The following is a 72,089-nucleotide window of genomic DNA, read 5'->3' as shown; positions in this document are numbered from 1 at the left end:
TCTTTGTTAAACTTTCCCCACTCATTCTCTACATATGTCCAAACAATATTAAAATAACTTCTCCAACTCTCTCAACCACACTTGTTTTATTACCACACCTCTTTCTTACCCTATCATTACTTACACAATCAAACAATCTCACACCACATAGTCCTTAAATGTTTCATTTCCAACACACCCACCAGGACTCAACTGCACAGTCTTCTCTATAGCCTATGCCTTGCATCCATATAATAATGTTGGGATCATTATACTTTCAAACATACCCATTTTTGCCCTCCCAGATAATGACCTCTCTTTCCACACATTCATCAATGCTTCCAGAATCTTTGTTCACTCACAACCCTATCACCCACTTCCATGGTTCCATTTGCTACCATGTTCACTCCCACTATCTAATCTAAGCACTTCATTTCCTCCAATTTTTCTCTATTCAAACTCATACCCCAACTAACCCATCCCTCAACTCTCCTAACCCTAATAACCTTGCTTTTATTCACATTTCCTTTCATCTTCCTCCTTTCACAAACCCTCCCAAACTGAGTCAACAACTTCTGCAGTTTTACACTCAAATCTGCCACCCATGCTGTATCATTAGCAAACGATTACTTACTCACTTCCTATACCTTCTCATCCCCTATGGACCGTAGACTCACTCCTCTCTCAAAGACTCTTTCACTTATCTCCCTCACCATCCCATCCATAAGCAAATTAAACAGCCATGGTGACATCACTCATCCCTTCAGCAAATCATTCTTCACATGGAACCATTCACTCTCCTCTCTTCCTACTTATACCCTTGGTAAAAACTTCTCTGCCTCTAGCAGCTTTTCTCCCACACCATATATTCTTCAGTTCCATAAGGCATCCCTATATACCCTATCATAAGCTTTCTCCGGATCTACAAAATGTCATATACAAATCCATCTTTTTAAGTATTTCTCACACACACTCTTCAAAGCAAACAACTGATCCACGCATCCTCTATCACTTATGAGATCACACTGCTCCTCCCCAATTTGATGCTCTGTACATGCCTTCAACCTCCCAATCACTACCCTCCCACACATCTTACCAGGTACACTCAACAAACTTAAACCTCTATAGTCTGAATACTCACTTTTATCCCCCCCTTGCCTTTATACAATGACACTATAAATGCACTGTGCCAATCATCAGGTACTTCAAAATGATCCATACATACAATGAAAATCCTAATCAACCAATCAAAAATACAGTTACCCCCTTTCTTAATAAATTCAACAGCAATACCATCCACTCCAGCTGCCTTGCCACATTTTATTCTACGTAAGGCTTTCACCAACTCCTCTCTTCAGTGAACCACTCCATAAATCTCTCACTTTCCATGTCACTCCTACCCAAAGACCCTAAATCTGCCACATTATCATCAAACACATTCAACAGTCCTTACAAATACTCCATCTCCTCCTCACTTCATCCCTGTTACCACTTCCCCTTTTGCCCCATTCAACAATGTACCTATATATTCTCTTGAGTGGCACACATCCTTCTTATTCTCCTTAAAATTTACCAGCACTCACTCACCCCAACTCTCACACCTCTTTTTCAAGCCCTGCACCTTACTGACCTGCCACATTTAAATGCATCTCCAAACATTAGTAATCCTTCCCTGCAACTACTGCCTAAATGCCTCCCCTTTCTCTTAAATAAGCATTTTTACTTCATCCCACTACTCAGTACCCTTTCAATTATTACAGAGCATCAGATTGGGGAAGAGCAGTGTGGTTTCAGAAGTGGTAGAGGATGTGTGGATCAGGTGTTTGCTTTGAAGAATGTATGTGAGAAATACTTAGAAAAGCAAATGGATTTGTATGTAGCATTTATGGATCTGGAGAAGGCATATGATAGAGTTGATAGAGATGCTCTGTGGAAGGTATTAAGAACATATGGTGTGGGAGGAAAGTTGTTAGAAGCAGTGAAAAGTTTTTATCGAGGATGTAAGGCATGTGTACGTGTAGGAAGAGAGGAAAGTGATTGGTTCTCAGTGAATGTAGGTTTGCGGCAGGGGTGTGTGATGTCTCCATGGTTGTTTAATTTGTTTATGGATGGGGTTGTTAGGGAGGTAAATGCAAGAGTTTTGGAAAGAGGGGCAAGTATGAAGTCTGTTGGGGATGAGAGAGCTTGGGAAGTGAGTCAGTTGTTGTTCGCTGATGATACAGCGCTGGTGGCTGATTCATGTGAGAAACTGCAGAAGCTGGTGACTGAGTTTGGTAAAGTGTGTGGAAGAAGAAAGTTAAGAGTAAATGTGAATAAGAGCAAGGTTATTAGGTACAGTAGGGTTGAGGGTCAAGTCAATTGGGAGGTGAGTTTGAATGGAGAAAAACTGGAGGAAGTGAAGTGTTTTAGATATCTGGGAGTGGATCTGGCAGCGGATGGAACCATGGAAGCGGAAGTGGATCATAGGGTGGGGGAGGGGGCGAAAATTCTGGGGGCCCTGAAGAATGTGTGGAAGTCGAGAACATTATCTCGGAAAGCAAAAATGGGTATGTTTGAAGGAATAGTGGTTCCAACAATGTTGTATGGTTGCGAGGCGTGGGCTATGGATAGAGTTGTGCGCAGGAGGATGGATGTGCTGGAAATGAGATGTTTGAGGACAATGTGTGGTGTGAGGTGGTTTGATCGAGTGAGTAACGTAAGGGTAAGAGAGATGTGTGGAAATAAAAAGAGCGTGGTTGAGAGAGCAGAAGAGGGTGTTTTGAAGTGGTTTGGGCACATGGAGAGAATGAGTGAGGAAAGATTGACCAAGAGGATATATGTGTCGGAGGTGGAGGGAACGAGGAGAAGAGGGAGACCAAATTGGAGGTGGAAAGATGGAGTGAAAAAGATTTTGTGTGATCGGGGCCTGAACATGCAGGAGGGTGAAAGGAGGGCAAGGAATAGAGTGAATTGGAGCGATGTGGTATACCGGGGTTGACGTGCTGTCAGTGGATTGAATCAAGGCATGTGAAGCGTCTGGGGTAAATCATGGAAAGCTGTGTAGGTATGTATATTTGCGTGTGTGGACGTATGTATATACATGTGTATGGGGGGGGTTGGGCCATTTCTTTCGTCTGTTTCCTTGCGCTACCTCGCAAACGCGGGAGACAGCGACAAAGTATAAGAAAGAAGAAGAAAAGAAATCATTTCACATTAGAACCTTAGGTTCATGCACAGCACATTACAAAATATTTAACATCCTTTTATACCATGGTTATTTATAGCATTCAATTGGAAAATATACAAAACAAGAATAAATATGAATATATGTCTTAATATCATCCAACTCACAAAAAAAAAATTAAACAGTAGGTGGAGACAAGACTACAGACACATTTTTATGTCAAGTTATAACAACATTAAAAAGGTATATACACATCTCACAGTAAATGTACTGAAATATGAAAGTTTTAAAGACTTTGTTTACATCAAATACATTCAAGTGACCTGCATTAAATCCAAATGATTCATCAGTGCCACTAACAAGTGTAGTAAAGGACTTATATGAAATGCTAAAATAGCTTTCTAGAAAACATGAGGGTCAAAGTGTCCACATTAAAGTATGATTTTCCATACTAAGTAAAGCATAAAGCCAATTCAAGAATAGATTTTGTGCTATATACCTTTTTGTGATGGGCTGCCAAACAAACCATATTTACAAGGTAACAACTGTAAAACTAACAAACATATGTGGTCAATAAGCAACCTGAAAGTCTTTCTTGAGAGAGGAAAGTGACAAGAGTTGGTTATAAAGAAAAATATGTTCAAGCAATGAAATGATACTTAAAAAGAGAAGATATTGGAGTGATGGGATCTTTGATTGAAGGAAAGATACAGCTGAAAGGTAAGTGAGGCAACTGAGCCATTTTACTCAAGAAGCACTTAAGGAATATTGCACCTCTCTGTATGACATTTAAAAAAAATCTGAAAATGTATAATATGCCTAACAGAAGCTTGGAATGAAAATTTTCCACATTCCTAGTGTGACTGATTACGAGAACTTGCTCATGGTATGTAAAATCTTAAGTGCCATAATACATCAGCTAATGCATATTCCCTACTATGAACAAGCAAATACTTTCACAAGGAAGTAAGTATCAGAGACCTGATTGATGCCATAAGCAAGAAAAAAAATAGAAAAAATAATAAAACTATATAATACAATACTGTAAAAATAAAAACTGGATATTACTAAATCCCAAACTTCCCATAAAATCAATAATATAAACCTTAACTCTCAATCAAAGCAAGAATAAAGCAAATTCATATTCCTAAACCTAAAGCACTATCATGTGCTGTAATATTCACTTGTCTTATAAAAGCTGATATCAAGTTTTCTGGGGCACTTGATCACGAGGCCCAAATCGCTTGGAAGTATTGCTAGGAAAGAACACTAAGAAATAATTTTCTTTGTTCTCTAAATGAAGTGAATATCATAAGACTTCTTTCATATGTGAGAGACCATCCAAGCTCTGGTATATATAACAAATCAAACTCTCACAGAACTAATGACGACAATCGGGTATACTTTCCATACAAAACTGGTCTGTGTATGGTGCTCCTCCAGGCATTTTGCTTATTAACAAAAACTAAGAAAAACAAAATCCTTAGCTACACACCTGGGTTCTATGTTGGAATTTCATAATTGGAGTCCTTCATGCTACATGACAAATACGTCCCTATCATCATTTGAGTAATAAATTTTCTAAAATATGAATTCAAAATGACTCAATGAATATTGGGCCTGCTAAAATACTAACACAAAAATACCACTCCTTTTCAGATTAAGAAAATTATGGCTCCATACTGTCTTGAAGTCTTCAACTATGATACGTATTTCACAAAAAAGATATCCATAACAATCTACAGTAAAATATACTTTTCAAGTACAAAATATAAAATGAAATTCTATCCCAACACATGCTCAGGTATACTTTACTGATTTTTAAGTGAATTCTATGAAAAAAGGAAATACTAATAACAAAGGCAGCTCACAAGCTTATTATACTTTCATCCCAGTAAATTCATAAATAAACAGAAATACTGAACAATTCTATTGTTACCAGAACATGTTTTTCTTCCCCATTTCGTGTGATGCATGATCATAAAGTAAACGATGTTTAAAAACACAATAACTACTTTTCACAAAGGTAATTCCATTAGAACTTAAACAACTGGTTTAAGTCTGTTTAATGACTGAAAGTGATTGGTTCATATGTGAATTTGAACAGCTTTGATGTTTAAAGGGTTTTATTCATACACAGTTGTGATTTTGTTTCAACTGCCTATGCAAAGTGAACAACTGAATTTTGGTGACAATCAAGGGTGCGTAAAAACGAAAATAATTATTGTGGGGAAACAATATCAAATTATCTACAAGAGTTCCTGAAAGTACTTGATGAAACATTCATTCATGCATTGTTAGGTCTCCCAAACACTAACTCTAATGCATTTTTAGGGCAAAATATATGATTCTACACAGATATGGGAACTTCTAAGGTTCCCACAAACACCAATCAAAAAAAATTAATGACTACTTTCCATCCTAGGAAACTTTAAGTGGTTGCAATGAATTATAATCTCTGTCATCGACTGATGCATGGTGATCACAAATGTAAAGCAAATTTGTTGTCTGTTCCTCTGTGTAATCCTTCATTTCTAGTTTAAGTATTACAATTCTCAGTCATACCTAAAATTCCCCTACCCTACACCTAACTAGCTTAGAAATTTTATAAACAAAAACGTCACTAGATGGAAGTTCTATGTTCTTGATGTTTGACCTCATCTCCAATCCCATTAAAACTACCCCTTTCCTTCTTGAGGTTAAGAGATACGAAATGAAACCTGAACCATACAAATGGGAGAGAACTGAGATGTTACTAAATCTTCACTTGGAATGAATAAAGGAGCCTGTACTCACCTAGGGCTCTGTGATGGAGTGGTACTGGTAAAATCATCAGCATCAAAGAAGTCTTCATCTTCAGAGCTGGAGTAAGAAGTTTCTGGTACGACATTGTCTGGAGGGACTACAGAACATGGAACTGGAAACAGAAACATAAAACTTCAAAATCCCAACATAGCCACTGCACTTGTTCTTATATAACAGTGACAAAACTTAGTATATTCATATTACAATGCAATGTGTATCACAAAAGATTAAAAATATATGTTTTAATAGAGCAAGGTTAGATCCAGATGACACCAAGCAAAAATAAAGCATGTGAGGTTTACCTACAGCTGTATCAAAATCCGAGTGGCATCCAATAAAGCGTTAGTGCTTATATTACAGTAAAACCCTACAGTAAATGAACACAAATTCTACAAGATTCCATACTTATGGGAATAAATAATTAACATAATATTCTAAGATGTATAATCACTCTTTACATAAAATCTGTAAGGAACTGTAATGAAATATATATGGAGCAAAATTCCTTGGGCATTATCAATTTAATGTTTATTCAGAACAAAAGCCATATTAGACCAGAAATACATCTTTCCATTTCATTTCTATATCACTGAAAATATGCACATCAGATTTTTTTTTTTTTTTTTTTTTTTTGCCACTGTCTCCCGCATTTGCGAGGTAGCGCAAGGAAACAGACGAAAGAAATGGCCCAACCCACCCCCATACACATGTATATACATACGTCCACACACGCAAAATATACATACCTACACAGCTTTCCATTGTTTACCCCAGACGCTTCACATGCCCCGATTTAATCCACTGACAGCACGTCAACCCCGGTATACCACATCGCTCCAATTCACTCTATTCCTTGCCCTCCTTTCACCCTCCTGCATGTTCAGGCCCCGATCACACAAAATCTTTTTCACTCCATCTTTCGACCTCCAATTTATTATTATTTATTTTATTTTGCTTTGTCGCTGTCTCCTGCGTTAGCGAGGTAGCGCAAATGAAAAAAAATAAAAATAAAATAAAAAATAAAATAAAATGCACATCAGATACATGAGATAAAGTTAAAAAGAAAACTCAAAAATCTGAATATGATCTGAAAACAAGTAGATTTTCTCTTTCTTCCATATTCCAGCTTATCAATCTTATCTATGAGTGGCATCAGATAATGAGTTACAGCAAGGAGGTAAAAGACGGTGATCTGAATGTAATTCTGAATTGGAAGGACTCTAAGGAAGTGGAGTGTTTTAGATGCATGGGAGTGGACTGGCAGCATAAAGAACTACAGAGGCGGAGGTGAGTCACTGTTTACGAGAGGAACGAAGAAGCAATCATAGTATGACGGGGATATGAACTGGATAGATAAAATGATTAGGATACATGGAAAGGAAGAGGGAAAGACAAACTGACGAATGATTAGGATATATGGAGAGGAAAAGTAAAGGCAATGTGACTAAAGGGTTCTCGTGTCACAAGTGGAGGGAGTAAGAGGGAGGGGCTGACTAATATGAAGATGGAGAGAAAGAGACTGAGTCTACAGAGCCCAAACATACAGGAGGTGAATGGCATACATGGGTTAGAAGGAATAAGAGCAATATGGTATACAGAAGGAACATGCTATAAATGGGTTAAACCAGGGCATATGAGTCAGTAAAGGGAAACCTTTGAAAGGTCTGTAGAACTTTGCTGTGGACTAGGGGCTCTGGTTTCAGTGCATTATATACAGAACAATTGAGAGGAAATAAGGCTGTCCTTTGTGCCACCTCATTAATGCAAGAAAGCAGGAAATGGCAAAACTGTTTGAAAAATATCAATGAAGAATTTACTATCATTGCTGGTATTATTTATCATGGCCACTAATCATTATTCACCAAATAACTATTTCTTATTAACTTAATCAACAAACTGTGCAGACTAGCTTATTAAGGTTTAAATGCATTTCTGGTATTCTAGCAAGCATTCTATTTCAAAAACATAGGTATATTCTTGATTATCAGTCATTCTACCTGACCAGGGTTTTACTGTGGGGGTTACAATATTCCTTACCAGTAAATGCTAAAGCATTTGTAAAACATAGCTTTTGGACAAGTAAAAAAACACGCTGAGCATATAATATAAAGTCTAAGGAATGAGGTGTCATTTTAATTACAATTCATAATGCTTTAACATGAAAAGAAACCTTGAAATTCCAAGGTAGCCTCTGATATAAAGAATTCAACAAAATCTTAAAACTATGGATTAACTATGCATTCCTTACCTTCATCATTGTGTTGCAGGAAGCGAATCACTTAATCTTACTAGCTTTTACATACAGAAGAACATACAGAAGAAACAACTCACTTAAGTATGTAAAAAATTGCCATGCTCTGATTAAAAGAAACAAATGAAAGTAAAAAAACAATATAATATTAATACTATGCAGTACAGAGCAACTGGTTCTTCAGCAGGTTCGCAAAACATTTCTAAGATTGAAAGTCAGAAAAAGTTTGGCAAAGTGAAAGTATTGCAATCATTGTTATATCTTTGACAACATTAAAGATTTACAATCACAGGTATCTTTTCTTGACAATATCTAAGTGTTATTACCAGAGTTATATTTTTGGAAGTTAGAGTTTTATAACCAAAGTTATGTGTCTGCAAAAGCTAACGTATTATGATCAAGGCTATGTTTCTGGTAACGTTAAAGTATTATAATCACAAACTCACACAAAGCAAGCATACAGGAAGTAAAAAAAGTTACAAACATATGTATGTGTGCAAATAAGGCTAGTTTTCATCTTTTCATAATGCTACCTCACGACATGAGAAACAACAAGCAAAAAAGAAAAAAAAATGGTTGCTTACCATCTGATTACAAAAAAGGAATATGATACAAAATTATGATGCATTCATTTTTGGGAAATCTTAAGTTTATTCTAGTAAGTCTCATAAATCAAGTGGCTTACCTTCATGTGCGAAAAGAAAAATAACAGGCTTCATAAATATCTCTTTAATACTTTTAAGATGAAGTAATTCATGAACCATAACTGGTAAAAATAACTGCACTATTTTTGAAATGTAAATAGTTCTGATGCCATTTTAGATATTCTACCTTCACTGTATCAGGAAATGTTCTATTTTTTTTGCTTATATCAGAAATAAGTAATGATCTTTATCAAATAATTCTTTTGAAACAGAGGATAATTTACACAGTGTATTTTTGCTGGAATCAGAGAGATGGAATAAGGAGTGAATAACAAAAGATTTCTGAAGAAATCAATGAACAGACACATGAATGAAAGTCTTTACAAGTGTAATGTAAAATAAATGGTATATAACTGGTGACTATATAATATATGTGGTAATGTAGTTGAAGGAATGGAGAAAAAAGGTAGGCTGCTAAACATATGGACTGATGTGGTGACCGGGTTGCTCAACAAAATGCCATCCCCCACCTCACCAAGAAAGATGGAGTTTCTTTGTTTAAGGTGACGATGTAAACAGAGATGTTAGTCTCTCTTGACAAATAAAGTTCATATCACATATACAAAGTGAAAAATGAAGAAGTGCTTGTAACATTGTGCAAGTCTATGTTTATTTCAGTACTATGGACATATGCAGTGGATGTGTGAGTGTGAGCAAACTTAGATGATGTATTCACTCAATCAATCTAATGTACAGTGCAGTACAGAGAAGTGGATTAAATGATACTAGAGAGATAGACAAACAGACAATCTCTCCCAGCTTGACCACCTGGGAACTCCTTCCCACTGTCTATCTAGATATAAATGGATACCAACTCAGTACAAGTTAGGAGGTCAAAGGTTTGGAAACGTGTTGCCATCCATATCATTCCCTTGTGTGCTAAGAACAAGAATTTAAGTGCGTCAAAGTCTCACTTATCCTATGAAACTATAATCCTAGAAAAGGAAGGGTTCTGCAAATGTCAATGAAAAATTCTGGGTGAGAGAATCAGTAAGAACAGATAACAAAATCAAAGTCTGCTGAAACACAACAATCACTGGTGATGAACTGAAGTTCAAATAGTCAAAAGTATGCATGATACAGTACCTCTGAAAATGGAATCCTGAAAGATATATAATTCAGCCAGAATGCAATACATGATCTCATTTCATACAAACCAGCACACTATCTATGACAAAGAATACCAGCTGGCATTCCAAAACAAAGCAATTTGATAGTGATATGCCATCTGGTCTCCAAGATGATTCCACAACTCTAGAGTACAAGACAGACTCAAAAAAAGAATTCTTGTTGAATCATCCCTTCCTTTTCAACGGTAACACTCGAGTGTTTCTTATCATCACAGGCAATAATTCTTTAACTGACAATTTGATCCCGATAAGTTAAGAAAGTTTGGAGTTGTCTGTCTTTCTTAGATTCTTGAACAACAGCTTATTCTAATGTGAACTCTTATTCTATTAATGAAATCCATCTCCTGACCTCCTAAAATAGATTGTATAACCTAACACTTCCATACTGGAATTCTTTGACCTGGTGCTCATTCTTCACCAAACACAAATGTTAACTTAAGAACTGCGTGATTCCATGTTCTAAGCGATGTGCCACAGCCAAGATTTTTCAATCCGCAAAATGCTGTACATGAAAATATGACTGCATACAGATAGTGCCTTATCCAATGACTTTGGTGTTTTTCAGTGACTTAATAATACAGAAAGTTTTCAAAATTTATGCTTTAATTTCATTTCCCTACTGCAGGCCTAAGTGTGTCCTGGCTCGTTTCTGTGTACTTGAATATCCATTATTGAGAACTTTACCAGTGAGCAGAGCTCCTATGCCATCATGATTGTGCCTTCTAGTACACTATCTTTAACATATGATCTGTTTTATCAAATATTTTCAAAGGACTCTTATACAATACTATCCAAATAATTCATTAGACTTCCTTAAAGTTACTTTCCCCACAGCACATAGTGCAGCAACAAAGTAACATACAATACTATCCAAATAATTCATTAGACTTCCTTAAAGTTACTTTTCCCACAGCATATAGTACAGACAATCTAGATGTCTAGAAAGCTTACTGCAGGATATTAAGTGGCCCTGCCCTATACTAGCTCATGGGCTCGTGCTCTGTAAAACTGACTCCTGCACAGGGTAAATGTTGGTATTCATGTTATCCCATACAGAGAAGAATGAGGTAAATGATAACAGACTAATCAATAGAAAGATAGACACCTAATGTCTGAGGGGACTATCGCCTACCAGTAACCAAATAAACTTTAATTATGTTCAAACCAATTCCAGTTATTAACCTAATAACTGACCGAGATGATCCATGCATTATTGCAATTAGCTATTTCTTTTAAGTTAATACAGTCAACATGCACTTAGGTTTCTTTTGTACCTCTACACAGATAAAAAGCCCAGATATCAAAAATCTACTGTACTAAATCATGCTGGTGCACTGTTCTCCCAAGAATATTTTAATGTATTGGTAGCTTCCGCTCAGTCTTCCAAGATGCGAAACTTTAATCAAAAAGAAAAGTAACTAATTCAAGAGACATGAAGTTACGATCAAATACAGATGCAGAAAGCTAATCTTGCATTCTTGAAGGAGAATTTTGCTTGGTGATGTTTTTCACCAGGTCCTACAACATACAGCCATCTCACCTGGGTTTCTCTGTTGCATTCCTACAAGCGTATTAGCTGCCTCAGCACACTCACGCCCTACTTCAATTCCAGTCCGGACTGGTGGAGACACTGTGAGTGGTACTCCTTCATCCTCTGCAGTAGAGGTCACTACTCCCACCCCTCCTCCTCCTCCACCTCCATCACAGACTCCCTCACCTCCTCCAATGGATGGGGCTGATGAAGATGCTCCTTCAGGGATGGCATTACAAGGGTGATACACACCATTGACAGGAAAAGCAGTGTTTTTGGCAATCTGAAACGAAAAACAAAGCATTCGTAGCAGCCATATTACTGTAGGTAGTTATCTTTAACTACTCTATACTACAATCATTAAATACTCTATTCCCATTATAATAGGGTAGATAAGGAATATACAGCTTCGAGAAAATCATTCCCACATAACCTCACCCCATAAACGCTTGTATGCCTTAATTTGTTAAAATCAAAATGGATATACAAAAGCTGTAAGAGATATGACTTCTCCCTGTACCCATCTTTTTCCAGGAGCATCAATCTCAGACGACAAACGTTTACCTTAGGTTCACTTACTGGTCTATCATCACTGACATTTCAATTCCTCTAACTACAGTGCTGTGTACCATAAATGGCAGTTCCCATATTAAAAGAACAACAGCAGTGCATGGCAATTCTTACCTAAACACTACAAATTATCATCATGCTCCTGTTATCAATTAAAAATAATACTTTCACCCTACAATATAAGACATTGCAAATGTTTCCTCATCAAATGATCATTAGAAAAGCAGAAATTACTTAGTAAAAGAAAGATAACAGATGATACAGGGAGCAACAATGGGGAAATTAATGACAATATACAGAGAGCAGAAGCTCAGAAAATGAGGGAAAACAAAAAGTAATGAAATGAAACAATGGCAATTTTTCAGGGATCAACAAAGTGCATTAAACTGGAGTGAGATGATACAAGTAAATGAAATGAGAGAGGCCCATCACTTCTTTTATAAGAGACAAAGTCCAAGTGGTCTTCTGTAAACTTTTCAAAATTTGCTTGCAAATATCATCTAAATCAATACTTATATATTTACTATACTTTGTAACTGTCTCCCGTGTCAGCAAGGTAGAGCAAGGAAAAAGATGAAAGAATGGCCCAACCCACCCACACACACATGTATATACATAAATGCCCACACATGCACATATACATACCTAAACATTTCAATGTATACATACATATACATACACAAATATATACATATATACACATGTACATATTCATACTTGCTGCCTTCATCCATTCCTGTCGCCACTCCACCCACACATGAAATGGCATCCCCCTCCCCCTGCGCTCATGCAAGGTAGCACTAGGAAAAGACAACTAAGGCCACATTTGTCCACACTCAGTCTCTAGCTGTCATGTGTAATGCACTGAAACCACAGCTCCCCTTCCACATCCAAGCCCCACAAAACTTTCCATGGTTAACCCTAGATGCTTCACATGTCCTGGTTCAATCCACTGACATCATTCCAGTTCAGTCTATTCCTTGCACGCCTTTCACCCTCCTGTATGTTCAGGCCCTGATCGCTCAAAATCTTTTTCACTCCATCCTTGCACCTCCAATTTGGTCCCCCACTTCTAGTTCCCTCCACCTCTGACACATATATCCTCTTCGTCAAACCATTTCAATATACCCTCTTCTGCTCTCTCAACCACACTCTTTTTATTACCACACATCTCTCTTACCCTTTCATTACTTACTCAATCAAACCACCTCACAATAATGGAGCATCTACATGAATAACTCCATTTTCCCACTATCACCAACCACAAATGAAATATTCTCAATTCAAAATGATGAAAAATAAAAGTATTATGTCTGAAAGTAAAAGCATCTCTTTCTTCATGGAAAATGTCAACCTTCTATTGATACCTAGCAATTCAAGTTCTTTCAAGAAAATTAACAAATTAAAAGAATGCTTCTCTCCATGAGTGATGCTGCTTGTGCAGGTGTATGGAGTCCATCATTTCCCTACTTCAGGAAGTACTTCAGGAAGAAGCCCTTGGAGCTACAGGGCTTCTAGGGCATCATGGAGTTCCAGCACCCTTTCAAGAAATTGGTCTTGGAGCAATATAAATATATACAGAATTCACTTCCAGCTTATGATAAAAACTGCAAAGTAATGAAATATCCTAACAAATGATATAGCATTTCATTCATTTTCTTAATCGGTTTCCTTCATAATCATTCAGTGCATTGCATGGAAATACTTGAGTTGTGCAATCTTTAATGGAGGCTTCTATGGTATATTCTTCACTGCATGTACCTGAAATATTGGAATGACAAGAAGGGTTAAATGTGTAAGGAAAAACAGTGTAACAGAGGGGTGTGGTAGCAGTGGAGTATGAATGAGAGAGATGAACAAGGCGTGCAGAAATAGTGAAGATACATGGAGAGGATGAGTGAGAAGAGACAGACTTGGGGGATATACATCTAGGTGAAAAGGATAGGGAAAGAGGAAACTAAAAAGATGGAAGGATGAAGGGCATATAACAGGCTTTGAGTTATTGGGTTCTGAACACAGAGAATGTTTAGCGCTTTTGGGATAAATCAAATTGGAGCTCTATGGTATACTGAGTAGCAACATGCTATTATTGGGATGAACCAAAGCATACAGAGTCTGGAGAAACCACAGACTTATCAGTGAGATTTGGCTGTGGATAGGGGGCTTTGGTTTCAGTACATTATACACGACAGATAAAGAGTGTATGTAAAGAAATGAGGCAGTTCTGTCTATTCTAAGTGCTAACTCACTAATGTAGGAAACAGCAAACATATATGAAAAGATAAGTTGATAATTCTATCAATGTATATGCTATAAATCTCACAATTTCCTGATGTATCAAAAACTTAAAAAATTCCAACCTGTAATAAAACTATTGTATGTTTGATGGACTCCAGAACATTGTTGATATTGTTTATAACTTCCTGGCAACGCTGCCTATCAGCTTCATCCTCAGTAGACAGCATATGTTGCTCAAGAACATTGGTTTGATCAATTAGTAGCTGAAGATAGGCATCACTTTCGGTCAGCTTTTTATCAAAATCTGCCATTGTTGGAGCTGGCCTATTTGGGTCCCACCTCTGTAAAATTGTGACATTTAGAAACAGATTCTGATTATCTTTTTCACTATCATCACTCCTAGCCACTATTAGTGCTATAGCAAAAAAAAAAAAAAAAAAAAAAAAAAAAAGAGAAACGATTTATAAATATAGATAATGTACTAAAACAAACTATGTACTCATTCAAATGAAGGCTGTCTAGCCATATATATATATATATATATTCATACTATGTTCATACTACTTGCCATTTCCCGTGTTAGCGAGGTTGCGTTAAGAAGAGCGGACTGAGCCTTTGAGGGAATATCCTCACTTGGCCCCCTTCTCTGTTCCTTCTTTTGGATTATACTTTGTCGCTGTCTCCCGCATTAGCGAGGTAGTGCAAGGAAACAGACAAAAGAATGGCCCAACCCACCCACATACACATGTATATACATACACGTCCACACACGCACATTTACATACCAATACATCTCAACATAAACATATATATGCACACAGACATATACATATATAAACATGTACATAATTCATACTGTCTGCCCTTATTCATTCCCGTCACCACCCCAATATGGCATCCTAGCTTCGTCACTTCAATGTATATCAACTCACTTATATTTCTCTCTTGTCTCTCCCCTGATGATGTGATTATTACACGAAAGTGCACTTGGGATCTTATGTTTCATTTTCCCCATGGACTCATACGAATATATATATATATATATATATATATATATATATATATATATATATATATATATATATATATATATATATATATATATATATTTTTTTTTGCTTTGTCGGTCTCCCGCGTTTGCGAGGTAGCGCAAGGAAACAGACAAAAGAAATGGCCCAACCCACCCCCATACACATGCCTTGATTCAATCCACTGACAGCACGTCAACCCCGGTACACCACATCGCTCCAATTCACTCTATTCTTTGCCCTCCTTTCACCCTCCTGCATGCTCAGGCCCCGATCACACAAAATCTTTTTCACTCCATCTTTCCACCTCCAATTTGGTCTCCCTCTTCTCCTCGTTCCCTCCACCTTCGACACATATATCCTCTTGGTCAATCTTTCCTCACTCATTCTCTCCATGTGACCAAACCATTTCAAAACACCCTCTTCTGCTCTCTCAACCACGCTCTTTTTATTTCCACACATCTCTCTTACCCTTACGTTACTTACTCGATCAAACCACCTCACACCACACATTGTCTTCAAACATCTCATTTCCAGCACATCCATCCTCCTGCGCACAACTCTATCCATAGTCCACGCCTCGCACCCATACAACATTGTTGGAACCACTATTCCTTCAAACATACCCATTTTTGCTTTCCAAGATAATGTTCTCGACTTCCACACATTCTTCAAGGCTCCCAGAATTTTCGCCCCCTCCCCCACCCTATGATCCACTGCCGCTTCCATGGTTCCATCCACTGCCAGATCCACTCCCAGATATCTAAAACACTTCACTTCCTCCAGTTTTTCTCCATTCAAACTCACCTCCCAATTGAATTGACCCTCAACCCTACTGTACCTAATAACCTTGCTCTTATTCACATTTACTCTTAACTTTCTTCTTTCACACACTTTACCAAACTCAGTCACCAGCTTCTGCAGTTTCTCACATGAATCAGCCACCAGCGCTGTATCATCAGCAAACAACAACTGACTCACTTCCCAAGCTCTCTCATCCCCAACAGACTTCATACTTGCCCCTCTTTCCAAAACTCTTGCATTCACCTCCCTAACAACCCCATCCATAAACAAATTAAACAACCATGGAGACATCACATACCCCTGCCGCAAACCTACATTCACTGAGAACCAATCACTTTCCTCTCTTCCTACACGTACACATGCCTTACATCCTCGATAAAAACTTTTCACTGCTTCTAACAACTTGCCTCCCACACCATATATTCTTAATACCTTCCACAGAGCATCTCTATCAACTCTATCATATGCCTTCTCCAGATCCATAAATGCTACATACAAATCCATTTGCTTTTCTAAGTATTTCTCACATACATTCTTCAAAGCAAACACCTGATCCACACATCCTCTACCACTTCTGAAACCACACTGCTCTTCCCCAATCTGATGCTCTGTACATGCCTTCACCCTCTCAATCATATATATCATATATATATATATATATATATATATATATATATATATATATATATATATATGGTTAATCCAGCAAGGGAAGCAAGAGTGCCGGAAAATCGGTGGTGTACCTGTATGTGGTATGAGGTGGTTTGATTGAGTATATAATGAAAGGGTAAGAGAGATTTGTGGTAATAAAAAGAGTGTGGTTGAGAGAGCTGTAGGGGGTGTGTTGAAATGGTTTGGACATATAAAGAGAATGAGTGAGGAAAGGTTGACATAGTGGATATATGTGTCAGAGGTGGAGGGAACAAGGAAAAGCTGGAAACCAAATAGAAGATAGAGGGATGGACTGAAAAAGATTTTGAGTGATCGAGGCCTGAATTTGCAGGATGGTGAAAGGCGTGCAAGGAATAGAGTGAATTGGAACAATGTGTTGTAATGGGGTCAAAGTGCCATTAGTGGACTGAACCAGGGCATATGAAACATCTGAGCTAAATCACGGAAAAGTCTGTGGGGCCTAGATGTGGATAAGGAGCTGTGGTTTCAGTGTATTACACATGACAGCTTGAGAATGTGTGCTAGTGGATGTTTCTTCTGTTCCTGGTGCTACCTTGCTGACGCGGGAAATGGCGATCAAGTATAATAATAATAAAATATATATATATATATATATAAAAAAAAAAAAAAACGAAAGGGGAGGATTTCCAGCCCCCCGCTCCCTCCCCTTTTAGTCGCCTTCTATGACGCGCAGGGAATACGTGGGAAGTATTCTTAATCCCCTATTTTTTTTTTTTCCAAAAGAAGGAACAGAGGGGGCCGGGTGAGGATATTCCAAAAAAGGCCCAGTCCTCTGTTCTTAACGCTACCTCGCTAATGCGGGAAATGGCGAATAGTTTAAAAGAAAGAAAAGAATATATATATATATATATATATATATATATATATATATATATTATCCCTGGGGATAGGGGATTAAGAATACTTCCCACGTATTCCCTGCGTGTCGTAGAAGGCGACTAAAAGGGGAGGGAGCGGGGGGCTGGAAATCCTCCCCTCTCGTTTTTTTTAATTTTCCAAAAGAAGGAACAGAGAATTGGGCCAGGTGAGGGTATTCCCTCAAAGGCCCAGTCCTCTGTTCTTAATGCTACCTCGCTAATGCGGGAAATGGCGAATAGATTAAAAGAAAAAAAAAATATATATATATATATATATATATATATATATTGGAAAGGGTCACAATTTTGTGCATGATCAAGATATTCCTATGAGTCCACAGAGAAAATGAAACACAATAAGTTCCCTTATCATGTTCCATTTTCCCTGTGGACTCATAGGAATATATCCCCTTTCCCTGGGGATAGGGGAGAAAGAATACTTCCCACGTATTCCCTGCGTGTCGTAGAAGGCGACTAAAAGGGAAGGGAGCGGGGGGCTGGAAATCCTCCCCTCTCGTTTTTTTTTTTTTAATTTTCCAAAAGAAGGAATAGAGAAGAGGGCCAGATGAGGATATTCCCTCAAAGGCCCAGTCCTCTGTTCTTAACGCTACCTCGCTATCGTGGGAAATGGCGAATAGTATAAAAAAAAAAAATATATATATATATATATATATATATATATATATATATATATATATATATATATATATATATATATCAGTAACTCTTCCAATAATAACAACAACAATAAGTGTGCCCACTTACAGCAAAAATACATTATGTCCTTGCATCACTTTGAAGATTTTCACTTACTGATTCAATAATAATTGTGCATTTTACATCCACTTTGTAAATAACCTACAACAAATTAAAATGTGACACCAAAACTTCCTAAACACTACTGAGGTTAATTCAAGTGGACACATAAATAACATGAACAAGCATTAAAGAGTAATATTATTAGTTATGGTTTACTAATTCACTAACACAGAAAAAAAATTATAATACTGACCCTTATGGACGGCGTATGTCTCACAATTGTATCCTCTAATGAACGAATCCATTTTTCTCTTTCATCTGGATCATGAGCCTAAAAAAGTTCAAAATATTACTTTTTTATGGTGGCTCTGATGAACACTTCTCTATACACCATGAGCTACAACTTTTTGCAATCTCACATCTACATATTCCATCATACACATCTTCCCTGGTTCTGTTCTTTACCTTCACTGAAGTCAGGCCTTGCATGAAAAAATGCAACAGGAACTAATGGAGAAAAAAGAGAAGAGTTTTTGTAGAGGAAAACCTGCCTTTCAAAACTGAGTGGGTTGTCACTATCAGGAAAGACATGAAAAGTCTTACCATTATAGGGAAAGAAATGGCATCATTATGGCCCATCCATGAACTACCAAATACCACACAGTAATCATGTGATGCAGTGGTTTACTAAACTCTGCATGGTTTAAGTACTTTAATATTATGTATTAGTGTTTCATTACCAATTTGTGAAGCTATTCTTATTGAGTACAACTGGTAATCTTAATATTCACACTTATTGCTTCCTAAAAACAGAAACAAGATTTCTTGGCTCACATGGATCAGCCATCTTCAACATCTAATGTTCCCAAAATCTTAATCATGCAAAACTTTCCCAATAAGGATAAACTGTACTTTATTACTCACCACAAAATTCCAAGTTTGATTGGATTTCAAGGCAGTTGAAACATGGTTATTTCAATTTCTTTGCTATTACAGAGTATAATCCTCTGCAATGACATATCCAAATGCATTTTCTTAAAAATAACCCCTGCAATTTCAATGACAAAATTCGAGTGATGTACCTGGAAATGGAATGTCTTGGCATCTACAGTAATGGTGAAGGTGGAGTCATCATCATCATCAATGCCTACGACAGCCCCTTTAAGGCGTACACAACCTCTGCGGGCACCACGTACCATTTTCTCTTTGGACTGAAAAGATCCAGTAAAGAATCAAGGATAACAAATCTCAGATCATACAAAATGTATATCCCCTTTGATTAAGAGAAAACAAAACTAATAGCAAATGCATTATACAGCATGTTTCTTGATGTACTAATTCATACTGGCATATGTATGCTAAGGTATATATAATCAAAAAATATTTTATTGGCTATTTCTATTTTTCTTGGTAAGATGTATTATATGGGAGTGCTTTTATTCATTTATTGACATATTAATGACATATAAAACACCCTGTTTTGTAATAAATTCTGATAGGCATTTTCAAATTTCACATCCAATTTAATTTTGTCAAGTTAAGAGTAACTAAAAGGAAAAACAGAAAAGAGCATGTAGTAATCTAACAAGTTAATAAAAGTAAACTAAATTTAAATGTATCTATCAGAAAGCATTCAGCCTACATGTGAAGCATATAATTTTATATGATTTTCACCATGTCAAAATATAATGATGTGCCCCTAAATAACTACTGCTCTTTTGTATCTTTTCAAAACTTTTATGAAAATTTACTATTTCTAAGGAGCATGTCATTAAGGAACAAATAAGTAAATTGATAGCTGCTCCTCCACTGAAAAGTACATTAATTTTTGTACATAAGTGACCTACAAATCAGAAAATTTTTGTCACAAAATCACATCAATTTGTAATAAACAAAAGAGAAACTGTGGGCCACACTGTAATTACCTATTCGTGAAGTAAGAGAAGAGAGTTCTACACTACTTGGGCCCATTACCTTTTAAAGTTTTCACACTGCCAACATTCACTGTCTCATTGGTTAGTTGTATGCCTTACGTCACTTGAATGTGAATATCTTATAAGGGCTTTCTTTGAGGAGTTTTTCTCGCTGTTTCAATTGTCTACCCACCTATATGAGAAACATTAATTTTATGTGAAACTGATCCAAATGAAAAAAGACCTGTTAGGGTATACTAAACTAGGTTTGGTTTCATTGTCATTTTTGTAAAAAAAATCTTTATACCCAACCCTACATTTTGCCTGGTCATCAAAGTCAACCTCACTACTTCATCAAGTTCACTTAAGATTAAAAGGAAGGGATTATAAACTTACAAGATGGAAAAGCCATTCTCCCCTCACACTAAATCAATTTCCATGTAAAATTATTGTACATAAAATTTGTGGTAGACAGAATGTAGGTAACAACCAAAACATGAATTGCTAAATACGAGTTTAAAGATATAATAGATAAAGTTGCATGTTCTTGGTCAAACCAATACAACCTCAAAACTCATACTGCACCAACACAACTACCAGATTGCATTGCTATGGATCCCTAATCAGTTTATTCATACTAAATATGCAATGCAACTTTATCAATCATTGTACGTGGCTTCACTTTGGCTACAGGAAAATAAGGAGCAGGAAAACCATATTTCATTTCCTAAGATGTTAGAAAATTACAGCCTAAATTCAGATTTCAATTCTGATAATGGTGAAATAACAATCATGTTTTCAAATTCCCTGAACTACAGCAATATATTGGCACTAGTGTAATAAATGGCCTTTCCACTTCATTATCAATTTGCTGAATTTCCTGAGAACATATTTTACATACACGGCAGCATTGAAGAATGTGTGGAAGGCGAGAACATTATCTCGGAGAGCAAAAATGGGTATGTTTGAAGAAATAGTGGTTCCAACAGTGTTGTAAGATTGCGAAGCATGGGGTATAGATAGGGTCGTGCAGAGGATGGGTGTGTTGGAATTGAAATGTTTGAGGACAATATGTGGTGTGAGGTGGTTTGATCGAGTAAGTAATGAAAGGGTAAGAGAAATGTGTGGTAATAAAAAGAGTGTGGTTGAGAGAGCAGAAGAGGGTGTATTGAAATGGTTTGGTCACATGGAGAGAATGGGTGAGGAAAGATTGACAAAGAGGATATATGTGTCAGAGGTGGAGGGAACAAGGAGAAGTGAGAGACCAAACTGGAGGTGGAAGGATGGAGTGAAAAAGATTTTGAGCGATAGTGACCTGAACATATAGGAGAGTGAAAGGTATGCAAGAAATAGGGTGAATTAGAGCGATGTGATATACTGAGGTCGACATGCTCCCAATGGATTGAACCAGGGCATGTGAAGTGTCTGGGGTAAACCATGGAAAGTTTTGTGGGGCCTCGATGTGGAAAGGGAGCTGTGGTTTCGGTGCATTACACATGACAGCTAGAGACTGAATGTAAACGAATGTGGCCTTTTTCGTCTTTTTCTTACACTACCTTGCGCGCATGGGGGGAGGGGGTGCCATTTCATGTGTGGCAAGGTGGCAACGGGAATGGATGAAAGCAGCAAGTATGAATATGTACATGTGTATATATGTATATGTCAGTGTATGTATATGTATGTATACGTTGAAATGTATAGGTATGTATATGTGCGTGTATGGGCATTTATGTATATACATGTGTATGTCGGTGGGTTGGGCCATTCTTTCACCTGTTTCCTTACGCTACCTAGCTAACGTGAGAGACAGCGACTAAGTATAATAGCAATACAACAATAAATATATCTTATATATACTTTATTATACTTTGTCGCTGTTTCCCGTGTTCGTGAGGGAGCACAAGGAAAAAGACGAAAAAATGGCCCAACCCACCCACATACACATACATACACGTCCACACATGCACACACACACACACATATATATATATATATATATATATATATATATATATATTTCTTTTCTTTCTTTTAAACTATTCGCCATTTCCCGCGTTAGCGAGGTAGCGTTAGGAACAGAGGACTGGGCCTTTTTTGGAATATCCTCACCTGGCCCCCTCTGTTCCTTTTTTTGGAAAATTTAAAAAAAAAAAAAAAGAGAGGGGAGGATTTCCAGCCCCCCGCTCCCTCCCCTTTTAGTCACCTTCTACGACACGCAGGGAATACGTGGGAAGTATTCTTAATTCCCTATCCCCATATATATATATATATATATATATATATATATATATATATATATAAATATATTTGCCATTTCCTGCGTTAGCGAGGCAGCGTTAAGAACAGTGGATCGAGCCTTAGAGGGATCCTCACTTGGCCCCCTTCTCTGTTCCTTCTTTTGGGAAATTAAAAACGAGAGGGGAGGATTTCCAGCCCCCTCCCCTCTCCCTCCCCTTTTAGTCGCCTTCTACCACACACAGTTGAACTAAATCCAACATGATCAGGGAACTTTCATCTGTAGCTGACTTGATATGCATAGAAAATGTTGGGTTAAAACTGTCACTAATCAATTTTCATCTTCCTCATCAAGGGAGTTCGTCCCCCAGCCCCAATCCTACCCTATCTCAAAGTAAGCAAAAGATAGATAATTCTAAAAAGGCCAATAATATATAAAGCACATATGAAAATATATAATGTAGGCATAAAAGCATCTGACCCATAACTATTGATACTACTTGTGAACTTGGCAAACCAACGACTAAAAAAAAAACCAAGGTAACCTACAAATACAAGTAAAATTAGTACTGTACTCTACGATCAATACCACTAGTCAATAACCAGTTAAATCAAATATAAATCAAATAAAACACCCACCATATAATGCCAATAAATTTTTTGTATCACCGACGTAACTTGGAAGTTATTCCAGCTCTGGTATGTGATACCTTGGAATCAACCACCAGTCATCCACTACAAATAAATCCTCATTTGAAATACGCTTCCTTACATCATGTCACAACATACTATCTTCATTACAGCGGCCTGATTACCAATTCATTATACAAACAGATAACCAGGACCCGAGGTTGGACAGCTTTGTAATCGGTCACCATATAGCCGTCCCGGACACTCTGGAAAAGAATCAACTGGCTTTACTGATTCCACTCACTGTGTAGTAGGACAGGAGGCCGGCACTATCATCTAACACGAACCATCGGTATTGCCAGCCTTTCATTACATTAGTCCATTTACTTAGGGGTCCCTCCATCACAGCCATCTTGCTAGATAGGATAACCTAGGCTAGTGGGAGGAAGTGTCAGTGAATAGATTCTAACTCTCTACTTAAGAGGTTCACATTAATAGAAGAAGATCGTATGAGAATCAGTAGAAAGATTGAATTTCTTATCTTTTCTTGTTTACATTGACATTCAGCCTTTATACTTGTTGAAAAGGGCGGGAAGAAGCAGACGATGTCCTCTAGCCTAACACACCTAAATCACTTTAAACGTAAATATGATTCATAATGATACAAATTTTCTAGTCATAAACCGTGTATCACTTTACAAGGATAAATTGATAATCTCTTATTATGCATAAAAGTATGATGTAATCAATAAATTCAAACACACTAAAGTTGTTCATGTCATCATTTTATAGTGTATATATACGGTAAGAAGACCTAAATATAGATAATGCTAAATATCTAGCATGACATAAACGACTATGCTAGATAACGATTCCAGCGCTTTACATGAATATTCCGAAAAGGTACGTTTCTGTAGCCTACAGATATAGTCAAGAATCAAATTTCATTACATTAGCCTAGGAATTTACCCAAGAAAAATATCGATGTGGAAGAAGTGTATTTATAAGATGATGAAAATGGCTGAAAATCTGACGGTGCCATGTCTCGTATGAGGTCTTAAGACATCTCTTTTTATGGTATTTTGGAGACTTTGGTTTGATGAGGTCAGGGGAGGACGGACGAATGGGAGCGGAGGTGGGGGATATTTGGTTTGGGGTGGGGGCTTAGGATTTGGGGAAAAGGGTCAGGAGTTTTGAGGTTGGGTTCAGGAATAGGGTACATTTATTTCTTTTCACAAGCATTAGCTTAACAAGGAAAATTATTAGTCCTCAAATATTGGATTTTGTGCATTCCTTAATCAAAATGATTTCTTGATACATGAATTTTCAGTTATGTGAAAACAATCTTACCAAATTATCATTTCTTTTACTTTTGTTTAATTCCGTAAACTTATATTTTTCTTCTTTTTGTTTTAGCAATTTTCATTTAGGTTGCCAGTTTAAAGAATACTATGCTTTCTAGATTTATCAACTTCACTCCCAATATCCATGGGGCAGGTTGGGTAAATACCTTTACATTAAGTAAATCTTACTTAAGCATAACTCACCTAGCATTGCAGCTCCAGTTTTTCCCAACTATTTAAGGAGTATGGAGCCTCTGTGCCAGGAAAGGACTTCCCCTCTCTTTGGAGTTAAAATCATACAGGTCAAACAAGGATTTATTTGCATAAAGTATATCGCAGTAAAAACATTGTCTTTAGGTTTCTTTACTGATCTTAGTTCTAGGAAAACCTTTTATGGTTATTTATTCCATTTAGAAAGCTAGTGCTTTTTAATTATTAAGTCGTTAGATAGCGGCAAAAAAGCCTTTTATTATGCACACCATTTAAAACTTCAATATCCAATATCATAAATTTGCCTAAAATACGATAATATCAACCCAGTACATACATCAAAATTATCTGTGCAAAATTACAGTATTTCCTTAAACATATCATGGTGAGTTTACATCAAATTGTTCTTATCTAAGAAACGCAAAAAAAGGACCATATATGAAGTAATTGCATTTATGGTCTTAAGAATTATCTTTAACGTACAAGGGATAAATAATTATTAGAATTGTCACTGTTATCAATAGGCTGTGGCACAAAGTTGCATCCATTACTGAGTAAAATCGGATGTCAAGCTACAAATAGCTTGTTAGACCACAACTGTACAAACCTTGGATAATTTTGAATAACTTGTATTACATCACCTGAACCTTCTAATTTATAAATGAAATAGAATAAAGTCATTTACTTGGCTCTAATAAAATTTGTTTCTCAAGCTTATCTTAAGGTGGTAGCTTGACTACTATCTCCATTCTATTAAGAAGGGTGACCAAAACTGTACACAACAAAGCCAAAACTGAACTCATTTTCTTAAAGACTTTCCGAACTTAATTTGTCTCATTTCCAGTGATGGAAATAGAATACCATAAACAAAGCATTTTTATGCCCTGACATCCATACTCTGCATAATGTTCCATATACATCAAGGTCTGCCGAGAAATTTTCCAAGACAAACTATTTTTCTACATTAAACTTGGGATGTACAAGTTATTGTGCATAGGCAAAAGTCATTTTAATTCAAATAGAAACCAAAAATACTTTATCTCCCGTTAAGTATTCAGAATTTCCTGCGCTGCAGTTTGTGTGAAGCTGGCAGAGAAGTTCAGTGCAATATATCTTGCAAAATAATGCATATATTCACAAAATTTGAGCAGCAGATTGAACACATTTAATTCGAAAGCCAAGCCAACATGCCTCAGCAAAAGTCCATAGCGAATTAAGTCACCTAAAGCTATTTCGGTTCTATCACCACCTTCACAATTTCAGGCGGGAAGTCTCGTAAACACCGATCTGAAACACACTGAATCAAGTACACGTTCAAACACCTGCAGGTTTTCGAACCTCCTCTCTGTTTCGAGCAACATTTTGGTAAATGAGAAATTTCATCAAATTCCTTCGAATATTTGTGATTATGAAGATACATTTCCATTGACTTCAGTCCGCAAAGAAATCACATAAGGGAAATGCGTTGCTTTATCAATTCATTTACAATTAAGTGGTAGTTGAATGAGATTGCAATTTTGACTTTATAGCTGTCAAATTGTAAGAACAACTAAACAACCTATACAAAAATAATTTGAGAAATTCTATCAACGTAGTAATGAAACAAGACAAGCCCTCATGATGTAACGACAACCATCATTACAAAATTCATATTTATGTAATTCCGATACCCTTAAAGCTTAAGCGATATTTCGATACTGCCTCTGGCATGTGTGTGGTCAACGGGTGTTATAGTATCTTGATATCGATAACATCTGATGACTACATTCATTTGCTGCTATCATATGGATACTAAGATATTAAATTTAGATTAAGTAACTTAATCAATAGTTATTGCGAGAGCCGACAGCATATTCACAAGTAACTTGTCTTGTTTCATTACTAGGTTGATAGAGTTTCTCAAATAATTTTTGTATGGGTTGTTGATTTGTTCTTCCACCTTGATTGAAATAGGGCAGTAAAAAAAAATTGGATTGGAGTCACTTTGGTCGTACAAAAATCGGTATATTACTTTGTGGTATATTGTAAGATTAATATTTCCAGTTCTAATTTGATTTTCAAGTGATAAGGTAAGGTTTCACACGTTTTAATGACGAAAATCGAAGCCAATAATGTATGGTCAAAGTTAAATATATATTACTGATTACATCATCAAATGATATCTGATAATAAAATGTGTAAGATCATATACTAAATGATTGTATCAAATGTTAAAAATTTATTAGTTAGGAAAAGTTTTATAAACTTTTGGAAGGGAACCATTGTACTAGTCATCACGTTGTCTACAACCAGGAGAGCGATGGTGCTCCCTCTACAGTCGCTGCCCTGGGGAAGGTAAGTGTATGTTGTGAATGAGGTTTATTTTCTAACTTACGTGTCCACGAATAAAGATGGTAGTGTATTTTATCTTGCCTTGAATGAATTACATATCAAGGCTTTCGATACTATAAAAAATGAAAGGTATTTTACGGTAAAAAGCTATTTTGAGCTAAATTATATGATCAATGCGAGGTTGGCCTGGCAGCTTCATGCGGCGAATGAATTTGTGTTGACAGACTGTGGTTCGCTGCAGTCTTCTTACCGCCTTGCTGATTCCATTGAATTATGGGCTTGAAACTTGATGGACTTGATTATTTAAAGAACAAATAAATTTTGAAATAACATGAGTATCGGTCAGAGCTTTTGGTCCAATAAGTGTAAAGAATGCTATCCTTTTTTTTTTTTTGTAGTGCTCTCCGCGGTATATATATATATATATATATATATATATATATATATATATATATATATATATGTATGTATATATATATGTATTTATATATATACACAACGTTGTGTATGTTGTCCCGGAAGGCCAGTTTACTTTTTTGACTAGTTCCTCGAACAGGTCAGATGTTACTTTGCCGACTGGGCATCATTGGCTGCTTAGAACCCATACAAGCTGAAATAGATATGTGAATTGCTGCTATTTGTTCTTGATATCGGTATCCATTCGTAGAGCACCACCAAGGTTGCCTGTGTTGTTATAACCTGCTGAAGTGGTATATTGTATGTCCGGACCAAGTAAGATGGGTCTTTTGAAACTGAAATTCTAGACTTGGGGGGGGAGGGTTTCAGTGATGTACTCCCGCTTGGAATACTGTAGGAAATCCAGTTGACCAAAGATATTTGTCTTTGAAGTTCATTGGTGTTTAAAACACCAATGAACTTCAATATATATCTTTTCGTAAGGAATGTATGAATGTGACATTCAACGAATTTTTATAGTTGTAGGGAGACATGATCGGTGATGGGTTAACAGTACATCATCCCACCCAGTATTATTACTTATAGTTGAAATGCCAAATAGCTTATTGTATGAAATTATACTGTATGCAAGTGAATCTTGCTTGTTTGGAAGTCAAGATTTTATGATATTATGTGATGAATTGTCTATGCACCACTCAGATGTTGAAGTTGAAAAATAGATATAACTGATTTTAATACAACATCAGTTCTCTGTTATGGAAATGTCCATATTCTATCCTTTTCATATTATTTGCAGGTCCCACCAGCGGCGAGATGGGTGCATACAAATACATGCAAGAAATATACAGAAAAAAGCAGAGCGATGTTATGCGCTATCTCTTACGTTTACGTGCCTGGCAGTACAGGCACTTGAATAAGTTGCATCGTGCTCCCAGGCCCTCACGTCCTGAAAAGGCACGCAGACTTGGATACAAGTCTAAGCCAGGTCAGTTACCCATGTGGTATTTTAAATGGTTTTACTTCACACCAAATATATTTAGTTAACTTTCTAATTGCCAATTATTTTTTTAATCGATGAAATTCTCTAACAATGTTTTATGTCTGCATTTCTTGAAATTGGGAATTCTACATTATTTGGTAGTACAAGCTTGTAGCAAGACTTCTGAGAATTTGTATTTCATAATGGCTAATGTGTAATGATAATTATTGTAGTTGAAAAATAATTTTTTAGTGCACTAGCATGATTATATGTCATATAAAGGATACGGATCTGGAAGTAAAGTGCCTAATGTATTGCAGGGAAAAGTGCACAGGAATTTTTCAATAATGGGGCTGTTAACTTGGTACAGGTATATTTTGAGTGAAAATATATTTAATCCATATGGTGTGTAGTTAAAAATCACTGCAAACAGGTGTGGGTGTTTGAAGGCAATTTAGGAGAGTATTGCCACTGTCATTTCTGTGATTTTTGCCAACCTTATTAACAAGTAGTTGTGAAGGCTTCATTTGTGTAATTGATTGAAAGCTGAAATTAGGGATTTTGAGTACGTTACTAAATATTTAGATGCAAGGTAGGACTGTAAACAGAAAAATATGAAAGGGGTGGATGTGTAGGAAATAATCACTTAGTCAGTTTGTAGCATGAGGAGGAAAATATGAAAGGGGTGGATGTGTAGGAAATAATCACTTAGTCAGTTTGTAGCATGAGGAGGATTGTTAGTTGGGAATGGCAGGGCAAGAGAGAGGTGTGTAAATAGTAGGAAGAGTATGATTTTCGTGCTGAAGAGAGTTTGCTGAAATGTGGAGAGGACAAGTGAAGAAAGAACGAGTAAGAGGATTCTGTATTTTTTTGTCAAATGATGACAACCATGCACCACTCAGAATGGTTTTTGTTGAACTTCATATGTTTTCTGAAATATTTTACCACTATTGGTGGTAGGAGCTTTATGAAATTGGTATTTTATTAATCTCGCATTGCAGGCTTTGTGATCTATCGCATCCGAGTTCGTCGTGGTGGTCGCAAGCGTCCAGTGCCCAAGGGTGCCACATATGGTAAACCCAAGAGCCATGGTGTAAACCAGTTAAAACCCACCCGTAACTTGCAGTCATTAGCTGAGGCAAGTACTGTGTTCCTGCATACATTATACTGAAATTTGAAGATTTAAGAAAACTGGTACCATTTATATAAATTTTGTCCTTTCACCTACGGTGCTCAGTTAGGGTGTATTTTGCCTGTGCCTCATTCATCACTGAAAAAAATGATACACTTTTATATCTCAAATTATATTTTGCCTCTGAATTGTTTTACAGGTTTTGTAAAAGATCTAATGAATTCTAATTGTTTCCTATAGGAGCGAGCTGGCAGGAGACTCGGTAGCCTTCGTGTACTGAATAGCTATTGGGTTGCTCAGGACTCTACTTTCAAATACTTTGAGGTTATCATGGTTGACTTTAGCCGCAATGCTATTCGGAGGAATGGATCATTCAATTGGATATGTAAACCCACACACAAGCACCGTGAGATGCGTGGCAAGACATCTGCAGGCCGCAAGCACCGTGGTCTGGGACGTGGTTTCCACTTCAATCAGACAAAGGGAGGGTCTCGTCGCTCTGCCTGGTTGAGGCGCAATACCTTGTCTTTACGCAGGAAGCGTTAATTATCTTTACCAGCTCTTGTTTAGAGTTCAAATAAAAAAGTCAAAGATACGTGATATTTTACTATAGGGGTCAATTAAATTTCTTCTTACAATTTTTTGGTTTTAGTTCCTATAAAGTATTATCAGTGTGACTAGGCTTTGCTTGCAAGAGGTTAAACTGACAAGACTATACTGGTATTTGTCTCTTCAAAGAACTTCACTTAATTCCTTGCTTAAGTGGTGCAGCTTTGGGCTTCAGGAGCCTTTCAAAACTTCCTGGGTAACAATGATTCAGGAATTGATTCTGGGGTAATTATAAAAATACTGAGAAATTTGAACAATGCATTCTCATAGAGGCATATTGTAACTCGCCAGCCAAATATTCTCTGCCTGCCACCACCTGCTGTGTTGGGGTGCTGATTGAGATATGATGGCATGCACAAGACAACTGGAGAAGGAACAAAGTGATGAAAGATGTTAAGGTGTGTTGACTTGAGTTTACTTTGAAGAAGATTTGGAGATGGCCTGTGTAAGGCTAACAGACAGGCCTTGTGGAGGGTGCAACAAATACAGTATATGGTGATAATGGAAAGTAAGGAAGTGGTGAGGATTTTTTGTCAGGAGAGCAAGACGTATGGGAATCGAGTGGTTCCAGTTGGATGAAGTTCTGTAACAAGAATATGTGGATTCACAATGTACAATCTGTTTCTGGATGCAGTGGTGAGGATATGCATAAGGGGTTGAGAGCAAGAGGCAGGTCTTAATCCTGTTAGGTAGTTGAGAAGGCATGGGGAAATTGGTTGCTCTTTGTGGATGGTATGTTTGTGGTGGTGGTGGATTTTGTGAACTCCATTTAGTTTTTAGGGATCTTTAAAAGCTGAAAGTAAATGGGAACAAAAATGTGTACTATGACTAGTTTATTTGAATTGGGAGTAAAAGCTCTAGGGGCCCCGAGAGTGGACAGGGCAGTAATTGGAACTGCTGAGACTGAAGGCAGTCAAAGGATAGAGAGAGATTTAGGCCTTGGGTAAAAAGATTGTAAATTGGGAGAATTTAGAGTCCTGACTTGTGTGTGTGCTAAAGATTGTTTCAGACATCCAAAGTTGATGAGCAAAGACACTGATCAAAATGTCAAAAGTTCAGGGAGGAGCTGAAAGGATTGCGTACCCAAAGCTTTGGAAGTATCTGAAAGGGAGACAAGTTGAAACAATTGAGTAATAGAAGCTTTGAACCATCAGCATATACTAATTCAAGAGAGAGTTACACCAGATTGACCTGGGAGGTAACATGCTGTTGGTATATACAAATTAAGTTTTCAGTAATGTGAATGGTAGGGTATACTTTCGGTATAATACCTGACAGTCTGTGTGTGTAAACAGGTATACATGATTTGCATTTATTTTGCAAATACATGGAGAAAATACAATCCTCATATTCCCTGCATATAAAGAGATGGACAGGATATGGAAATTATCCCTTGCCATTTCTTCAATTTATAAATTGATTATACATGATCAAAGGGAGTTCTTTTCCTTTACAAAGGTACAGGATAGGGTACTTCGTATGTGTATATGTATCAAGGGTTAAAAAGTATCTGCTGGGAGAGGATCCTAGGTTTTCTGAGTGAAATGAAGCTCGAGGGAAAGGGGGAAGAATGGTTTGTTAAATTCAAGGATTAATTTCGGTGAAATCAAAGGAAGGGTGGGATTTTGGTTGTGTGTAATTGTGGGAATGAGTGAAACTCCCAGATTGACCTTGCTAAAAATTGAAGTTGATCATCTGGTGTATGTGCTTTAGTACCTGCTAGCTATAGTGTTTTGGGAAGGGTAGTGTGACGATCATTTTGACAATGAGTACTTGTGAAGGGCAATTCAAATGCGTAATGGGGAAAGTCAACATATATTTTGGGGGCATGAGAAGTAAGGGAGTGGCTGAATCAAACGGAAAATGGAGAGAGGATTTTGAAGTAATGATGAATGTGGGAGATGCAGAGGCAGAATTTCTAACATGCATGAGAATGGAAGGAAGAGAATACAAATGCAAGGGCTTATTAGAAAAAGGGAGTTAAAAAGGGCAATAATAAGGCTGAGTAGGAAAGGCACCTGCAGTGGATGGGATTACGGCTGAAATGCAGAAGTATGGAGGAGAAAGTACGACTGATGCATCTGATATGTAATTTAGCATGAAGACAAGGTTGTGCCTTAGGAATGGGTGAAAGTTATTACTTATCCTTTATTCAAAGGAAAATGTGCTAAGGATGAATGTAGCAATTACAGGACAATATGCCTGTTAAGTAAACCAGGAAAAATGTATGCAAGTTAACTCAGATTGATGGAAGTGACAATGCAGAATAATTGAAGAGCAAGAGGGTCTTAGAAAAGGTAAGGGATGTGTGGATCAGATTTTTGTCGTAAAGATGAATGTGGAAAAGTATTTAGTGAAAGGCAAGAAGTTGTAGGCAGCTTTTAATAAAAGTATTTGGAGAAAGCATATGACCAAGTCGAATGAAATGTTTTAAGAGCATACAGTGTGAAAGCCTTCTGTAGAAGAGCAAATGCATGTGTAAGAGTGGCAAGGGAGTTGGGTGAAAGTTTTTGGAGAAATGTAGGTGAGGCAGGGCTGTGTGATGTCACCATGGCTTTTTAATAAATATATGGATGGATTAATGAGAGATGAAAGCAAACCTTAGGAATAGGAGTGCAGACATGGAGTGTAGCAATGAGATATGATGGATATTGGCAAGGCTGTTTGTGGATGATACTATGTTTGCTGAGAGTGGAGTTGCAAAAAATTGCAAGGGTGTTTTATGTGTAAGTGTAGATGACCAAAGGTAAATGCGAGTAAAAGTAATGTAATGATTTTTTTTTTCTTTTTTTTTTTATACTTTGTCGCTGTCTCCCGCGTTTGCGAGGTAGCGCAAGGAAACAGACGAAAGAAATGGCCCAACCCCCCCCCATACACGTATATACATACGTCCACACACGCAAATATACATACCTACACAGCTTTCCATGCCCTCCTTTCACCCTCCTGCATGTTCAGGCCCCGATCACACAAAATCTTTTTCACTCCATCTTTCCACCTCCAATTTGGTCTCCCTCTTCTCCTCGTTCCCTCCACCTCCGACACATATATCCTCTTGGTCAATCTCTCCTCACTCATCTCTCCATGTGCCCAAACCACTTCAAAACACCCTCTTCTGCTCTCTCAACCACGCTCTTTTTATTTCCACACATCTCTCTTACCCTTACGTTACTCACTCGATCAAACCACCTCACACCACACATTGTCCTCAAACATCTCATTTCCAGCACATCCATCCTCCTGCGCACAACTCTATCCATAGCCCACGCCTCGCAACCATACAACATTGTTGGAACCACTATTCCTTCAAACATACCCATTTTTGCTTTCCGAGATAGTGTTCTCGACTTCCACACATTCTTCAAGGCCCCCAGAATTTTCGCCCTCTCCCCCACCCTATGATCCACTTCCGCTTCCATGGTTCCATCCGCTGCCAGATCCACTCCCAGATATCTAAAACACTTAACTTCCTCCAGTTTTTCTCCATTCAAACTCACCTCCCAATTGACTTGACCCTCAACCCTACTGTACCTAATAACCTTGCTCTTATTCACATTTACTCTTAACTTTCTTCTTCCACACACTTTACCAAACTCAGTCACCAGCTTCTGCAGTTTCACACATGAATCAGCCACCAGCGCTGTGTCATCAGCGAACAACAACTGACTCACTTCCCAAGCTCTCTCATCCCCAACAGACTTCATACTTGCCCCTCTTTCCAGAACTCTTGCATTTACCTCCCTAACAACCCCATCCATAAACAAATTAAACAACCATGGAGACATCACACACCCCTGCCGCAAACCTACATTCACTGAGAACCAATCACTTTCCTCTCTTCCTACACGTACACATGCCTTACATCCTCGATAAAAACTTTTCACTGCTTCTAACAACTTTCCTCCCACACCATATATTCTTAATACCTTCCACAGAGCATCTCTATCAACTCTATCATATGCCTTCTCCAGATCCATAAATGCTACATACAAATCCATTTGCTTTTCTAAGTATTTCTCACATACATTCTTCAAAGCAAACACCTGATCCACACATCCTCTACCACTTCTGAAACCACACTGCTCTTCCCCAATCTGATGCTCTGTACATGCCTTCACCCTCTCAATTAATACCCTCCCATATAATTTACCAGGAATACTCAACAAACTTATACCTCTGTAATTTGAGTACTCACTCTTATCCCCTTTGCCTTTGTACAATGGCACTATGCACGCATTCCGCCAATCCTCAGGCACCTCACCATGAGTCATACATACATTAAATAACCTTACCAACCAGTCAACAATACAGTCACCCCCTTTTTTAATAAATTCCACTGCAATACCATCCAAACCTGCTGCCTTGCCGGCTTTCATCTTCCGCAAAGCTTTCACTACCTCTTCTCTGTTTACCAAATCATTTTCCCTAACCCTCTCACTTTGCACACCACCTCGACCAAAACACCCTATATCTGCCACTCTATCATCAAACACATTCAACAAACCTTCGAAATACTCACTCCATCTCCTTCTCACATCACCACTACTTGTTATCACCTCCCCATTTGCGCCCTTCACTGAAGTTCCCATTTGCTCCCTTGTCTTACGCACTTTATTTACCTCCTTCCAGAACATCTTTTTATTCTCCCTAAAATTTAATGATACTCTCTCACCCCATCTCTCATTTGCCCTTTTTTTCACCTCTTGCACCTTTCTCTTGACCTCCTGTCTCTTTCTTTTATACATCTCCCACTCAATTGCATGATGTATGAAAGTATAAATTTTGAGAACTACATTGAGTAAAGGACAAGAGTGTACTAAATTGCACTTTGGATATGGGGGAAGAGATAATTTAAATATTTAGGAACTGTCTTCAGAAAGTTTGGTGATATGGAAGGAGAGGAACACAACCTGTGACATGGGCAAATAGGGTGGAGTAGTACCAGAGAAAAATGGTGGAAGAATGCGAGGGAAGCACATAAGGACGGATAACCGGAGACTTGCCGTGGCTATCCCTTGATAGGACTTCTTGGAGGGAATGGGTACCAGAGATACAGATAAATATTGAGATTTTGCACTAAATTAAATTTTTGAAGAAACTTGGCCAAAATTTATTTTTACAGCCCAAAATCTTTTAGTTTCAAAATTAGAGTTTACCATTATGAAAGGCTTATCATATTTATCCTTAAAAGTTCTAAAATGTCCCCTAGAGCCAACACGTAGCTATTGCTAATGTAATACATACTCCAGGTAACTATCATAAAGCTTAACAATTTAATTGTCCTACGTGAAGGTAGTAGTTCAATGACCAGGGAGGTACATTACCAGTACTACCTGCATGGGTATCAAGAGTTCATGATAGCTGCATAGTGTGCAAGCTCTTCACTGGTTGTTAAGTTGCAATCCTCTGACTCGGATAGCTGTCTTTTCTTTCTGCCTCACTTACACATGGACTGCTGGCATTCTTTCCACAAACAATATATCTCTCCCTCTTGCACACAACACTTGACAGCACAGCTCATTCTTTGTAGCTACAAAAAATAGAATTTTCCTGTGGTGAGTGCTATGTGCTAGTCCTGCCTTTTGGCAAAATGGTAAGAATAGAAAGAAATAGTAGGTAGGAACATTAGGTTGTAGTAATCAGAAGCCTCTGCAAACACTGCACTAGACTGGCTTTTTGAGGGTGAGGCATAAAGGCTAAGAAGCAGCACAAGAGTTCACTAGTTATAGACTCTTGCCATGACCACCCCATTGAGGGAGTTCCTGAAGGGAACTGGTGTCAGACACATGAGGTACCCAGTGTCAGCAAAATTGGTCAGCAGCATGGATGATGGAAAAGGAATTGTTATACAAGATTGTTATTAATAATAAAAAAGTATCCATGGGTGATCAGGCATTTTCGGATACATTGCAGTTCTTTATAAAGTTTTGATAGCAGCAAGTGTGTCAAGAGTTAAGGATGAGTAAGCTTTTGTTTCAGGAGAGACTTTGTGTATTTGCTTTTCCATTATCTAACTTTGGTGGTGATATTAGTTTTTGGTACATTTTTGAGTGTGTTCTTTGGGAGAATGGATGTTTTAAGATTTGGTCAAAAAAGGTTTTCAAGTGAGACCAGGTTAGTGTGGATCTTTAACAAGCACAACATTGGTTGATGTGGGATTTACTTTAGCCTTTATTCAGCTCATTTTATCACAAACTAACATCACCATGCTCAATTCATTTGCCTTCATATTCATATTTCTTGCAATACCTATATCATCTACAGCTCACACCTACCTATCCCTGATCCAGTTGGTCAAGGTTTAACCTTTGTCAGGCGATAAACAAAAATGCATTTTATAAGTCTGTAAATGGGAAATCAATAATCACTAAGAATAAATACGTATGTATATTTACAGATAAGGAAAATTTCAATAAACAGAACCCTTACTAATTACCATTACATACCAATACAATTAATTATCAATTATATTGGGTAATCGCATTAATTGTGCATCTGTACCTATGTACAGAACACAAAACTACAAACAATTCATCAACCTTATTTAAATGATTATCTCAACACCCCCAAGTTCTTCATCCTCTGGCAGCTCAAACTTTTCAGGATCAACAACATTGGGGTCAATCAGTGGCAAACCTTCTGCCTCCCGTTGACGAAGCTGAAGGTATGCTTCACGTTGTGCCCAATCTATCATTCTGCAGAGGAAATTTAGTGCTTAAGTTTTACCAATATATGGCAGAAATTGGCTTGACAACATTTAAATGAACCTTCTCCAAACCTTTCATAATTAGCAATGGTTACCTAAAGTTTGCATATCAGAGCTCCTAAGACTTTTTTTTTTTTCATTTAGTATGGCTTCTTACTGAATAGTTCTTTATCTTTGGAAGGTGCAAAATTCTATTCTACTGACATCTACATCCCAACTTGATCATTAGCACACACATCAATTTCATTTGCATCCTTCTTGTGTTCTGAGAGGTCTGATAAATGTTTCAAAAAACTAGTTTGGATAGGTACTTAGAAGTAATACTTATAAACAAGAGATAATCAAAAGTATATCCAAACCTAAACCATTTGTTGTACCTGAAGTCTGGCATGTATGCCCAGACGAAGCCTCCAGTCACTATGCACAGTGTTACACTTGCAAAAAATGTCATGTGCATCGTTGTATTGTCCTTAACTTCTGATTCATAACTGAAGCCCCAACTTATCCAGTTCTGCAATTAATAAAAATACATAAAATTCTGAAAAATACACACACTCAAAAAAGAAAATACACAAGACACAGGAACAACCCTAAACATAAAAATACCTTGAATGTTCTGGCCCTGATCACTCAAAGTCTTTTTCATTCCATCCTTCCACCTCCAATTTGGTCTCCCGCTCCTCCTCGTTCCCTTCACCTCTGACACATATATCCTCTTTGTCAATCTTTCCTCACTCATTCTCTCCATGTGACCAAACCATTTCAATACACCCTCTTCTGCTCTCTCGACCACACTCTTTTTATTACCACACATCTCTCTTACCCATTCATTACTTACTCGATCAAACTGCCTCACACCACATATTGTCCTCAAGCATTTCATTTCCAACACATCTACCCTCTTCCACACAACCTTATCTATAGCCCATGTCTTGCAACCATATAACATTGTTGAAACCACTATTCCTTCAAACATTCCCATTTTTGCTCTCCGAGATAACATTCTCACCTTCCCCACATTCTTCAACGCTCCCAGAACCTTCGCTCTCTCCCACCACCCTGTGACACTCACGCTTCCATGGTTCCATCCACTGCTAAGTCCACTCCCAGATATCTAAAACACACTTCACTTTCTCCATTTTGTCTCCATTCAAAGTTACATAAATTTCCAGGTACTGCATGTCAGAATTATGATAGTCACTACATGGAAAGCATTCAGAGTGGCATGGAGACTATTCAAATTGTTTAATACAATTTGTGATACCTTTTTGATCTTGTAAAATCATTTAGAGGTCACTGAAATATCAAAAAGATGGGTAAAAAGGTAAATATTGGAAACATCATACACATAAAGCACAGAATTGGCAAACTACCTGGAAATTAGTTTTTGACTATGATGAAAACAATTTCTGCATTTTCAATGTTGCTACCTACAATTAATGCATCATCTTAAAATTTAGAGTAAACTGTGAAGATAATCTATTGACTTTACCTTACATTTCTCCTTATATTCATTGCCCTCCCTACTATCAACTTATTTACTGTCTTATTAAGTCTTTTACAGAAAGATAAAATAAAAGTGCAACAGAATTATGCCCTCCAAATCCAATTGCATTTTCCCCACAATACATTGTCATTGTAAAATCCTTACCATTACTGACTGATGGCACTTTAAATGTCACAATAGTTTTCCACTGTTTACGGTGTTAATAGATGCAGATTTGATGTTTGTTTAGTTCTGCACTTTTGTTACACGTAGAATCGTAATTTCCTCAGACAACACGTAACTCAATAGTAAAGAGGGGTATGATGATCAGGGAAAATATGAGGCTAATCTTATAACAAGTGGAATAAGAGGCTGTGATTCTATTCCTTTAAAGGAGACTTTTCATTCATGACTTAATCTCAAGCACACGGAAAATGTTAATGCCTATTATCTTATATAATACTTTTGCGTTTATATATATATATATATATATATATATATATATATATATATATATATATATAGGTAATTAAAGGCTAATTAGCGAATATGCTATATATAAAATCTTCTGACTTTGCTATAAACCAAATTTCATCATGTCTCATTATTAACAAACATTAAATGATTGAGATGTGTTGATAAGAGATAAAGTTACATGTTACAATAAAAAAATGTCATCTGACATTCCGTTTGGCTGACTAGGGTTGACATGAAAACTGACCATGGTGGTAAGAAGCTGTAGAACCTTTCAAAATTGTTTTATATATATATATATATATATATATATATATATATATATATATATATATATATATATATATATATATAGTTCATAAAAATAACAAGTACGTTTACAAGACTGTCTGGTTATCTATGAAAACCTAGCATCGAGACATGCAGTACTAAATGCTTCCCTGCAGAAGCATGGACCCTTATCTTTGTTGGGAAAAGACTAATATCATGAACCTAGAAATAATATGGTAAATAAACTTTACGAATTTACTGCAAGCATTCTTACCTTGTTAGTCACAGCTGTATTTTCCTGGGTATCGACCTTCTCTTTCTGAATTACTTCGTCTGAGAGGCTTATGGTGTCTTTATTCTTCTTAGACGTTGATATCCCAGCAATCCTCGTCAAATTTGCCCCAATTAACCGAGAATTGTGAGGCCTTAAGGCCGATCGACATACTCTTGTGATGGTGGCCATTTCTCCGGTGGTAAAATGCAGTTAAGACAGGTAACAAGATTGAACTTCATAAGATGAAATTTTACTGCCATCTAGGGTCGTGCTAGCAAAACCTCCGTTCTCTATCGAGAGAATAATTTTCTAAAGTAAGGATAAACTAATATATATATATATATATATATATATATATATATATATATATATATATATATATATATATATATATATATATATATATATATATATATATATATATATATATATATTATATATATATAAAACACTATCCTAAAATTTAATAGATGAAAGAATAAGCTTTACAATTCATGAAGGGAAAGCATTTACACCGGATGGAGTGGAACAGCAGACGCCACTCACAAAGTAGATAATGGCACAGGACTGGACAAAAATAATGGACTTATAGTTAATTGATATCGAATGGTGTACAGCGTGTAGCTATCATCTACAGTTAGGACACCGACGATCCGCAAAATTTACAACATAATTTGCAAAAACACAGCTTTATATGATTCACCTTTTTGGAAAGACGTCAGTGAAAAAGAAATATCGGAGGAGAAAAACATTACCAATATTTGAGGTGCATTAGTTCCTGTCGTCTTTCATAACAAATTGCTGGACATAATGTTGGAGTTCAAATGTTTGGTTTCTATGGAGATCAGTCATATTCCTCTGAATCGTTATTTCCATCATTACTGTTTTACTACATGATTACCTCCTCTGACTCTCAATGTGTGCATACTGTTCGGTTTAATGGCTGTCGCCAGTGGAGGCATATTAAGATAGAAGCCCAACCATATGTGAAACCCCGTAGAGTACAAGAAGTGCAGATATTTGTGTAAATGTTGATATTCGTACATAGACATTGTAAAAGAATTAAAAAAATGGAAAGCGGAGTCATTCTTGACCAGGCCCTCCCGGTCCAACATGGTCGTATGTAATCCAGGTCAAAACGAATCGACTCTTTCGTCTCATCCGCTGGACGTAAGTCGTAATTACGCACGCAAGATCAAAACGAAACACGATTCCGTCATCCTACCCATCGGATGTGGTCGTATGTATGCAGTTTCAAAGCAAAAAAAGAAAAAAAAGAAGTCCTTCCCGCTGGGCGTAGTCGTATGTAAACTACATCAAAACGAAACGCAACTCCATCGCCCGCCCCGCCTGGGGTAACCACGACCTGTTTACTCTGGGTGTATGGTAGGGGAAACCAGGCGTTTCCCCTTCATGCTAGTCATCACGCCTATCATGTATTCCTCCCATGAGCCCCATAAAGGGAAATTCGCATGTTGTATATCAGGTGAAATTTCTCTTGTGTCAAGAACACATACAGCCAGAATGGGGTGCTTCTGCCTCTTTGTTACAGCCATTCGTTTACTATGTTCTGCTGTTGCTTGATGCTGATTGATCCATTTTTTTCATTATATTTCAGTTTTACTGAAAGAGCCTTAGGCTTTTCTTCCTACTAGTTAGTCGAACTTAAAAGTCAGAGATTACTTGTATACTTTATCTTGCATGGCTAATCCCCCCTAACCTAGCTTCAATAGGACGATAAAGTTCTGATGTTGAATTTTTTTTCCTAACAAGCAAATGTTTTAATAACGTAGCTTTAAACTATTTCGTTAATCATACTGAGAATAATTCAGCTTCGTATTCTTTGGGTACCCTACTTGTAGCTGATATATATGTATCAACTTTTTAGTACCTAAACTTTATGTATTCATCCCTATCAATTCATCATATGTTTTTATAGATTCAGCTCTTATCCAAACGTTTCTAAATCTTCCAGTCTACGTTTGCAAACATTATTTTTCATTAATCACTTTTGTACTTCTCCCAATGACCCTTCGTTGTCAAGCAAATGCACAACGTTGTTAAGGCCGTCTGCTTCACTCCCAAGATTCCTATGTAAATATGACAGTGTGGTTGCTTTTTAGTTATTCATACCTGGATTTCGCTCTTCAGGATTCAAATCCGACCACCTGGAAACATTACGAGAAACAAGTCTGTTTACAAAATTCTATGTCGCCATTACAAGAAAGATAAATTGGGCTTCGTAAAAATTCTGGCTGTGGCAGGCTTTCAGCTCATCGATCAAAAATCGTGACACGTAAGTTTCAAACATGAATATAGTTTTTTGATACTAAATACTTTGTGAAGCGATTTGTGCAAATGCGGCTTGCCTCTCAATATATTTCTTCTGCTCGACGTATTTTGCCAATACGTTCGCTACTGCACCTCCGTTAACACCCACATATATCATGGAAAACACATTCGCTGCATGAAATTGTATGATCGTGTCCTACATTCTCTCACCTTTTCTCAACTATATCACATGTAGTCTTATGCGCTTTTCTTATCTATTCTTTAAACATTTGTTTTCCTAAAGTTATGCCCTACCCTCCGCTTACAACCGATGCTCCTTCCCTCCTGCTGGTACAATACAATGTAATTGGGCGCCCTCCCTGGAGATGGTGGCGGTAATTACCTGGTGTTGAGGTGTGCAGTATCCATGTACGGTAGCCGCGCACGTGACCTCATTATCTTGAACACTACAGATTGAGGGAAGGGACACGAAAGGGGGATGGATAGATGGTAGGGATAGCAGGGGGTAGTGATGTTACGAGTACTAAGTGGTATTGGTAGTGGTTGGTAATGAGTGGCAGGAATATCGGTGGTAGGGACAGTTGCGCAAAGCTCATTCAACTAAGACGTGTTTCAAATCGTATCACAAATCTAAGGTAATCTACTCACTTCGTGGGTTCAGTTTGACGTACTTTCACCCCATGTATTAGTTTCCGCAGTAATAACAGCTTGTCTTAAAATCTTTATGTATCATATTAGTGTGGATGCTGTTACCTTCTGCAATGCAAGGATAATAGGGGTCTAACTTCCTTGCGCGTGAGTATAGCAATGTGTTCCTTGTGCTTTTCTGTCTTAGTAAAGTCACCGTACGTAGTGCATGTAATGAAGGGTTAGATGAGAATGAAAAGTCAAAGGTCGAGGTCATATGTACAGGCACCGAGGAGGGTCATCCTCCGGTTATGCCTAACGCATCAGGCTAGCTAGGCTAGTTAGACTTACGTCTCCAGAGCTGGTCATACTTCTGTTTAGTGTATGGCAGTTTTTTTTTTTTAGTGGTTATAATTTATCATTATGCATTTTTGCGTCCGTTCTTGAATACTTACTACAACACACCCGTATCCTCTACAAAATCTTGTCTACCTCTACTGTCCTTTCCCACATGCATACAATGAATGAGATCTTATATACACTTTTTAAGGAAATCAATTCTATAAAAGTTGAGTTCCACTACCCTTAATATAATTTTGCAAGTAATCAAATTCCAAATTATCTTTCTAAGATATAGCTCTTTTCGCTCAGTGGCAACAGATGGGACACGTTTTATCCCCAAGAATTTTTAGTAAGCATCTAGTGGTGTAGTGCCGGATATCGACGATCCTAGGTTGTGCTGAGAAATGTTCGGGGATAGGATGTACTGAGAGTTTTCCTTAGTGCTGTTATTGTACTGAGAGTTTTCCTTAGTGCTGTTATTAATGTTAAGGTTGCGGGGTTCTGCTTGAACCATCCTACCAGACCGATAGACGTTTCTCTAATTCATATGAAGGAATCCTGGTGTTACCCAGAACCTTTCAAAAGGCTACTGTAGCCCAGGGCTGCGCTACTTTAAGTGGCAAGAAAATGTAGACGTTCGGAGAGAGAAGTTTTCTTTCTTAAGAGCGTAGCGTACTGACAATGATATACCCTATCGTGGGTGACTTTTGTGGTGTAACCTAGAGCAGGCGAAGTCCAGTAACATTGACATATAGATATGCAAACCTTGAGTTATTTCCTTAACTTGTTCTTTCTTTTAAAGAAAAGGCAAAAAAAGAGAAAGGGGATAGTGTGAGGGAAACTGGGGAATTGGTAAAAGGAACAGAGGAGAAAGAGGGAGTCAAATATATGTGTTTGTGTGCGACGAGCCACATTATAATCAACGGCTCGATGATCGAACGAGCCAGTTTTATCTGAATGACGTAAGGCGACTGTTGAAGGCAGACTTGGTCGAAGTGGATTTCGCTGACCGATGGGTCGTACCCTGGTGTGTGTGTGTATGTGTGATTACGTTCTATGTTCTTGTAAGATGGAGGAAGAGTTTTGTAGTCGTTGGGTCTTGTTTGTGTGATTACTACTTGTGTTGCGGGAAATTTTTTGCAATACTTAGTTGCCCCATCTTACATCTTTGTACCTTCACCATGTCTTCACCTTCTGAATACACGTACACCCCAGTTTACGCCAGGTGTGCTTGTATGTGCTTAAGCGTTTTTTGCACGCGCTTGGTTGAGCTGTGTATGTACATTTTGCACAACCTTACATACATGAGTGATCACCACAGACACATGGTGACATTAATCCTTTGAGAACTGCCTTTCCTTTAATTTTATCCTCTCTGGATAATAAAGTATGATATTTCTACAGATAAATTTCTAGTTAGGATGTATGTTGTGGGTGTAGGGCAGGGTGTGAGAGGGAGAGGAAGAGGAGGTTGCGTAGAACGAGTTTACGACCGGATCAAAGACTAGGGTCCATATCTGGTATAGTGCATGACGAGGATGTAGAGTGTAGGACAGAACACAGAGCGAGGGTCTAAAGCAGGGTGTGTACGTGTGGGGCCCGCATGACCGGTGACAAGCGTCTGGCCAAAGCTATTCATCAACGCGTCCATCGCAGCCTCATCCATATATCTTCGACGTTCCAATATAAACACCTTTCCCCCCCGGGTGATTATGGTGAGTCCTCAGATGCGATAAGAGTGTAAAAACATAGTGTACAGCATCTGGAACAAGAGCAAGGAACAAAATTGGGTGCAGAAAATCGGAATCTCACGCTGTGTATGAAGTAGTCAACACGGGCGGCTGGTGGCGTGACGGGGGCCGCCCGCACAGTTGCCACACCGGGCAGGCACCCTCACAGTGCTCGCATTCTTTTCTTATTCACGCCATGGACACAGACAATTGGCGCTTTGCAGAGGAGAACGCACGCTTGCGCATGAAACCTTTGAAGTTGGCCTGAGCGTAATTTGATGCTTTGTGATTTGTCCGTATATTCATCTTTTCGGTGGTGACAGTAAGTGTTAGGTGAGGTCGAAGGAGTTGTGCCAAGGCCTCAACCAGTGCCTTGCCTGGTATGGACGTGTAAAGTCGCTAGTTTTGTCCAAGTCTTTATATTGTGTCTGTGTGGCTAACCTCGAGCCCGGTTCACATTCAGGTGCTCGATTCTACTCCGTAACTATTCAGTATTTTGTGCAGCAGAGAAACGTATCTGATTGGCTGAGGTAGAGCTAAGCAGATTTATTTGATGGAAATTCCAAGGTGAGTTCACTTGTTTGGCACGGATGTAAATATATATTTTCAGAGTAATGTCGTTTAAATGTTTTATGAGAAATTCTAAGTAATATGACATCGTCTTTAGAACTCAAATAGGAACTATGCAGAAGAACGTTGCTGGCGTGGGAGGTGCATGTGGGTGCTCACATAAACTGGTGACTCAAGTCTCTGAATCTGTTGTAGGAAGGGCCAAAGGTAAGGTCGAGGTCATGATTTCATGTGAACTGGTTATAGGCAACCATTTTCGCTTCATGTGAAAATCTGGTCGTTGATATTGTCTGTCTCCATTTTCCTGGCCCCTCTCTTTCCTTTATCTCTAAGTGCCCTTTCTTATAGTGAGGTTAAGGCCAAGCCATCATATCCAAAGGTCGTACTGCCATGCTCTTTCGAACCACACGTCTTTCGCTTTAGGACCAGTGAACTGGTTACACTTTATAGGGCAGTATGAAATGTCATCCTTCAAAGTAGTTTTGTTTTCTTAACATTTCCCGACTCTTGTAAACAGGGGAAACACTAGTAAGATTTATGTGTTTATGCATTGTAACTTTACAAAGATATATATATTTCATAGTGCACTCTACATACTAGAAAAGATGGAAGGTAAATGGGACAGACAAAAGACAGTCAAGATTGCTGACCAGTTGGTCCAAAGGTCGTTTCGTTTCGATCTAGATTATCCACCAGCTGGTCAAAGGGTCGTTCCGTGCTGGTATAGATTATTCACCATCTGTTCAAAGGGTCGTTCTGTGGTCTAGATTATTCATCAGCTGGCCAAAGGCTAATTCCGTATCCATGTAAATTACTCACCAGCTGGTCAGGAGGTCGTACCGTGCCGGTATAGATTACTCACCAGCTGGTCAGATGGTCGCACCGCGCAGGTCTAGATTATTCACCATCTTGTCATCTCGTAGCGTTGCCAACTGAGGAATAGTAAAAAGTCTGCAAGGCTCACGCCCGTCATGTGGTGAGATCTGGATTTCATTGCAAGCCTCACAACTCAACTGATTTCTTGATTTGAATATGAGGCATTGCAAATAAAATATTGCTTATATATGTGTATATAAGAACACATACCACATCATATGTATCCTGGTGTCGATCTAGTACTATTTCATTGCTTCATCTTTCATGTCTTCATCACGCGTTTAGACCCATTCATCTTTTTTCTTTCCTCCCTTTCCCCTTCTTCCTCCGTCATCGCACCCATTTCTACAGTTGAGTACATCATCAAAAGTGAGAGATTACAATATACACAGTTCTGTCAATGCTAGGGCGGTATAGTATGGTCAGTAGGTTAGGTCTTCATTTTTCTATCTTTATATATATATATATATATATATATATATATATATATATATATATATATATATATCAGATTCTAGTGTGTCGTAAGATCACACCTAACAATAGTGGTGTGTCATAAACTCACATCACTGGTATGTTTTGATGTAAGGCCACGCCTCTGGAAAGATTTGGTGTGTCGTAAGCCCACACCACCGTAAAGTTTTAGTGTGTTGTAAGCTCACGCCAATGGAACAGTCGTACAATATGAAGGAAGTGTTACGTGTAACGGTCACGCACTAATTCCCTCACTCAGGGCTGGCGACTCCAGGTCTGGGCGACCACAGGCCAGCACAATATCCTAGAAATATATACTTAGTTTGGTCTCAAGTCAGTTTAATCTATCAGATTGGTCAAATGTATCCTGCAAGATTTTTTTTGTCTCCGGAGAAATATCAGAGAAACGGGATCTTCGTTATTGGAAGGTTATTATGAAAACTGTCATCAAAAGTTGGCCAATCACTAGGAAGCCCCGCCCGCAGCCCAGCACAGAACCAATCAGGGAGCAGAACGTGAACGGAAGTTTGACAATAGCATGAATAAGAAGAAATATTATGCATTCATACTCCAATAAGACGAAATATCATGCATTTATACATTACATGTTCTTTAACGGTTATCTTATTACAGTAAGAATACGTAGACATATCTAATGATACTTAGCACTGTGACATGTTCGTAGCTCGTCAGCACGCGCACATCAGACTGTGACGGAAAATATACCACTCGATGACACGCCATGACATCCTTACGACACTGTGTCACGAATATACTAAACTGACTCACTTACAGCAGGGGACATGTTCCTAATACACGGTCACACCCAGCGTGAAGCAATTTCATACGGTAACAGAGACACTACCTGACGCACACACACACACCATGCACTTATTCTACAGTAAGTGAAGCATTAAACGTATGAGCACGAAATATCGTTCACACAGTAACAAACCTTGCCAGACGAACGCGCATAGTCAATAATGCAGTACACACACACACATAATTAACCCAAAAGACATAAATAGAACGTCCATGATCCTGCAGAAATGATGCCGGGCCTGGATAACCCACTTCTGTTACCACTCGTCTCTGCATAGACCAAGGGAAGCAGCCTCCCACGAGATTAGCGGCGATCCTGACCACAAGTAGGGTATACAGGGTCCTTATACACCATGAATCCCGCCAACAGTCCTCCCAGTGAGCCTTGCTGTAGGATACACCAGCAAGTAGAAGTCCGGATTCCGTGCTGTGTGTAGTGCATTTGTTCGCCCGCAGCGTGTCATTTAAGTATTTTGCCATCGATTGAAAATACAATTTTTCCTGTGAGTCATAGCTCTCGCCCTGTGCTGGGTCCAGCTCTGGGAGAAAGGGAGTAGGGAGGGATATTGGGATATCAACAATTGTGTGTGTGTGTGAGAGAGAGAGAGAGAGAGAGAGAGAGAGAGAGAGAGAGAGGACCTGACAAGGAGGAGGAAGGCAAGGCTGTTGTCAGGGGCGACTGTCACGATTTCCGAAGCCGTGAACTATATATATATATATATATATATATATATATATATATATATATATATATATACAGTGGACACCTTTGAACGGCTGTTTCCAAGGATACGCTAATTCTCTTTTTATTGTCGTTGATACAAACTTGTGTTACATAAAGAGAAGCACTCGGTTATTTTCGAATTCAGCATTAGGAAGTCATAGCCTGTCTACTGTATGACCGTCACATTATACATGTGAATAGTTTAGTGAAAGACACTTTTGTCTTACGTAATGAAGCCTGTCAACACAGTTACATAAATCTGGATAAAGTAACATGGTTGTCAAGATTATCAATGATCGTGAAAATTTTCCGACCTGACGACATGACTTCAAAGGCGTCCCAAAATTATGTTTTTGTAATGAAAATCGTTTCGCTCCACTTCATCATAGATTATGGTCGGTATCATAGAAAATTTATTCACAATCAGATTATTTTCACTAGTCTTGAATATATTTCGTCATTACGTTGTACACAAGGGGACTTTATATCAGGTTATAATGAAAAAAAGAAAAATGCTTAGAATAGTTCACTGTGAAATATGCATGAAGGACATTAAAAAAAGAATGCAAGGAAGGCTTGACATCATTTAAAGAACTATGAAAGGTACACCTTTCACTGAATGTCGACGAAGATATCTAGACATTTCATCATTAAAATGATCTTGGTTACAACCTGGGAATGGCCCCTGGTCAATGTTTCGAACTAGAAAATCGGTCCTGTTGTTTCCCGTGATGAAACTGATAGAAAATTGGAAGGGAAGAACTTGAGGGGAAGAGAAAATTGGAAGGGAAGAACTTGAGGGGAAGAGAAAATTGGAAGGGAAGAACTTGAGGGGAAGACAGAAAAGGAAATAAGCGAAAGAGCCATTGATAAACAACAGAAAATGTTAATCATACACCCTTTTAAATGTTTACAATACATGTAATTAGGTAATAGTGCTATAGCTTATACTACCACGTGGAATGTGTGGGAGTTTACACTTATAGGGCCTATCCTCTGAACCTTTTCTATCATACTTTTGGTGTGTGTGTGTGTGTGTGTGTGTGTGTGTGTGCTACGACTATCTTTCAACGTAATCATCCTCAACAGGGCCCAGACTCGAAGGCAAGCATACAGCGTAACCTGGAGTGACACACAACATATGTGTATTACCTGCATACAAAATACTGAGCGCGTAGACGCGTTTTTATGCGGGCTTTGATGTACTAATGCAAATGTATGCTTGCAGGTTTATGTGAGTATAACTACCTATTGTTCAGTACGGGGATGGAGTTTTACACTTGTGGGAACCAATTCTTGAACTTTCTATTCTATTACACATTTTTAAAGAACTTCTGTATGGTGTGTGTGTGTGTGTGTGTGTGTGTGTGTGTGTGTGTGAACATCTTGTAGATTATGAAGTGAAAATCCTGTTAGTACTGACCTAAAACACAGGCTTGTGTATACGAAAATAAAAGTAATGATAATATCAATCAACGGTTTATTGAATGAAACAGTCAAAGGGCTGAAAATATGCAGTGAAAATACACCTAATAAAGTGATACCAAGGAAGGAGGATGTTAAAGTCTACACAGACACTATCAATCTTTATTAGGTTTTAGTTATTCACAATGGACGGGATGGGACTGTTCTTTTACCAGCTCGCATTAGATCAATGCGCGTGCAGTACAGAACTGCAATATGGAATCGAGGGATCTACGGTGGCGAAAATTTTTGCAGTAGTTTCTTATTGCGTTACGATTATGAGCATAATTGTACTGGCGTGCACACGAATTTGTGTGCGTATGATGTTTATGTGCAACTGCGCACGTGATTGCATACAAGAATGGGCTGTGTACCCGATTGTACGGAGAGGCATTAATACGGATGTGTATACAATATCTCCGTAAACGCCACTGTGAATACACTGTTCAGATGTGTGAAGGGATGTGCGTACGAATGCGAGCACTACGGGCGTGCGGCTGTTGTACGAACGTGAGTGGGTGGTGGGGGTGTGGCGTGGCCGCGTGGTAAAGAGAGTCAGTATGTGTTGCGCGGTGATTCCTGCCAGACGCATAGTCTGGCCCTGTACCACACTCGCTTGCTGTCACACTCGGGATACTTTACTCTCACTTAAAGTTACAGATACCAGCCTTCGCTCAAGACGTTCCAAAGGAATTTACATCCATCTCGCTCCTCGATATTCAGGTAAATTGTGCAGTTTACAAAAGTTTCCCATGCTGTGGGGAAAAGTTTGGTGCATATATATATATATATATATATATATATATATATATATATATATATATATATATAATATTCATAGTCTGTGTATAACATGATGCATCTTTCACCTTTTTTTGTACTTACATATGAATATAGTGTTTGTCTGTGCTTTTGCTATCTATATTAAGATTGATCATGAACCAGCTTCCACCTAACAGAGAGCTGCACTTGCTGAAAATATCAAGAAAGTTATCTAGGTAGTCTAAAATAGACCAGAGCGATCTGGGTCTTTATGCATAGTTCACTGAGGACCCGGACCGATAGTAGGTTAGTACGGGAAGAATTTATGGTATTAGATAGTGCAGGAAGGGTAGTTCAGGAAAGATTTGAGGCAGTTTAAACTTAGCCTAAGATGGATTATAGGTTCGCCCATGGTTGGTCAAAGAAGATTCATGTTACCGAGGATATGAAATATTCAACACGTTGAAGTTTACCCATGTTAGCTAACAAATGATACAAGTTGTTAAAGTTCACCCACGTTAGTTAAGGAAGCACTCCACGACCTTTCCTGACCTGGTATATACAAAAATACTTCTTTTTCTGTTAAAGCCATCTTGATTACAGGCCCGTTCAAATCAAGCTGAAAGGTTTTTATCCGTTATAGTTAATCCAGTGGGGCCATAGAACCTTGCAAAGTTAAAGACCAGGATCGTTAAAGTTATCTCGGTAGAAATTAATGGCCTTGAAATTGACCTGTGGTGTTATGACGTCGGTGAAGATATCTAGAATTGTAGGTTAGTAGAAATCACCTCTTAAGAATTACAGGCGTTGAGTTGACTTTGAAGATGTATAGACAGATCAGGAATAGACCATGTGTGCAAAGTAGACCAAGAAAGGAATTTATCCGTAAAGTAAATCTGTAAGGATCGTGTTGGTAGAGTCAACCTGGAGGAAGTACAGCTTCATTGCAGTCATAAAAGAAATCATGACCGCCGTAGCAGGCAAATCAGTATGACATTCCAGTTTTGTCAACCAACCAGACAGAGAATGGAACCATCATGGTGGACAAGTCAGGGATTAAGGACTGTTACAGATGAAACTTTCAAGATATAGCTGTCGTTGACTGGGACCATTACATGCAATATGGAAGGGATTAGGGGCACCGAAGCAGAACAGTATAGGCTTGTGGCTGTCAGCGTTGACCTTGGTTTTATCAGCGAGCGTGAAGTGGAGAGACAGCAAGCAGGTCCGCAACGACGTATCATGAACGCTGGACTCTAAGCAACGCAACAAGATCGAAGGTGTGGCAGCTTCGGGTGCGGGTCTGGCTCCACCTGGCCACGACCTGGAGCATTCCACCCCCGGCGATCGCGAGAGACTGGCCGACAATTTGGTCGATTGAACAAGAATGTAGTGCTGTTGACAGTTAATGGAGCCTACATACTGATATAATGGGGGCTAGAATTCGCTTTGCTCTTTATCGGGAACTTATATATTTTAATACTTATTTCAAACAACAATGATATATATAATTATCGAAATATTCACGTCAATCAATTCATATAAAAATGCAACTTATGTTAATTCGTATTAGAATATTGTCTACCAACAGGCATATAACATGCACACTGCCTGCTTCCGGGGATTGGGAGTAGCGTCTCTTGTTCTTGGAACTGTCCACGCTTACTGGGCTACCTTCTCCAGTCCATTGTCACTATAATACTAACTCCGTATTTTGAGGAGATGAAATCTCTCTATGAATGTTAGGTACTTGGAAAGTGTACAGGCATGGTAGAAAGGTCAGAAGTCATGCATTGTTCATAGCCTAGTTCTTGTTGTCAGTAGGTTACGTCGAGGAACGTCATTTAAGCTGTCGTTCTTGTCTATTCTGGAAATTATTTCTTTTTTGTATATATTATAGTTTAGCCGTAGATAAGTATTTGTAGATATTAATTTCAAAGGCGAAAACAAAGAAATTAGACGAGATGAGGGAAAGAATCGTTAGAGTAGTAAAAGCTTGTTTGATGTATAGTTTGAGTGAATTCGTGGTAAAGTGTACGGCGTGGGTGTTCATGTGACCATATAGCATAAAGTGTGACGTAACAGGAAATTTACGAACGTTATGGCACACATGCAGTACATATGTGGTGTTTGAGCATGAATGTTGGCTTAGCAGTGTGATTAGATGTACGTTGATGTAGTTTCGTCGTAGTAATGTTATATGTTATATCTTGTAATGCATAAATGTGTCATTATATTTCCTATATATTGTGGTACAGTGTATTGCATGAGTATTTGTGTGGCAACAGTGTGGGCATGAGTGTTGATGCGGCCAATATTAGGCATACTGTTTAGTACTACAGACTCTTGTGAGTTACTATTGACTCGGCGTAGAGTTAGAATATTAATTTTGATGTGCATAGCATATTGTGTAGATGTTTTGGATCGATGTTTTAGTTAACAGGTTAAAAGTAGAAAAGGAAATTGTTCAGAAAACCTTAGTGAGAACCGGCTTGATCACCTTGATGACGACAATGGTTGACAGCACAGAAATATCCCGCCTCCCCTTCTCCCCGGCTCTTCCGCCTGGGCTTGAGATTTCTTGCTTTTGTTCTGTCGCATCAGCACATTTTGCCCTGTATAATCACAACAGCTCTCCTCCCCGACGTGATGAATATTTATATTCAGCAGGTCTTTACCCTGAGGGACTAAACAGCTCATTAGAGAAGTATTTCATTGCTCTACTAGAACCTATTTAGCAAGTTATTTTGGTGAACAAGTCCACTAAAGACACCTAAAATTGGGAGAGTCTGTCAAGAGAAATTGTTCGCGTTGGTCGTGGGCAGTATTTACAGTTCAGTGAGCTGCTTGAAGCTGATTGGTAGTTATATTTAGAGATCGGCCCATGTAATATTTATAGTTTGAAACCCCGAAAACCATCGATGTGAGACTATGACCCATAATGCCAGGTGCAAACCATTGTCGTTGTCTTAACGACTGCGAAACTGCGGTATTAGTAAGAACCTCCACCATGCAGTCGTGAATCCTCTCATTACGGCACCTGTGTCATAGGGTGTCACATGTAGCCAAGCCATATCTCCGGTGGTGAAGCCTTTGGTGTGTTCAACCCGTGCATCACTCCCACTTGCTTTGACCTTGCACTGTTGTGGTGAATCATGAGGCTTATCAGCTGGTTTTATACACATTTCTTATTAGATTTTGCTGCAAAATTAGCGTCGTTGAAATGAAAGTCATTACATGTTTGCATTCTTTTATCAGGAAAACAAAAAGACGATGCATCTTTCCCATTTTTCTCATATTTTTTTTCTTTAGTTTGGTAATAGGGTTTACATGCTTATTACTTAAATTTAGCTGTTTAATAAGGCAAGTAATGTGCAGATGAAGATTTCCAAAGAGGCATAAGTTGAATATTTTTACAGATTCACTGTCGGCGAGCGACATAGTCGGGCCTTTAGCTTAGTCATTTAAGATGCTAGATAGTGACTAGGTGAGAATGTTCGTCCATCACAAGCCTCAAGTCACGTATGTCTGCTGGTGACGCTTGCTCTGTTGATCATCGAACACCAACGTTGATTTCTCCCTTTTCCCCCATTTTTCTGTTCTTATTTGCATTATGCACAGGTTGACTCGATTCACTTAAGCAACCCTAATTTCTCTATGTTTCGTAAATCGTCTCAGATCCCTGGCTGTGTATGATGTATGTACGGTTGTGTTAAATGACAGAATTGTACCGTTGCCATCAGTCACATTAAAGATGTTTGTATAAATACATGCAGGTAAAGGTGAAATATTTTTTCTTGCCTTATTAAGTATATAAATAAATAGAACGGAGTATATAAGTCGGGTAGTAATCAAGATCAAGTCATACTCCACCATCATAAGTACCTGATCAGCGAAGTATAATGTATCTTCCATCTTTACTGGTGCGTTTGGCTATTCATTACATGTACCTGTAGTACTAGTTTCATCGAGACAGGCTGTGATGGACTGCGGACGTTCACGAGTACATTAATGGGCGTACAATATATATCAATCACAATTCCAGGTGGCGTGATGGGTGCACAGCGGACATCAGGCAGGAGACAAAAACCCGGGTAAATGTCCGAGGTACTATACCCAACTCCCCGGTTATCCTCTGGTTATCTATAATAGCGTGAGAGCCTTGCCCCTCCTAGCGACACACGCCACTGATGGGAACTTCTATTTTAGTAATGAATGATCTCTTGTGTTTCTTTGAAAGTTATTGTTTTCCCCTACGAATCCGTCCCTTTTCTATTTAAGTTATTACGGGTGGTGAAGTGGCCAAGAGGGGAAAAATCACATGAAAAAAGAGAAAAAAAGAAAGTGCTTCTGAAGGACGTAGTGACACGGAAAAGTTAGTTTGGTTTGCAATGTTCCTTCTGACTTGTCTCTAAGTACATATTTCAGAGATCATATATATAGGTAGACGTACGGCAAGCAAATGCCAGCGATTTCAAAGTTAACAGCATACATAACCTGGAGTAGGATAAGGAAATGAGATATCGTTTAGGGATAGTGTCAGGTTAAAGTAGGCTAGTTTTAGCCAGCAAACATCGTAAAGGTACCATATCGTAATGTTATCCCGTCCACATGATAAGGGAGACCTTAGCAACGGCTGGGTAAAGCATATTTCAGTATGTATAGACTGTTTCTAAATTTTTTGTTGGCTGTTTTCTTATAAGTGTGTGTGTTCTTGTACTTCAGCACTCTTATTTTCTTTTTTATTATTTTCCCTCTGGTAGGATAAATGTTTACGTCAAGTATTCTCTATGGGTTCTTATTTTCAAGTTTAAGTTATCTTTATCGGAGACGTCTATTCGGTCAGCTGAAGGTGTAATCAACTCGCTAGCAAGTTAGTAGCAACCAGCCTGCCAGGTCAGAAAAACAGAACCGATAAGATTAGACTTATTAATACGAGGCATCGCCAAGCTTCTTCTAATCAGCGAGCTGATACGAAAGAAAACATACATGCTTCACGCCATGACACTGGACAACAAACAAATTCCTTGGTCCTCGCTTCCATTAAGTGTTGTTTGGAAAGTCATCCCAAATTGCACGAATTTCTTTTCATCTAATTTTCCTTGCAGATATACGATGCATCTGTTCTACTATGACTACGACGTAAGATCTTATTACATATATATACTAAGACATCTATGTATAGCTTACCTGTCTCAAGTGGTCAGCCTCATTTTAACGGTTGTTTCGTAACAGTGATAAATAAATGTTTAGATTTTGGGTTAAAGTAGAATATTTGAAAAGGAAAAAATCCACTTTACTATAGGTAACAGATGACCGAATATAAAGTTCTCAGCGCCAGCACCTCGACCAGCCATAAATTTTACAGTCAAATATATTTTTTTTTCCTTGTGTAGCACCCAAAATAACTTCTACGATGGAAATGGCTTAACTTGTACGCTGGCGATAAGTTGCACGATCGAGCGGCATTCATAGTGAAGCTTGATGAAATATGTATCCCACTTGATGACGTTAGTTACATGTCACCTTGGGAGGAAACTTGTCACTCTTGGGAAGGGCTTGTCATCCTCTGAATTGAGGACGAAAAGCGTATATATATATATATATATATTCATATTTGATTGGATTCTTTTTTGTTATATTTTTTTCCCCGTTACATGATATTTAAAGCGTCTTTGTTTTCGTCTAGCAAGTCAAACTAAGCTTATATATATATATATATATATATATATATATATATATATATATATATATATATATATATATATATATATATAATGCCTCTTTACAGTGCATTTTCCCCGATATATAATTACCAGTTGTATCAAGGTACGTGGAGATATAACAAGTCCTTTGTCTTGATGTAGGGGTAAAGACCTTTGTCCTTTGTTGAAGTGTAGGAAATGACACCCCGTTGTGAGGCACATTTATGCACTTACCGTATATCAGAAATATACCTTATTTTTTTTTTTTTTACCATAATTTTGTAGTCTACGATTCTTAGTATACGATCCCACTGCTACCGTATCTTAGAATCCTAACAGAAGTGCCACATGCCTGTCATAACCTACAATCATAAAAAGGATAGCTGAGTTTAAAGCTAGACCTAGTGTATCCTCTTTATATAGTAATTCTTAGTGGTTTAAACTAAACTTGCTATATCGTGATCGTATGAAACGGCAAATGTCAGTGCATTAAATCAGAACTGTTATATCCTAATATGATTTAACTACCATATATCCATGTGTTGCACATATACTATATCTGGAATGATATTACGTTCATTTGTATGATTATTACAACCAACTACCTTAGCAAAAATACTTCTGTGTTATTTTAGTACAACAAACTACAGATAACGTATTTTATCACTTTTTACTATATCAACGCTTCATGTACTCGTATTTCACTCTCTAACCATCATATTTAAGCGCCAAGACCTCTGGGGATTAAGGCCTCAGGACCCTGAGGCAAATATCATTGAGGAGGATATGGCAAATGACATGAAGGGGGATCCTAACATGGAGGCAGCCAAACGGCGCCACACGTAGGCTCGCTCCATCGCCTGATGCAATACAGACCTCCTCTTCTGGGCGGGTTCCACGAGCTGGGTTAGTCACGTCCTCCTCGCACGTCGTCAGAAAGGTCATAAAAATATAAATTTAGTTCTTTTGTTTCATATCTTCATTCTACACTGGGGCTGAAAAATGACCCCTGAAATATGAGGGCGCGTAATTCAGATAATTTCCGATGCTCAGGAACTGCCATGGTGGACAGATGTTCATTAATGAAGCATTTAGCATACTGTTGTGTTTCATTTGCTTTAATTACCTTTAAAGTCATACCAGGAATGAGTTATTGCTTGTGGAGTAATTTTAAGCTAACACATACAGTAACTACATGTATTAATAGACTTGTTTTCTAAGTGTATGCATCATAGCTGTACAGGTTTATTGTACCTGACTAGATTGTTATTATTTTTAGTCATTAGTTGATGTGGTGTGTGTGTGTGTGTGTGTGTGTGTGTGTGTTCTTTGAGAAATATTCCCAAATTTTGTAAGCATATTGGTATTGACTTCCGTAAAGGACAATGTGTGCAGTCAATTACAATTCGTTTTTTTATTTTTCATCGCTTCTGCTAATTGTCGAAAACCATGTATCAAGTTCTCCAGTAGTAGAGCTTGTCCGATAATACAATTCAGTCTGTTTCACATTTTATCCCAAGTGTTGTAGATTTTATTTTCAACATTCGTATCGTTCACATATAGGGGAATTATGCTGCATATTCAGTGCGTAAAAACGTAGGGTTTTGTAGTAACTCAGGTCTCGGTGAAACATGGCTGTGTTTCTGAGGGGACAAACCAGGGTTTCCTCTACTGTATCCGGTTGGTGAACTACGTATATAATTACGCGGTTGTACATGAGTTATTCTTTTTCTTCATATCGACGAAAACTGATGAACAAGAATATGTTATTTGTTTTCCATTGGCTAATCTACCAAGAGGGAATCATCATGTAAATAGGTTTACTTAGTTTTTAAACAATTTTGTAGAGTGGTTATTTATAGGCAAGGAAACGTGATTGAGAGTTTACAATCATAAAGATGCTTCATCCCGTTCATATTTCTAACAACCTTGATGAAAATCTGTTTATATATTGTATAATGATGTGTTGGTCGCTGAACGACCACTCATCAATGCTGCCTAGTTTACTGGCAAGGTTAATAACAGCGGCTCAGTGAGCCAACATCAGTGACTGTCTAGTTCCCTCCAACCCTGCATACATGTTGGTTTCTAACGTTCAGTCCACAGTCACACACCCTTCCCTTTCTAGCTCTTAGCCTAGTATATATGTACCACAGCTTATATATATATATATATATATATATATATATATATATATATATATATATATATATATATATATATATGTATATATATATATATATGTAATCCATATCCCGCGTTAGCGAGGTAGCTTCAAGAACAGAGGATTGAGCCTTAGTGGAAGAATCCTCACTTGGCTCCCTTCTCTGTTTCTTTGGGAATAGTAAAAATTGGAGGGGAGGATTTCCAGCCCCACGCTCCCAACCCTTTTAGTCGCCTACGACACGCAGGGAATACGTAGGAATTATTCTTTCTGTCCTATGTATGTGTGTGTGTGTGTGTGTGTGTGTATTTGTAAAATTTGTGGTACATACATGCAGCTGCATCCTAGGTTGAGGCTGAACAACACGGGTGAAAACTCACGTAATAGTATCCTTGCGAGTGCACACACCCACACACATACACACACCACACACACACACACACACACACACACACACACTCACACACAGATTTACAAATTTAAGACAACAGGATGAAATATGTAAACGACTCGTGTGTGTGACTCCTTGCCAAGTTTATTCTGCTCAGTTACAAGAGATGACATATTCTTTGTTGACTTGTGGGAGAATAGGACTCGTGGGGGAAGGGGATCTATGTGGCGGTGGAATTTGTGGAGCCAAACCAGTGTAGAAATGGGGTATTTTGCAAAAGGTTGACCTATGCCGTACTGGGACTTGTACCGAAGTGATATCGGTGCTTGAGTGGGACCTGCGAGCGAGTGGAATCGTTGCCGGAGTGGGACCAGTCGGCGAGTGAGAACTGTGTGGAGTGGAACTTGTAGGGTAATAGGGATTTTAGAGTTGTTGGAACAGAACTTAATTTTTTTTTTAATGGTGCTTGTTACGCAGATAATTAAGGTATCTTGTAAAGTACATATGCTGAAGAAGGCGATGCGTTGTTGATAAGCATGTATGGAGGTAGAGTTGCACGTGTGATGAATACATTAAGTGAGAAAACACAACTGCAGTAGTCCGAATTGTGGGATCTCTCAGGGGTGCTTTTGCCCTCATGATGTCATGTCGCTGTAATCTTTTCCCCCACTCGGATGCCACCGTTGGAGAGGAACGGGGTTGGGGCCGGGAAGTGGGGCTTTGGGGACACTGGCCGTGCAGGGGGTCGCACCTAAACCTTCCGCTGCGTGAGGGAGGCCGGTCACTGACTGACTAACTGGCTCCCCGCCCGCACGGCTGCTGCTGCTGCTGCTGCCGGCATGGGTGAAGCCACGCGGAACATTTACTGCTTTCATCCTGGTCGATGGTTGCCACGAAATAATGATAATAATAATGATGATAATAATACAGAGCCATGGATTGTGTATATGACTGACATTATTTCTCAGAATCAAAAGATAAATCTAGTTATAACACGCGTCAAGCTTTATATAAAAAGTAGAGATAGCAGGTTTGATTATTAATACAACGTGAGGACAGTATCAGGTACGTCATGAATTCAGGATTTGGTATCGGTTTATTGTCTTGATTTTTTCACTTTTGTTACCTTGAAAATATTTCGTACACAGCATATCAGTGGCGGGTATTGTGATGCATTATACGCACACATAAGGCTGGGTGGAATTGTTTTTTCTTGACAATAAAAATCGGATTATATCTTTCTAATCCAGGTGTTTACTGAGGCGTTGGCCCGGGCTAGACTAGGCTGCTCTCCTTGCTGACCCTGGATTTTAAAGGTAAGTTTAGACAAAGGATTTATGTTTTGATTTATTTTTACATATAATGATGTTTGTCGTATAACCTTTTCATATTAGGTAGTTATACTGTGGCTCAAGTGAAGCATTTAGAAACCTGCTATTAGTACAAAGTTAATTTGATATCCCAAATTATTGAAGGAAAAAATGTAATTGAAATTTAAAGGCTGGGACTTACGGTTAACTCAGGAATTAACTTATGGTTAACTCTAGAATTAGATCATGACCTTATCCATATTGCCCAATTACCATCGCTTAACAGTTTAAGCTACACCTTAACTCATCTCTGCACTTCGGCTCTCAAACTACGCCACTTTGTACATACCGTATGCGCGCCTAGCCATACACTGCCCCTGATATTACACTCCTTTTCTTGACTTCGTTGTACATCGTTAATGATTATGGTAATTATTTAGAAATACCATAAATGAATTTGTTTGATTCATATATAAAACCATACGAACTCGACGGTGCAACCCTTAAGCATGGCACGATGGTACGATCTTGAGCACGGCGGTACGACCTTAGTGCGTAGTTCGCCCTTGAGCACAGCGGTACACTCCACGAATAATGACGATGATAACAGTTTAATGAATGAACTTTAACCAGAGGTTGATATTTGTATCAAGAAAACAACTACAACATAAACACGGGCCATAATAGGTAGTGTTAAACGGGCATTCTCCTTTATAGTGGTTGGGATGCGGCTGTTCTTGTCACGGTTATACTAGCTAGGATAATCAGGATGTGGTTGTAGTGCCGAATGGCAGACCTGGAGACGAAGGATCTCTGAGGTGGCAAGAAGCGACGGTGGTGAGGTGGTGCAGTATAGCTTCTTCTCGAACTGGATCTGGTAATAATTGTGGTATGTGGACGTGTTGGGGGTTTGTGTGGGTGTGTGTAGTTGAAGAGTGTGCTGTGGTGGTGGTGTTGGCGGAGTAGGAGTGGCCGGCTTGGTAGGTTAAGTTCATGGCCGCTCAGGCTGTGGGAGCGCAGTCCCTGTCGCTTACCCTCGACTAGTCAGACACGCCTTCCTCCCATGGTGGGTGATTACATCCCCAAGGTGGGTGATTGCTTCCTCAGAGTGAGTGATTTATCCCCTGGATGGGTGATTACATCACTAGGGGGTGATTACATCATTAGATTACTTGTTGCCCTCCTGTTTCCCTTCGAGTACCTGTTGCGTCACTCGTGGCTGTAATCAGTTCAGCGTAGAAATGACCGTAGACGGATTATAAGATTCTCACAGGTCCTTGCGTGGCACATCGTATAAGGCCTGCGGACACAGCGTCTACTTTAGAGTATATATATATATATATATATATATATATATATATATATATATATATATATATATATATATTTTCTTTTTTTTTTCATACTATTCGCCATTTCCCGCGATAGCGAGGTAGCGTTAAGAACAGAGGACTGGGCCTTTGAGGGAATACCCTCACCTGGCCCCCTTCTCTGTTCCTTCTTTTGGAAAATTAAAAAAAAAAAAAAAAAAAAAACGAGAGGGGAGGATTTCCAGCCCCCCGCTCCCTTCCCTTTTAGTCGCCTTCTACGACACGCAGGGAATACGTGGGAAGTATTCTTTCTCCCCTATCCCCAGGGATATATATATATATATATATATATATATATATATATATATATATATATATATATATATATATATATATATATATTTCTAAAGGAGTCCGTCATTTCCCTGCTCCTGACGTGGTTGTTTTATATAAAAATGATGATAATAATGATTATGATAATCATACTAATATTCATCATGTTGGTACAGCTTTTAAGATATTTAAGGGTTTCATCAGGATAATGCTTGCAGTACAGTATATGTGTTCCAATCTTGAATATTCTGTATCCCGGATGAGAGCAATCAAGGAATCATTCCTTGGCTTTTCTTTATAATCTGGGCAAGATGATTTATGTCTACTTAGCTTGCTGTATTAGAAATATTATTTTAGAGTAAACTCTTTACCATAATTCAGCATCTTACCGAAGAATGAGGACAAGAAAAGATAAAACTTGATAGTAATGTCTGATGCCTTGAGCTGCAGGCTGAAATTTGGGCATATGTGTGTACCTTCAATTTGCTGGGGAGCCGTGTGGCACAAGTTCCCTTGTCGTGTCGTAAGCTCGCAGCACAAGAGGGCTGAAAATATGGACGTGTGGAATTTATGTAGCCCACTGCCATCTCTTTAGAAACCCACTGCTTGGAGGCAAGGCTAAGTATTTTCCGTGGTTGGGTAATTATTTACCTATTGAGCACAACGTTACGACCCTTGCGCACGACAGTAAGACTTAAGGACGGCAGTTCGACCCTTGACCACGACGTTACAACCCTTGAGCACGACAGTACGACCCTTGACCACGACGTTACAACCCTTGACCACGACAGTACGACGCTTAACCACGACAGTACGACCCTTGACCACGACGTTACAACCCTTGAGCACGACAGTACCACGCTTAACCACGATACGACCCTTAAGCACGACAGTACGACTCTTAAGCACGACAGTGCGACCCTAAAGCACGAGAGTACGACCCTTGAGCACGATAGCACAACCCTTGAGTGTGATGTTTTTTTTAGCCAGGGGGTCGTACCGACGAGCTCGTAGGTTCATGTCGTCATGCTCAATGGTCGTACCTTCGTGCTCAAGAAAATGTCTCGTCACGGTGGATGTTAGTCACGCTCGCGCCACGTCCGTATTAGTTCGTCCGTGGGAGCATGCGTGCCGGCCTGGCCACGGGCAACACGCACCTCCCCGTCCCCCAGGCCGCCATATTGACTGTCGGCCGTACATATAACCTGCCAAGAACTCACCTGGACTCTCATCCCGCGGGTTTTATTGTGATGATCTCAGTGGCCTCCGAGCGGCAGGGAGGAATAACCTCTGAATGGCAGGAGAAATGGCCTCCTGCGTAGCAAGAGTTACAGAAACATACTTGGGTTAAGAAGAAAAGGCAAGAACAAAACTAGAAGCACAAAACCTAAAATAACACAAAACCCGAAATAACACAGGAAGAAACATATTTTGGTTTTCGGCATTCCAAACATCATCAACCTGGAACAGAATTCGATCGCCAAACGTTATCGACCAAGAATTATATATTTTTATGAAATATTGCCCGGGATTTCCATCTTGCTTTGGAAAAAAAAATTTACGTAATTAGCACTCCCGATGACTGTCGTGCAAGTATGAAGTTCTCACACTGAAAATTTCACACGAAATTCCCAGAATATGATAATGGAAATCAACAGCAACAAGTATGTTTAATGACAGTCAACCCCTTTCCTATTATCACACCCTCCCCAACTCTCTCTCTCTCTCTCTCTCTCTCTCTCTCTCTCTCTCTCTCTCTCTCTCTCTCTCTCTCTCCCTTTCGCCTTCTTTCTCCCGCCGTCGTCTTGCTCTGTCCACCTCGGTGGGGTTTGAGTGTTGGTATGTGTGGAGTATCAGTGTTAAGTAAAGTCATTAGGAAGTTTAGCGGCGTCACCCAGGGTAATCCCCAACGCTTGGTGGACAGTCACGCGTACACGACTGTTGGTCATCATCGGCCGCCGCTGCCACCGCCGCTCGCTCCGTTCGTTGCTATCCACCCCGCACCCCTCACCCCACTCCCGTAAACCCCAGTACACACCACCACTCCCTCCCCCATAACTCCCGCACCTTGCTATTCCCCCAACCTTGCCCAGCAGACCCCCCGCCCCCGCCCTGTTCCCCTCGCGCTGCTCCCGCTTGCACTCATTCCCCAACCTCCTCCACCGCTCCCCCTGCCTCAGCCCCCAAACACCCGCTCACACCCTCTCCCCCGTCCCCTCCCCCACCATGCATCGCCGCGATGTCTGCACTGTTTGCAGTGTCGCCACAGCTGTTGCCTGACACGCCTTATACCACCTCAGCCTCTACACTATCGTCTACACTGCTGATGAGGTGTATGTCGGGGCTCCAGCTACACTGCTAGCAGTGACAGTGCCCTACGCTTCCCTCTGTCTCCAGTGTCTACACTGCCAACACAGGTACTCCATAGTAGAGTTTGGAGTTTGTCTACACTCATTACTAGAGTGTAGGCTGTCTTCGCCCCCTGACACACACACACACACACACACACACACACACACACACACACACACACACACACACCTTCCCAAGTTGCCATTTTACTTTTTTTTCAACACCAGAACAGACTCCACAGTTAATATGCTTGGATCTTATCTACGTTGTTTCCACCGTCTCACGACACCTCTTACAGATATATGTAGTTTAATTTTAGGGCTTTGCTGCTCCATCTAACATGTGTATCTCCACATAGCTAGTACTGTTGCCGCTCCTCTACACTAACACATGCGTGTGTCTACACCCCTTCATCGTTACTAGTGTCTCCGCCTACGTAGGCCTTCTAGTCCTCCCTGGGTGTACGGAAGGCTCCGGAATTTTGTGTGTGGGGCGTCGAGGCTTCGGTAGAGACACCAAATTCTAGTAGTGGTCAGGTACGAAATATTTTCTCGTCTCATAAAAAATGGGATAAAATAGTGCCCCCCAACCCCCCCTTCCCCCGACTGACTCACCTTTTTATTGATTTATTTATAGGTTTATCTATGTGCATACTGGATATATGTTTTCTGTTCATATTTCATGCATGTATTGTTTTCTATTGTAAAAAATCAGATTTCAAATTTTCAAATTGTTTTATGGTCTTAGAGAGAGAGAGAGAGAGAGAGAGAGAGAGAGAGAGAGAGAGAGAGAGAGAGAGAGAGAGCTTTGAGTGGATAGATTCTGAAATAACTGCACGTGGTAATTACAATTACTTTAGCAAAACTATATATGTTAAATGAATTAAAAAAGCTGGTACACATTTCCATATTCATTAGAAAATGAGGTCATTAGCATCAGGTATTGTTATGTGTGTTCGAAAGATTCATCGGTAATTGGGGTAATTATGCTAATGATGGTAGGTGGTTGGTTTATGACAATTATCGTGGTTGGAATGAACAATCAGAATTAGCCAGCGTATAGATGGAATAATTTATTGGTGTTATTGGTGAAATAATAGTTTGACGAAATGAATGGAGGAATATTTCGTTTTTAAAGCAATGGAGAGACCTCTTATATATATATATATATATATATATATATATATATATATATATATATATATATATATATATATATATATATATATATATTTAATAGTGTACAAAAGATCTTTATATATATATATATATATATATATATATATATATATATATATATATATATATATAAAGATCTTTTGTACACTATTAAAGATGTGTGTGTGTGTGTGTGTGTGTGTCAGTTAGCACGCGAGTGTATGTAACGAGTGCGTGCGCGCGCCTGTACACGGACAGACCTTATAATTCGTCACTCAATGTATACTTGTTTATTATCAGCTGGACGTCACACGGGTGACAAGCCTTGTCATCACACTGTAAGGGAAACCTCCAGTGAACCGCAGTCAAGATACGTTGAGTAGAGTTCCTCATGGTATATTATGGCCCATAGAGACGCACTCAGACATGGAGGGATCAGTTGTGGATAACATGGAGGGGTTAGTTGTGGATAACATGGAGGGGTTAGTTGTGGATGACATGGAGGGGTTAATTTTGGATGTATGGAGGGGACAGTTGTGGATAACATGGAAGGGTCAATTGTGGATAACTTTGAGAGATCAGTTGTGGATAACATTGAGGGGTCAGCTGTGGATGACATGGTGTTCAGTATTTGATATTTTGTTTAGTAAAACACAAGTTTCTCTTCATTGTCGCTGTTAATCCCTTGCACACGACGTTACGTCCCTTGAGCACGACGCATCTTTGTGGTAGCCTGGCCACCATATTCTAGGGCCGTACCGTCGTGCTCAAGGAACCCACTTCGTGTCCCTCACCAACCATTCACTTGCCCTGCACACAGGATTGCACCCTCAGAGATCCCATGAATGAACCAGTTTAGATCAGTTGCTCTCAATAGCCGAGGTGTACTGGCATGCAGACAGCAACAGGTTATATATATATATATATATATATATATATATATATATATATATATATATATATATATATAGGAATCCTGGGGATAGGGGAGAAAGAATACTACCCACGTATTCCTTGGGTGTCGTAGAAGGCAACTTAAAGGGAAGGGAGCGGGGGGGGGGGCTGGAAATCCTCCCCTCTCAATTTTTTTTTTTTCTTAATTTTCCAAAAGAAGGAACAGAGAAGGGGGCCAGGTGAGGATATTCCCTAAAAGGGCCAGTCCTCTGCTCTTAACGCTACCTCGCTAATGCGGGAAATGGCGAATAGTATGAATGAATGAAAAAATATAGGAATCCTGGTGTACATAGAGTTCTGGATGGTCAGGTAGTTATGAACTTTGGATTAAACTTCCACGAATTCCTGAATGTACTTTGTTAAATATAATCTCCAAAGTACACTTGTCCTAATGAAAAAAAGGCGAGTGTTAGAAGTAAACCAGAAGTTTACACAATGAAAAGATGAAAGAAAAAATATTATTCTTTTTAAGGGTCGAGAAGGCTGACCTCAAACTGTTCTTCCTAAGGTCAGCTGATTGGTTGGGTTCTGGACCCATGAACTACCCAGGGTCATTAAGGCCCCGTCGGCCTCAAGCCACATCCTCCAGCCTGGAATATCTTGAGTGTTAAGGGTCATTCTCAGACTACATACACAGACTGGACGTCGTGTTGTTCAGACACACAATGACGAGATCGTTATTGCCAACACTTGAAGCGCTAGGAATGGACTGGAGCTTTCGGTAATGGCCGACTTTACCGGAATATGAACGCCCAGTCATTCACATCCTGAACGATGGCGAAGGAGTCCTGCTCTTGTTACTACTGGCAGGATGTTTAATGTTAACCGGATGTTTTATATTGTAACCGGACGGTTTAGTGTTGACGGGATGTCGCTTAGAAGAGGGAGATTTCCGTAATGTTTCATGTCTTGAAAGCTGACACCACCATTACAGCAACACAGGCTGACACCACCGCCACCACAACATAGGCTGTCACCGCCCCTGCACAAACTGACACTACAGTCCGGGGTAACACCGCAGCAACAAGCTGACACCACAGCACAAGCTAACACTATAGCAACAAGCTGACACCACAGCACAAGCTGACACTATAGCAACAGGATGACACCATAGCGCGCAGTTTCATAGTACACACAATGCCCTCTAACAGTAAGGACTCGAACCCAACACCTTTTGTGTGGTAGTTGGGTACATTAACCGCTTGGCTATAATCATAACCGAGCGCTTGGATTCCCAACTACCATGCAACGGGTCCCGGGTTCGATTCCTTGTTGTTGGAGAGCATTATGTGATATATATATATATATATATATATATATATATATATATATATATATATATATATATATATATATATATATATCGTACATTTCTCATACTTTAGTCACATTTTCGTTAATAACAACATTATCAGTACACACATAAAGCATCAATCGAATATATCGACTGGCAATGTAAAGAGAAAAAGAAAATTAGGAAAAGTGAAACACAACATTGTCAAAGGAGTGAGTTGTGGATTGCCCGAGTTGGCTTCTTGTACGTTTGGTTTAGGGTTGTGTCAAGACTCGGCGCCAGGTGAACTGGTCGCTGGCAGTGTCCCGCTTTTACCATGTCAGACAAGGCAATGATAGGAGAAGGGCAGTTACTAGCCTTGCTGTTAGGAGAACCTGATTTCAGAGCCCACTTTTTGCACCGTGTGACAAACTGTGTCGTTACCGCAGTAATGGAGAGTGACGCTGGGTGCCCCTGGTGAAGCACGCGATGCGCAGGAGCACGTCATGGGATATCTCTGAAATTATTGGGACAAGTGAAGATAACATTCCTGACGTGAGGGAGGGAAAGTGAGTTTTAAGGACGGTGGCGTTGCGAGGGGACACAAGACTCAGACACGGGCAACCTCACCAACAGATCGACATTATGAAACAACGATGCGAGGTCAAGTGATCGGCCGAGATCAGGTCATCCTAGAGAAGAGAGAAGAAGAATTCGATGTACGTGGCCTTGAACCTAGGCCGAGGGGTGCTCATGTGTGATGACGAGTGACTTGCACACAATGCTACATGTGTCGTGGGATCATGGCGTGTCCACCGACCACTTGATGGGACCAGACACCTGCGTCTCCTCGTGCACTCATCGCTAAGTAAGTCTGGTGCTGCGGGCTGCGGGCGGCTAGACTCAGACAAGATCCGTTCTGATGGCGCTATAGCAACATGGGCATGCAGGGTGTGGAGGCTGACTGCGGCGAAGTGTCTCCTAAGGCAAGCTTCTCGTCATATCCAATAAATGACTGAAAAAAAGTATATAGAAACTTAAAGATATCAGTCCTTTGATTTCCATGGTAATGAATGACTTTATAGATTAAGACCACTGAAAGAAAACGAGAGCTAGAGAAAATCATTTTATAAACAGTGCTCCATAATCCATTACGTATTTTCACAAAGCATATCTGCATTTTTAAGTTCAACATTTATTTAAATCACATGATAGTCTTATGAAGAGAACCTATTTTACAAATTAAGATGCAAAGAAAAGATATCGAAGCCGAGAGAACTGTAGATTGCGAGAGTTGGTATGAGTAATGTTTCGGTTGGGGCGGGTCAGGATTCAACGGACGGGTGAGGTGGCAGTGTCCCTCTCGCCATCAGTATACAGACGGGGTGTTAAAAGAATTCTCTACCACAGAGATTTTTCGATCGTATGACAAACGCTGTCATTATAGGAGTACCTGAGGGTGAATTACTCCATCCCCAGGTGGAGGGGATGATGTACAATATCGTGTGATAAGAGGGATGTGATAGCTGACTAGCTCATATTTCAAAAGAAAAAGTTTTCATGGGCACGTTTCCCTGAACGTGGGTTTACAAGTCTGTTGTGTGTTGAGGAGTGACATGCACACTATGTTCCACGCGCTGCGGATGCCCTCAGAGCACGTGATAAGACCAAACACCTGCAAAAACACTGCGTGCTTACTCCGCCAAGATGAGATGATGCCGCGCTCTGATGCTGATCTCCGGAAACACCCGATGTTCGCCAGGCCTGCGGGTGAGTAAGCTAGCTGTGGTGCACTGTCTCTTGCCGAATATTTGGAAAGACATCGTAAGGTTTCGGGTTGAACTTATTAACCAAATCGTCGAGTGTGACACAAAGAAAAATAACAGTTGTGGAGATGGTGTGTGGTTGCCGGGCTAGTTGTATATGGTAACCATTATGCTGGAGTGAGTCGGCAGTGCTTATCTGAGAAACCAGTGGTGCTGAGACATGATGAGGATGATATGAGAGAATTTCTGCGGTACGTGTCGTTTTTTGAGGAACTCTGACCAGGCTGCGCGGAACATCTCCCGTCGGTCTCACCACCATAAACGACATCAGCTGGGGCGAGGAGGCGTTGGTGTTGGCTTATCGTCAAGTCAACGAGTTGCACTAGGAATACATGGACCGACGCGCCCCATCCCAGCGTGTAGTGATAATAAATAAAGACAAAAAAAACAAAAAAACAAGGTATCTGTTATCAGTAACTTGTCTGAATGGAAAACAGAGGATTTAACCAAGTTTGCCCTCGAAGGTTTGACTCATCACCGTCGTTTATTTACTCCAGAGCCGAAGTGGGAGGTCGTTTCTCTGGCATGTGATGGGTAACTGAAGTGAGTTGTCGTCAGTACTTTGCATGCATGGTGACCAGCTCTTAAAACATGTCCTGCACCACTGTGTATCGAAAAATGGTACACCAAGTAGCTTGCAGTATTAGAGAACAGTGAAACCCTCATAACAAAATAGTTACAAAATGCAATCACTTGTGTTAATCACTTTATTTTGAAGAATTTTGACATTGGCCAAAGACGTTTTATGATTGTGCATAGTGTTACTGAATCGGATTGGTAAAACACCCAAGCTGTATGGAAGAGAGAATATGACTTTTGCTTTCAGTATTAGAAATTACCATCAAAACTGTAGATACGAACACGTTCACACAGTTACAAGGAATGACAGTATACCTTTACTTTGTTCACTAATGGAGGAAGAAATATTGATTTTTTCTTATATATATATATATATATATATATATATATATATATATATATATATATATATATATATATATGCCACAACCTACATATTTCGCGAAGCAAGTTTATGAGGTGATTATTACACGAAAGTGCACTTGGGAATTTATCGTGTTTCATTTTTTCCGTGGACCCATAGGAATATATATATATATATATATATATATATATATATATATATATATATATATATATATATATATATATACATATATATATATATTTATATATATATATTTATATATATATATGATAAAGAGGCTGTGAAAGTCTTCACCCTTTTGAAGTTAGGGGTAAGAAAAGACTAAAGAGATGTGGGAGCGAAAGGGTTGTAACCCTAGACGCCGCGCTGCTGTGGAAAGCATCAGCGACGTAAACAAGAACCTAGCATGTTAAGCAGAACTGGGCGGGTGATCGGGTTCCATCGCCGCCATTCCTACCCCGCAGCGGACAACGCGACCTTCACTATGATACGGAGAATCTCTGGACTCACTCCACAGACCATGGTATAGGGCAAGATATTACAGGTATTGGACCAACCAACATGCCATGGTATAGGCAAGATATAACAGGCGCTGGACAAGTATAGATTTGTAGTTATGCAACTGCAGGTGAGTATAAGGCAAGCTACGCGCGACGTGAGCCGTGGACCATAGTTATATACCCCTTAAGTTCAACAACAGATCCCTGAGTACGATAACTTTAGTCACGTAAGTTAGGGTTGAGTTGTTGTTAAGTCGTCATACTTTGGGGGGTGAAGTACCGTACATGATTATCAGTTTGCCCCATATAAATGGTAGATAAATGATAACCTACTTTGGGTACAAGTGTCGCATTCGTACCCCTCCTCCCCTCCTCCACCTTCGTGCTTCCAAACTACGGATACATCTTTTCAGAAACTTACAAGAATCATTGTTGCAATAATCTTTATAACGGTATGACTTCCGCTGGCAGAGGTTTAGCAGCTGTGTAATTACGAGGTAACTTTATCAAGAAGGTATAGATTAGCTTATCTTAGGCTCAGATGACAGGAGGTTTTTATTACAATTGGATATATATATATATATATATATATATATATATATATATATATATATATATATATATATATATATATATATATATATTTGTCTGTTTATTGTAAAAGTAAGCAAGATGTGTGTGATAATCTTTAACGAAAAAATGGGTTGATTAGAGATACACTTGGCTAGAGGTAGAGAGATATGGAGAGAAGATAAGAAAAAGATAAGATTAAAATTTTTGGGAGAAGTGGGAAATTTTGCCTTTCTAACTTCGTAGCAGTTAGGTAAGACAAGTAAACTAGTTAATAGCGGGAAAACACTAACAGCCAGTTCCGAGAGTAGAAACCTTTGTTATATGCATATTAGCTAGAAAATAGGTAAGAAGGGCATCTTTACATGTCATGATGATTACTCATATGAGACTCATTGCACAAATTATTAACATTACTTTTTTTTCAGTGTGGCGAACGCTGGCAAGAAGCACTTGGGTAGCTCTATAAAACAGGGGCGTTAAGCGAGGACCGTAGCAGAAGACCGGCCAACGTTAACGTATAGGTGAAGTGTGTCTTCTTGGACGAGGCGCCCGTGTACCGAGGACGCCGTCAAGCTGCTTACCAGAAAGAAGTCTTCAGCATCTTTAACTGGGGAAAATAAACGAATTTGTGCGTACAACATTGGTGAAAGGGGGGAAAAATGTTTAAGACGAGAATGATTATTGTATAAGACTAGAGAGTGATTATTATGTGTAAGATTAGACTGATATTAGTCTACATAAGACGGAAAAATAATTAGTTGCACAAAGAAAGTAAGTTAGGTGTTCGCTAAAACTGATGTGTGTTGCATTAAAGTGAACGTGGGCCAATATCTATAACCTCCAACACCTAGTACCCCAGAGTGATCCAGTGCAACACCTGTATCTCAAGAGTGACCTAGCATGACACCCAGTACCCCAGAGTGACTTAGTGTTACACCCAGTCCCCCAGAGTGACCCAGTGCAGCAATCAGTACCCCAGGGTGACCCAGTGCAACAACCAGTACCCGAGAGTGACCCAGTACCAAACCAGTACCTTCTGGTTCACCCAGTGCCCTCCCCTTTCCAGCATAGACAGTGTCTCCAGTGCCCTC

The 72,089-nt window shown here is 39.0% G+C and overlaps 3 protein-coding genes and 1 long non-coding RNA gene across 8 annotated transcripts in view; 2 read left to right on the top strand and 2 right to left on the bottom strand.

Moving 5' to 3' along the window:
- The window catches only part of LOC139753190 (oxysterol-binding protein-related protein 9), an 89,654-nt gene extending 65,927 nt beyond the window's left edge, over positions 1–23,727 (bottom strand). For 3 of the 5 annotated variants that reach the window (XM_071669384.1, XM_071669386.1, XM_071669389.1), the window contains exons 1-6: positions 23,595–23,727; positions 19,595–19,723; positions 18,766–18,843; positions 14,494–14,712; positions 11,573–11,846; positions 5,939–6,059 (exon numbers count right to left, since the gene is read on the bottom strand). In XM_071669384.1, coding sequence (XP_071525485.1) covers positions 5,939–6,059; positions 11,573–11,846; positions 14,494–14,712; positions 18,766–18,843; positions 19,595–19,723; positions 23,595–23,702 — 929 coding nt within the window. In that variant the 5' untranslated portion in view covers positions 23,703–23,727. Of the gene's footprint in view, positions 1–5,938; positions 6,060–11,572; positions 11,847–14,493; positions 14,713–18,765; positions 18,844–19,594; positions 19,724–23,299; positions 23,562–23,594 lie in introns of those variants that run through there. The other 2 variants (XM_071669388.1, XM_071669387.1) reach the window with 2 other exon arrangements.
- Positions 23,728–27,123: 3,396 nt separating this feature from the next.
- RpL15 (ribosomal protein L15) lies at positions 27,124–30,340 on the top strand. Its single transcript, XM_071669383.1, has 4 exons — positions 27,124–27,177; positions 28,388–28,576; positions 29,572–29,708; positions 29,943–30,340. The coding sequence occupies exons 2-4, from the start codon at positions 28,405–28,407 to the stop codon at positions 30,246–30,248; spliced, it is 615 nt and encodes a 204-aa protein (XP_071525484.1). The 5' UTR covers positions 27,124–27,177; positions 28,388–28,404; the 3' UTR covers positions 30,249–30,340.
- A 6,342-nt stretch (positions 30,341–36,682) lies between these two features.
- Positions 36,683–39,738, bottom strand: NP15.6 (NADH dehydrogenase [ubiquinone] 1 beta subcomplex subunit NP15.6). Its single transcript, XM_071669382.1, has 3 exons — positions 39,522–39,738; positions 37,395–37,528; positions 36,683–37,006 (listed from the first exon to the last, which is right to left on the bottom strand). Exons 1-3 carry the CDS (start codon positions 39,708–39,710, stop codon positions 36,856–36,858), a joined length of 474 nt encoding a protein of 157 aa, XP_071525483.1. The 5' UTR covers positions 39,711–39,738; the 3' UTR covers positions 36,683–36,855.
- Positions 39,739–49,979: 10,241 nt separating this feature from the next.
- Positions 49,980–71,739, top strand: LOC139753186 (uncharacterized). Its single transcript, XR_011713656.1, has 3 exons — positions 49,980–50,165; positions 59,715–59,780; positions 71,424–71,739. It is a non-coding gene; the product is annotated as an uncharacterized lncRNA (long non-coding RNA).
- Positions 71,740–72,089: the final 350 nt, after the last annotated feature.

Source organism: Panulirus ornatus, chromosome 14 (assembly GCF_036320965.1).
Source record: "Panulirus ornatus isolate Po-2019 chromosome 14, ASM3632096v1, whole genome shotgun sequence".
Taxonomy (NCBI): Eukaryota; Metazoa; Arthropoda; class Malacostraca; order Decapoda; family Palinuridae; genus Panulirus; species Panulirus ornatus.
The sequence above is the reverse complement of the archived record's forward strand: the minus strand, read 5'-3'. Positions and strand labels throughout refer to the sequence as shown.

What these genes read in the sequence shown, in the direction of transcription:
- RpL15 (XM_071669383.1), top strand. Translation starts at nt 28,405, where the DNA reads ATGGGTGCATACAAATACATGCAAGAAATATACAGAAAAAAGCAGAGC. An exon ending in TGGATACAAGTCTAAGCCAG is followed by an intron (nt 28,577 to 29,571) that starts GTCAGTTACCCA and finishes CTCGCATTGCAG; the next exon opens with GCTTTGTGATCTATCGCATC. An exon ending in ACTTGCAGTCATTAGCTGAG is followed by an intron (nt 29,709 to 29,942) that starts GCAAGTACTGTG and finishes TGTTTCCTATAG; the next exon opens with GAGCGAGCTGGCAGGAGACT.
- NP15.6 (XM_071669382.1), bottom strand. Translation starts at nt 39,710, where the DNA reads ATGGCCACCATCACAAGAGTATGTCGATCGGCCTTAAGGCCTCACAAT. An exon ending in ATACAGCTGTGACTAACAAG is followed by an intron (nt 37,529 to 39,521) that starts GTAAGAATGCTT and finishes TATTAATTGCAG; the next exon opens with AACTGGATAAGTTGGGGCTT. An exon ending in GCATACATGCCAGACTTCAG is followed by an intron (nt 37,007 to 37,394) that starts GTACAACAAATG and finishes TTTCCTCTGCAG; the next exon opens with AATGATAGATTGGGCACAAC.